This window comes from Bos mutus, chromosome 3 (genome assembly GCF_027580195.1).
Source record: "Bos mutus isolate GX-2022 chromosome 3, NWIPB_WYAK_1.1, whole genome shotgun sequence".
NCBI lineage: Eukaryota > Metazoa > Chordata > Mammalia > Artiodactyla > Bovidae > Bos > Bos mutus.
In genome coordinates, this window is record NC_091619.1 from 108675327 (window position 1) to 108745994 (window position 70668).

The window sequence follows — 70668 nt, forward strand, 5'->3', positions numbered from 1 at the left end:
GGGATGAGCTGGGGTCAGCCAAGACAATCCCACACCTGGCCCTTCCACCTGGGAAACATCCTTAGATCTCCACACTCCCCACTGTTCCCACTGCCCTGACCCTGTGTAGGCCACCATCTCAGTGGCCTCCCAACTGGTCTCCTGGCTTCCCGCCCAGCCTCCACCCTTCCCCAGAAATCAGACCACACACCGCCCTGCTTAAAATCCTCCTTTGCCTCCTGGCCTCAGCTACCTCTGCAGCCTCCTCTCTCTTCTTTCTCTCAACCATCCAACCATACTTGACTCTCGCCTTTGTCTGTGCTGTTTCCTCTTACCTCATGTGCTCAGCTACTCGGGACTTTGCTCTATGTCCCTTCTCCTAGAAGGTCCCCTTGCTGGCCTCCTCTGGATTAGGCGTGCCCTCGGCGGCTCACCTACCGCCCCTGGGCACACTGTTGAGTTGTGTTAAGTTCATTCACATTATTGTGCAATGGATCTCTAGAGCATTTTCAACTTGCAAAACGGAATCTCTAGAGAGATGGAACACTCCCATTTCCCCGACTCACCCAGGGTGCATCGCTTACTTCTGTTTGTTGTTACTCCTACCCTGGTGGGCCCCTTGAGGGCCGGTGACTGAGTCCTGTTTACATGCCCAGCACCTAGCAGGGAACCAGGCTCATATATAAATTTGTGAATCCAATAAATTATTTACTGAGGACTAAACACTAGAGCTCAACCAGGGAACCGCAATAACACAAATCCCTGTCTTGTGGGCTTTACATTTTAGCTGGAGGGAGACAGACAAATACAGAACCTGTTAGAGGGTGATAGAGGGTGATACCTGGTAGGTGGAGAGTAAAGCAGGAAAGGAGGATCAGGGCCTGGTGGTGGGGGTGGGGGAGGGCTTTGATTTTGAACAGGAGAGGTGCGAAATTCTTAAAAAGCAGCTGGCCTTTGTTGTGGACCCTGAAGGAAAAGAGGGAGCCCAGTGGCTCTCTAGGAGAAAGCACATTCCAGGCAGAGGGAAAGAGAGAGCAAAGGTCCTGAGTCAGGAAGTTGCCTGGTGTTTCCTGCTTGAGGGAACAGCAAGAAGGTCAACACGACATTGAGGTCAGCAAGGAGAAGAGATGGGTTCTCAAAGGGAACAGGTGGGACCAATCCTGTAGGTCTCTGCAGGCCTTTAGAGGTTTGGGGCAGGGGAGTGACACAGCCTGACTTAGGTTTTAGGGGATCGCTCTGACCACCTTCCGGGACTAGACTGTGGGAGTGGGTGGTGGATGCAGACGGCCTCCCTCAACAGAGGACTCACTGCCCAGCTGGGGAGCGTGGCCAGCTGACAGTCCCCAGCTGTTGGCACTTACAGGCCTGCTTCAGCGGTGCAGGTGGCCAGGCCCTGCTGGAGTGGCCCCGGGCAACGGCTGAGCCAAGTGTGGTCAAGGGTTGGGCCATTTCCATGCAACATGGGACTCCTCTCACCGACCGCATTTGTCTGATGGACACAGAGCTCCCACAGACGAGTCTTATTGTTCGGTTCTGTTCCTCCCCTTTCCGCTGACGCCCTTTTGCTCTCCTAACTCTTCTGCAGCATCTACAGAGTCGGGGGGCAGGAAGCAGGGAGACTGTTGCAATGATCGCTGAGCGATGATGGGGGTGTCTCAGCCCAGGCTGCTGTAACAACACACAGACTGGGTGTTTAAACAACAGAGATTTACTTCTCGTGGTTCTGAGGCTGGAAGTCCAAGATCAGGGTGCCAGCCTGGTGGGGTTCCTGCTGAAGGCCCTTTTCCTGGTTTATGCTGCACTGTCTCCTTAGTGTGTCCTCACGTGGCAGTGAGAGAGAGACCACCCCCCTCGTGTCTCTTCTCATCAGAGCATAGATCCACCCTCATGGCCCATCACTTCCCAAAGGCCCCACCTGTTAATACCATGGCACTGGAAGTTAGCATTTTAACAAATGAGTTGTGGGAGGACACAAACATTCCGTCCATATCAAGGGGCTTGGATCAGGGTGATGAATACAAAATAACCTGTTGGCCTTGGGCTGCAGGTTGGCTGTCACACCATGCAGCTGATGTAAACTTGAAGTGTGTATATGAAATCTACATCATCAGCATAAGCACTGTTGAAGGAAGCCTGCAGTGAATCTAGCTGGTGGGGGAAGAGGACACAGAGGTGTGTACCCTCAGAAGAAATAGAGGAAAACAACAGAATGGGAAAGACTAGAGATCTCTTCAAGAAAATTAGAGATACCAAGGGAATATTTCATGCAAAGATGGGCACAATAAAGGACAGAAATGGTATGGACCTAACAGAAGCAGAAGATATTAAGAAGAGGTGGCAAGATTACACAGAAGAACTATACAAAAAGCCTTCATGACCCAGATAACAACAATGGTGTGATCACTCACCTAGAGCCAGACATCCTGGAATGCAAAGTCAAGAGGGCCTTAGGAAGCATCACTACGAACAAAGCTAGTGGAGGTGATGGAATTCCAGTTGAGCTATTTCAAATCCTAAAAGATGATGCTGTGAAAGTGCTGCACTCAATATGCCAGCAAATCTGGAAAACTCAGCAGTGGCCACAGGACTGGAAAGGTCAGTTTTCATTCCAATCCCAAAGAAAGACAATGCCAAAGAATGCTCAAACTACTGCACAATTGCACTCATCTCACATGCTAGCAAAGTAATGCTCAAAATTCTCCAAGCCAGGCTTCAACAGTACATGAACTGTGAACTTTCAGATGTTCAAGCTGGATTTAGAAAAGGCAGAGGAACCAGAGATTAAATTGCCAACATCTGTTGGATCATCAAAAAAGCAAGAGAATACCAGAAAAACATATACTTCTGCTTTATTGACTATGCCAAAGCCTTTGACTGTGTGGATCACAACAAACTGGAAAATTCTTCAAGAGATGGGAATACCAGACCACCTGACTTGCCTCCTGAGAAATCTGTATGCAGGTCAGGAAGCAACAATTAGAATTGGACATGGAACAACAGACTAGTTCCAAATTGGGAAAAGAGTACATCAAGGCTGTATATTGTCACCCTGCTTATTTAACTTATATGCAGAGTACATCATGAGAAATGCTGTGGTGGATGAAGCATAGGCTGGAATCAAGGTTGCCGGGAGAAATATCAATAACTCAGATATGCAGATGACACCACCCTTATGGCAGAAAGTGAAGAACTAAAGAGCCTTTTGATGAAAGTGAAAGAGGAGAGAGTGAAAAATTTGGCTTAAAGCTCAACATTCAGAAAACTAAGACCATGGCATCTGGTCCCATCACTCCATGGCAAATAGATAGGGAAACAGTGGAGACAGTGGCAGACTTTATTTTTCTGGGCTCCAAAATCACTGCAGATGGTGACAGCAGCCATGAAATTAAAAGACGCTTACACCTTGGAAGGAAAGTTATGACCAACCTAGACAGCATATTAAAAAGCAGAGATATTACTTTGCCAACAAAGGTCCATCTTGTCAAAGCTATGGATTTTCCAGTAGTCATGTATGGATATGAGAGTTGGATCATAAAGAAAGCTGAGCGCCAAAGAATTGATGCTTTTGAGCTGTGGTGTTGGAGAAGACTCTTGAGAGTCCCTTGGACTCTAAGGAGATCCAATCAATCCATCCTTAAGGAAATCAATCCTGAATATTCATTGGAAGGACTGATGCTGAAGCTGAAACTGCAATACTTTGGCCACCTGATGGGAAGAACTGACTCATTGGAAAAGACCCTGATGCTGGAGAAGATTGAAGGTGGGAGGAGAAGGGGATGACAGAGGATGAGATGGCTGGATGGCATCACCGACTCAATGGACATCAGTTTGAGTAAGCTCTGGGAGTTGGTGATGGACAGGGCGGCCTGGGGTGTTGCAGTTCATGGGGTCTCAGAGTCGGACACGATGGAGCGACTGAACTGAACCCTCAGAAGAGAAGGCCAGGAGACTTGAGAGTCACTTTGTGATGGTGGTGTGTGTGCTGGGGACTCTGGATAGTGAATAGTAACTCAACACGCGTTGGATGGAAAGTGTGAATGGCACTGCTGGGGTCAGCTCTCAGGCCCAAGGTGGGATGCTTAGGGCTGGAATATTCCCTCATTTGTGGTCCTGGCCCACAGCCTGGAGAAGTGGGGCCAGGACTGGAGGCCCAGTCCGTGCTGGGATAACTGGTGGTATTCTTTGGTTGCTCTGACCTCCAAGCCACTCTTAACCAGGCCCTGGAAGGTGCTGGAATGCAAGGCAGTAAATAGGTGGAGATCACCCCTCCCTGGGACCTTTGCAACCATCCACTCCAAGCTGGGATTGACACAGGAGATGGCCTGGGTGGTGAGCAGACTTTCCTAAGCATGGGTGTGCTTGGATATCTACTGGATATGTTAGAACTGAACTAATGTGTTACTGACATTGTCTCCTTTTATCTCTACAACAATCCTAGGAGTGGATACTATTCTGAGACCGGGCTGAATATGTTCCTTTTGCCCCTCGGATCTGCTCTGTGCCCTGGGAGCCTGAGCTGTACTGCCTCAATGGGCTTCCTTGCCCTTGTTTCTGATTGTGTTGGGTCAGTGGGAGCCACTGGCTGGGTGAGCAGGAGATGGGAGAGTGAAGCCATGGTATTTGATTGCCGTACTTCGATGCATCCTTGCAGCTCCTGTGTAGCAACCCCCTCCATTGCTACCCTGGTACTAGCCCCAGAGCACCCTTTGCGGGTTTCCTTAATCATGTCCATACCTTTGGGGCTTCCCAGGTGGCGCTAGTGGCAAAGAATCCGCCTGCCAATGCAGAGACACAGGAGACGTGGGTTCGATCCCTGGGTTGGGAAGATCCCCTGGAGGAGGGCATGGCAACCCACTCCGGTATTCTTGCCTGGAGAATCCCATGGACAGAGGTACCTGGCAGGTTATAGTCCATAGGATCACAAAGAGTCAGATACAACTGAGCAACTAACACACACACACACACACACACACACACACACACACACGGCCCATACCTTCAAAAACAGTCCCTCAAGGAAAACTCTTTGCAGTTCCTTGGTTTGAATGTGCCATCTTATGTCTTTGAGACCCTGACTGATACAATTCCCATTGTATTGATGACAAGACTAAGGTTCTGAAAGCCTGCTCAAGGTGCAGTGTTGTGAAGCTGTGGTCCTGAAGTGCTTAAGCTGTGATTCAACCTGGGAGGTGGGTGTCAGCCCAGCCTTGGGCCCTTTAAACTTGGCTGGCTTATCCACCCGGGTCATGGCCACACAGGAGAGCAAAGGTGAACCCCAGCCTGTTCTGTCGACGCAATGACCGGTCCCTTTCCCTGCATTAGCTCTTGGCTCAGTGCCTCCTGGATTTCTGGCTCCTGGCCTTGGCTTTGATAGTTACTAAATGTTCCTCTGGGTTAGTACAACCTTGCACCCCCTTTTGCTTTCCATCCTGACCTGGCTTGGGTGTTGGGTGTTCCCTAAATTTCGGGTCAGCACATGGTGTTGGGAGCGGGGCTGGGAACCACCTGGGCTTGGTTAGTGCAGGGCACGGGTGCATCTGTCTCCCCCAGACTCTGAGCTCCTTGGGCTCAGATCCTACTCCCCTGCACAGTCCTTGTGTCTGCCGGGGAGCCTGGGATGGAGAAAATGCTCAGGGCAAAGGAAGGAGCTGGACAGTACTTGGGTGAGGCTGGGCTGCATGCTGTTGGAGAAGCCTGTAGAGAGCACACAGGAGTGAAAAGTATGAGCAACAGGGATTTTGTGTACATAGGGTGAGGCAACGGATGTGGATGGCAATGATCAGGTTACAAAGGAGGAGGGTGGTGTGGTTTGTCTTTACAACCAGAGGGCTGTGATTGTGTGTGCTCAGGGCGGAGTGTGGTTGTAAAGTAGCGGTCCTGTTGTAGAGGGAGCACAGCGCCCTCTTGTGACAACATATGCAATCGCAGCATATGTATCTGTAGGTTCCATTCCGGATAGCACCCAGCCCCAGCCTGGAGCTCTGTCCTCTTCTGAGGGCTACCTTCTCTGGCCCTAGGGTCTTGTGGGTGGGTTGGGTTTAGGGTGAGCTGAGCTTTCTGTGTCTGCTGCTACTGCTGCTAAGTCGCTTCAGTCGTGTCCAACTCTGTACGACCCCATAGACAGCAGCCCACCAGGCTTCCCCGTCCCTGGGATTCTCCAGGCAAGAACACTGGAGTGGGTTGCCATTTCCTTCTCCAATGCATGAAAGTGAAAAGTGAAAGTGAAGTCGCTCAGTCGTGTCCGACTCCTAGCGACCCCATGGACTGCAGCCCACCAAAGGTACATCTAAAAGGATATAATTAAGATGAAAAATTAAAAACAAAGTTTTTAAACAATTTGTTGTGAAAAATTAAAAATGAAAATATTTTAGAAAATACTTGAATACATTCCAAATGTGTGTAAATTCATGTTATAGTTGTATTGCTTCCCCAATGGTTCAAGGGGCAAAGAATGTGTCTGGGGTCATGCAAATAGAGCTGCTTGGTGGCATTTGGTGGAAGATTTGGGCTGGAGATATTATCTGGTAAAGTGTTAGTTGCTCAGTCGTGTCTGACTCTTTGCAACCCGTCCATGGAATTTTCCAGGCAAGAATACTGGAGTGGGTTGCCATTTCCTTCTTCCAGGGTATCTTCCCGACCCAGGTCTTCCCAACCAAACCCTGGTCTCCCGCATTGCAGGCAGATTCTTTACTGTCTGAGCCACCAGGGAAGTGGGTGGGAGCATGGGAGAAAAGAGGAGAGCCGACCCGTATAAAACACAGCCTTTATTGATTTCAAGGAAAATGCCTTGGGGATGTTCCTATCAGTACATCCATCTCAAGTCCCTGAAAGGCTGGCACCAGACTGAGCACAGTGTGGAAGGAAAATGGGAGCAAAGCTGCCCGAGGCTGGAGAAATGACCACGGGCGTGGGGGCTTCCTGGAGGGCAGTGGTGACCCAGAGGCTCTCTGGGTGTCGCCAGAGCCTCCTTCTCTTCCCAGGCTCTCCAGGCCTCCACTGCTGGGTGGACACTTCCTTTCCTCCCCAGGAATCTGGGTGCCACTCCAGAAGGAAGATGCCCTTTGGCCGGGTGCATTCAACCCAAGGCAAGCATTTTTTTTTTATGGCCTCTGGGCATCTGCACTTGCTTTCCCCTGCTGAGAAGCTCATCTTACCTCCCTTAAACATTCCTCCCTCGAGGAAGCCTCTCCTGATCACTCCTTCCTGGGTTAGGGGAAGCCCTGCCAAGTGTCACCTGGTAGGCAGCAGTTAACTGGCTTGTTTCAAGTCCCAGGAGGGCTGCCACTGGGCCTGTGGTGTCACCTATACCAGATAGACAGCACAGTGCCCAGCGTTCGAAAGGGAAAAACCTGCTAAAAATGAAATTGCATAGTGTAGTGAATTCAGAGTGGGGGCATCCAGTACCCGTAGGGCCCCTCCACCGGCACCATACGACCCTGCTTCTGTCCCCACGGGCAGCCCCAGGATGACCCCCCAGCCCCGTGGTCAGATGGGGGTCATGGTGGGAGCCGAAGCACACAGCTTGTTGTCGTGGGAGTCCGGGCTCAGGTCCCCAGCCTCCAGCAGCTTGTGGTGGCAGCGGCAGGTGGAGGCCCGGCTGGCGGAGGGGGCGTGGCCGCGGCCCCCGGGCTGCCTCTTCCTGTGAAGGCTTCGCACGACCCTGTGGAAGATGAGGTAGCAGATCTCGCAGAAGGTGAGCACGATGCAGACGGCGGAGGCGCCCACCATGAAGTAGGTGAAGAGCTTCTTCTCAGTAGGCCGGGCGATGTAGCAGTCCACGGTGTTGGGGCAGGGCGCCACGTTGGCGCACTGCACCAGGCGGGGCATGCCGAAGCCATACCAGAGCGTGTGCAGCAAGTAGAGGAAGAGGAATTCGATGAGGAGCTTGAAGACGAGGCTCAGCAGGTAGGTCCACCAGAGGCCGCCGTGCTTCTTGCCCGTGTCGTCGTAGAGCTTGGTGCACTGGTCGCCGTGCTTCTGCCGGTGCCGCCGCTCGCGCTCCTCGCGGTAGGCCACGTGCAGGATGACCAGCAGCGACGGGCACGTGACGAAGATGAGCTGCAGGGCCCAGAGGCGGATGTTGGAGATGGGGAAGAACTCGTCGTAGCAGACGTTGGTGCAGCCCGGCTGCTTGGTGTTGCAGTCAAAGTCCTTCTGCTCGTCCCCCCACACGCGCTCCGCGGCCACCACGTAGACCAGCACGCGGAAGACGAACACCACGGACAGCCAGATGCGCCCGAAGGCTGTGGAGTACTTGTTGACTCCGCTCAGCAGAGCCTGGAGCGTCTTCCAGTCCATGGTGCCTGGGGCGGGGCGCCGGGGCCGTGCCCTCCTGACAGAATAGGAAAACCCCTATGTGAACCAATAGGCCCTAGAGAACTTCTCCCTGGAGGGGTGCGCATGGCAAGCCACTCCGGTATTCTTGCCCGGAGAATCCCCATGGACAGAGGAGCCTGGCAGGCTACCGTCTAAAGGGTCGCAGAGTTGGACACGGCTGAAGTGACTTCGCCACGCACACAGGGCTTTTACTGAGTGCCAGATGCCATTCTCAGTTCTTTATGTGCATGGATTCGTTTGCTCATCCCAACGACTCTAAGACATCAGGACTATTCTTACTAAGCTACAGGGAGGAAACAGGCACAGACAGGTAAAGTAACCTGCCCAAAGTAACAGAGCCAGTATGCTGGCAGGAAGGGAATGCACACTTGCTGATAACAATAATTATTACTTATTGAACATTTACTATGAGGCCAGGCCAGAAGCTAAACACTTTATGTGTGAAAGTGAAGCTGCTCAGTTGTGTCCGACTCTTTGCAACGTCATGGACTGTAGCCCACCAGGCTCCTCAGTCCATGGAATTTTCCAGGCAAGAGTACTGGAGTGGGTTGCCATATCCTTCTCCAGGGGATCTTCCTGACCTAGGGATCGAATCCAGGTCTCCGGCATTGCAGGCAGACGCTTTACCGTCTGAGCCACCAGGGAACTCATTCAATCCTTATAACGACCCTGTGAGGTAGGCACTATTATGCTTCTCATTGACAGATAAAGAAATTGATAATCAAATGAGAAAATGATTGCAAAGCACTCAGTACACAGTAAGTGCTCAGTAAATGCTGGCTACTCATTGTGATGTGAAATATAGAGTGGTCAGGTCACTCATTTAAAACTAGAACTGAATTCAGAGCTGGGCTCTCTACCACCTTCTCTCTCCTTTTCCGATGGATGTCTGCCCCAGACCAGGTTCTCAGAACTGACCTCGTTGATGCCACACTACCATCCTGTGAAACTGGGGTCATGAACCCCATTCTTTGGAGAGGAAACTGGGGCTCAGAGAGGGAAAATCAACCTCCCCAAGGTCTCACAGCCAGTGAGGGTGGTGAAGTTGGGAGACGAATTCATGCTGAGGGGGTGCATGGAGAGGGTGATGGTCTGGTTCCTGGGGACATCAGTTCCAGGGAAAATCTAGGGACACCCGTTGCAGGCTGTGCTGGAGCCTGAGGGACCCCAGCCACCCCAGCCATGTGGGATGCCAAGGCTTTGTGGTGGGGAGCCATACTTTGCTAAGGTCCCTGGATCACACATTTTCCTCCCAGTCCTGGAGTGACTCACAGGGTGTGGATGGGTGGGTCTGCCTGAGTGCACCTAGTATCTGCCTAGAGGGTATAGGAGCATATGCCTCTTCATGTGTCCATGCGGGCCTGTGAGCTCCTGGACCTGCTGTGTGACTGAGCGTGCACAAGGACTGCAGGACCATCCCTGTATCGCTGCTTCTCACCCCTCCACTGCCACCACCCTGCTCCCAGCCACCATCACCCTGGCTAGTATTATTGCCATAGCCTCTTGGCTGGCCTAGAAGGCTTCTTGGGCTTCCCTTGTGGCTCGACTGGTAAAGAATCCGCCTGCACTGTGGGAGACCTGGGTTCGATCCTTGGGTTGGGAAGATCCCCTGGAGAAGGGAAAGGCTACCCACTCCAGTGTTCTGGCCTAGAAAATTCCATGGACTGTATAGTCCACGGGGTTGCAAAGAGTCAGACATGACTGAGGCTCAGACATGACTGAGGCACTTTCACTCACTTGGCTGGCCTAAGGGTCTGTTCCTATGCCCCCCGAGTTCATTAAGTTGAGTCATGTTACTCCCTCGTTTAAAACTTTCTACTAGGGCTTCCCTGGTGGCTCAGTGGTAAAGAAGCCACCTGCCAATGCAGGGGACATGGGTTTGATCCCTGGTCCAGGAAGATCCCACATGCCACGGAGCAACTAGGCCCATGTGCCACAACTATTGAGCTTGTGCTCTGGAGCCTGGGAAATGCAACTACTGAGCCCTAGAGCCGCAACTATTGAAGCCTGAGGGTCTTAGAGCCTGTGCTCTGCAACAAGAGAAGCCACGACAATGAGAAGACTGCGCACTGCAACAAGAGTAGCCCCTGGCTTGCCACAGTTAAGGAAAAGCCTGCTCAGCAACAAAGACCCAGCAAAGCAAAAAAACAGTAACAACAACAACTTTCTACTAGCTTCTCTTTACACTTAGAATAAAACTCCGGATTCTACATCCTCACCCTACTCTCCTACACGCTAATGAGTGCCTCTGGGACTTTGTAATTATTCCTGTTGCCTGGAGTGCTCTTCCTCCAGAACCTTGCATGACTGGACCCTTGTCATCACTAAAACATCTGCTAAAACATCTTCTAATTAGAGGTTTCCCTAGATACCTGGAGGCCCTGCCCTTCCAGTCATTCTTCTCCTGTCCCCTTTATTTTCTTCCTAGAATTTAATTACCATTAGGAATTAAAGTGAAAAAGTGAAGTCGCTTAGTTGTGTCCGACTCTTTGTGACCGCATGGACTGTAACCTATCAGGCTCCTCCAACCGTGGGATTTTCCAGGCAAGAATACTGGAGTGGGGTGCCATTTCCTTCTCCAGGGGATCTTCCCGACCCAGGGAATTAGGAATTAAAGTATTTGTTTAATCCTCTACCTCTCCGAATTTTCATAAATTTCTGTTTCACAAGGGCAATTATTGTATATGCACTGGCAGTAGCATATAAAAGTGTCATTCCCCCCACCCCACCCCCCAATTCCTTCCAAGACCTTTGGGTAGGGGCAGTGGGATGTATATGGAGCCTGGAGCCACATCTGGATTCAAGCCTCAGCTCTACCCCTTCTCCTTGGGTGACTTCCCAGATAATCTCTTTGACTTTCTTGCCTTATCTCCAAAGGGTGAAAATAATTCCTACTTTCTTGAGCTGTTGTAAGGATCATAAAAGACCATTCCCTCCGCAGCCTTCCACTCACCTGGTGGGAGTTCAAGAAGACTGCAGTGGAGGTTGGAACTCCTTCTGCTAGCCCGGGGAGGAGCGGGGTCCTGACAGGTGTTTCCACCTGAGCCATCCCAGGCCAGCCCACTTGGGGGCTGTCCCTCCTTGGCCAACACCTTCCACCCTCCAGTCCTGTCTGCCCAGTCCTGCCTGACACGCCCTAGGAACGCGACTCACAGGCAAAGAATTTCCCTCCAAGCCGAGGCTGGGGACTGGTGGAGCCGGTTCCGGTCCCCACCGCCGTCCCCAACAGCAGCTCCCTGCGATCCGCTTTGCCCATGCCCTGGCACCCAGCCGAACCCAGCTTTCATTGCCCACTCCACAGTGCCCACCGGTCGGCCCCACTCCCCGGGGCCGAACCCTTCTCTCCCCACCCGCCACCCCCAGTTCCCATCCGTTCCATTAAGTTTGTGCGACATGGGAGGGGGTTGTCCAGGAACCTTCAGCAGCTGGAGCCCCCACCCCGCCCAGAACCGAGGGGATGAGAAGGCAGCTGGGGAGTGGGGTGGGGGAGGTCCCTCCATCTCTTCCCATGCTCTCACCTCCCAGGCTCAGCCTGGCCGGAAGGCAGGAGCAAGCCCCAGCCCCGCCCAGGGTCACCCGGGGGCGCTCAGCGCGCGTGGTCGCAGGGTGGGGAGGCATCCCGAAGCTTACCCGCAGTGGCGCGGCCAGCGGGGGAGCCAGGTCCCCGCGTCCTCAAGAGCCGAAGCACGGGTGGGCAGGGAGGGAGCCGCGTCTCTGCAGTCGCGGGGAGGCGCGTGGCGGCAGGCACAGCCGGGGGCGGCTTGGGGGAGGGCGAGTCGGGGGAGGAGCTCGCGAGCCGCCCGCGGCGAGGGTCGGGTTCTCGTCCCAACGCGGTGCCTGGCTCCTCCGGCGACCTTCGTCGGGGCTTGACGCTCGCTATTCTGAGCCTCGGTTTCTTCTTCGTGTGCGAAACCGGGGCATCGGTGGACCTGGGCAGGGCTGTGTGGCAAAGGCTCCAATAAGATTCGGGGCGTGAAGCGCTCCACACTGTTAAGTGCCAAGTGGTCCCCGGGCCGACTGCAATCGGGACTCGCCCACGTGTGTTACCACGGCGACTGCGTCCGCGCCCTGCGGGTCACTGTCCCCGCCTGGTCCTTGGCCTCGACCCTGCGTGGGCGGCTGCTCTCCCCGCACACGCGCGTGGCTCAGGCTCCGCGTCCTGGAGTGGGGCAGGGGCACTGGAGAACCAGGGTGGGGGTGGGCAGGACACCTGTGCCCGCAGCAGGAAGAGGCACTCTGCTGTGGAAAGGAGATGGAGCGGGGTGGATCCTCTGTCCAGGGGTGAGGGTGGGATGGGAGGACGTTGTTACCTGGAGTTATTGCAAGGGGCAGATCCTGTTTGTGTGTGCGGGGGGAGGGGGGGATGGGGTGGGGGGGGGTGGTTAAGCGGGAGGTGAGGGCGCCTCGCCTGTACTTTAGACCCCCCTGAGGAGCGGGTGGGGCCTGCGGGTTGGACTGGGCTGAGATGGGCTGGGCTCTGACGACAAGGCCGCTTTGTCTTCTTGACTGATGTGTCATGACTAGGAACCTATGGGAGTCCCTGGGCCTCAGCCTTGTCGGGGAACCTCCAGGGTTTCCGGCCTCCTCAGGAGTCTGGATCTTAGTCACCAAAGGGCCCAAGGACTCCCTGTCTGAGATGATGTTGCTAGCAGGAGGGTGATTATTTATGGCTTTTCCCCAAGACTGTACTGGCTTAGGCCTGTGGCCCTGGTATAAGTAACAGCATGCCCTCTTACTCTCCAAAGTACCCCCACACTTGGGAAGATCGATCACACCATCGCCCTACTTACTGCTCCTTGTAGAAAACTATCACTGCCTTGGGGCTCAGAGGCATCTTTGGTCCAAGCACTATTGGGCAGGCTTTACTTCGTCCTCATGCTGCCGGATGAGGAAGGTACAATCCTTCCCACTGCTATGAAAGAGAAAATTGAGGCACAGAGAGGTTAGGCAATTTGTCCGGGGTCACAGAGACGAGAAGGAGCAGAGCCAGCTCCGGAGGCTGCAGCCGTGTAGAGTTTCTGGGTTGGGCAAAACCACAGGGCTGAGGCCATCAGAGGCCACTCTGAGAATTGTTGCCGAGGCTGAACAGCACCTTGCCACCTCTGGCGCTGCGTTTCAGAGCAAGCCTCGTTCTCCACTTCCTCACCTCCTAGTCCCTCTTCAATCCTTTTGAACAATGTTCCCTCCCAACCGTGTAACTAAAGACAGCCCTGTCAAGGTCAACACGGATTCCCAGGCAGTAATGTCTCTGTCCTCCTCCTGCATCTTCAGAAGTACCTGACACAGCTGACTGCTCCTTTCCTCTCAAAACACTTTCTTCCCTTAGCTTCCTCGACTCCTGGTTTCCTTGTGCCTTCTCATCCTGGTTTCAGCCTCTCCCCTCCTGGGAGAATTCGTCCCGTCCCGGGGCTTGCAGTACTGTCTGCTGGCTGCCGAGTTCCACGTTCCTAGTGCCAGTCTCGACGTCTCCCTGGCCACCAGACTATGTACCAGGGCTGCCCACCTGACCGTTTTTTCCTTCCTGAGATCAACTGCATATTCCACTTGATAGATATTTCTCTTTTTTTCATTTACCCTATGGAGGTATGCTGGGTACATAGTTCTGCACTTGGCTGTTTTCATGTAACAAAATATAGGACATTTCCTCTGTCAGGAGGTATAGAGCTATCAGATCAAAAAATATTTGAATAGTATTTCATTTTTCCCCTATAGTGTATGTAAAGCTGTTTCTTAAAAAAAAAAAAAAAAACTGAATAGCATATGTGTTGTATTTAATCACTACTGTATTGATGAAAATTAAGGATGTTTTCAATCTTGTATTTCTTCCTGTTGTAAACATCAATGCAATAAGTACAGTTAGACAAGCATCACTGAACACGTTTTTAAAATTGTGTCTGTAGGATATTCTTAGAAGTGGAATTTTGGAGTTAAAGTATGCTATTAAAAAATTTTTAAAAGCATTTATTGAATTTGTTACAATATTGCTTCTGTATTATGTTTTGTTTTTTTTTTTGGCTGCTAGCAAGGCATGTGGGATCGTAGCTCCCTGACCAGGGGTTGAACCTGTAACCCCTGCACTGGAAGGCAGAATCTTAACCCCTGGGCCATCAGGAAAGCCCCTCATTTAAAATTTTGATAGATATTGCCAAATCTCCTTCATAGATGTGCCAGTTTATGTAAGAGATGCTTGTTTCCCCATATTCTTATCAATGTAGTGCATTAGCAAACTTTATGATCTTTGCTAGTAGTATCTCATTATATTTTTATTTTGCATTTCTCTTATTATGAGTGAGAATGAGCATCTTTTCGTACACTTAAGGGCCACTTGTGTTTCTTTTTCTGTGAGCTGTCTTTTGCTTTTGCCCATTTTTCTGTTGGGTGGTTGTGTCTTTAAAATTATTGATTTCCTAGTTGCTCTTTACATATTAAAGAAATATACCCTCTGTCTATAATGCAAATAACAAGGATTTCACCCTCCCCTCTAAGTCTGACACTTGTATTTTGTCTTTGCATATGGGGTTTTTGCCGTGCAGAATTAAACTTTTTTTTTTTTTTAATGTGGTCCAGTTATGTCAATCTTGTCTTTTATGGCCTCTGGATTTGGTTATAATTAGACATGTCTTCCCCATTCTGAGAATTGAAAAAAGTTCTTCTCCCATGGTTTCTTCCAGCTAAAGTAGTGCTTTAATGCTATATATCAGGTCACATCGCTCCCCTGCTAAAATCTTAGAGAGATGTACCATTACTTTTATTCTGAAACCCACTCTCCTGACATTGCCCTCAAAACCCCAAGTGGCCTGGTCCCGCCTCACCTGCCATCACATGTTCCCTGGGTCACCCCTGCCCAGGCACACTGGCCTACTTTCTGCTCTACAAGCAGCTGTGTTCAGTCTACCCTTCTGGCCTTTAAATGCTGCTCCTTCTGCCTGGACTGCTCTTCAGTGGGCAGCTTCCTCCTCCTTATTCAGGTCTCACCTTCTCACAGGGGTATTCCCTGGTCAGCCTGTCTGAAGAGACCTCACCCACTTCCTCAGCACTCACTCTTCAGAATATCCCTCAGAATTATTTCCAGGAGAGCAGGGAGCTCGCTGGATGTCGATGTCAGTTCCTATTTGTAAAGTAAAAGGTGATGTGTGAGGACTGTCTGTTACTCAGTGGGGTGGGGTAGCTGTGTGTCACAGGGGCAGCTTGGAGTACAGCTGTGTAGGTTTGGTGTGTGTGTGTGGAGGTGACTGGTAGGGTTTTGTGAGGTTGTGTGCATGTGTGGCTGTATGTGTGGTGGGGTTATTCTGGCCCGGTGACCAGCTGATTTGACTGCCCAGGTCCTATCACTCTGACCTTGCCGGATGCCATTGCTCTTTCTGGAGTGAGCTGGAAGGGTCCGCATTCCAGAGGGAGGACCTCCAGGCCGTGCTGTCCACGCCGAGGTTCTGCTTCCCGCACAGGGGAGTGTGTGCGAGGCCATCTAGGCCATCCTCCTGCCTCAGGGCGGGGCTGTGTTGCACCCGGGCTTGGCAGCTGCCCCTGCCACCCCCACTCTCCTGCAGGCCTGCACCTGCTCTCCGGGGGCGGCAGGCCCAAAGCCTGCCACTGTGGTCTTCCCGCCCAGGCTGGGCCCAGCTGCTGATGCTCCCTGAGTCTGCAGCTCTGCCGGGGCCCCAAGCGGGGCCTTCTCTCTCCTGCTGGGGTTTTCTTGTGTTTGTGGGCAGCCCTGAAGGCCCTCTCCACCCTTGAGCACAGAGATGGGGCAGACGGAACCCTCTGGAAAGCAGGTTGGCTGGAGTGTGGGGGCTTTCCCATCCTGCTGCCGCGTGTCTGGGGCTGTGGGTAGAAAGAGGCTAGTCCCAGAGCTAGGCTTGAATGCTACTTTCCTTTCAGGACTTCCTGAGTGACCTGGAACTTCTACTGCTCAACTTGATCCTCAAATAGAGGTAATCCGGGGCTTCTCTGAGTTGGGGAAGGGTTCAGCCCGTCTACGTGTGTCCTGGGGTTCCCGTCCCTTCTCACCTACCCCAGGACCTCTCACCACGCCCTCTTTCTTTTCTGGTCATCAACCTTTTGTTCTTTACCCAGTCTTTCCCATGACAATAAACATCCTGGTATTTCTGCATCCTAACAGACAGAACTCCCTTGACCACATATCTTCCACCCTCAGCCTCATTTCTTTCCTTTTTTTTTTTTTAATGGCAAAACTTCTCAGATGAGTTGTCTTAATGCCTCATCTCCTTTTATTCTTTCTCTGGAACTCTAATCAGGCTTTTGCTCCACATTATTCCAGCCAATGTTTCCATAGATCAACCCCACAGTCAAGTTTCAGCGCGTATCTTTCCTTGCACTCCCAGCAGCGTTTGATGGCCAGAACACCAGACTCCTGACTTTTCTCCTTCCTTTCTGGTCTTTCTTTCTAGGTCTGCTTTGCTGGTCCCGCCCTCCCCTCATCCCCGATCTCTCTGACTTCTAAATATCAGGGTGCTTATTCCTAGGACACTTCTCTGTCCTTTCTCACTCTCTTGGTAATGTCATCCCTCTCAGGGTTCAAAATATCAAAATTAGGCTGACAACTCCTAAATACTTATCTCCAGCCCAGACAATTTCCCTGAATTCCAGATCAACCCTTCCCCTTGGACGTCTAGCAGGTATTGAAAACTTCAGTCAGTCAGTTCAGTTCAGTCGCTCAGTCGTGTCTGACTCTTTGCGACCCCATGAATCGCAGCACGCCAGGCCTCCCTGTCCATCACCAACTCCCGGAGTTCACTCAGACTCACGTCCATCGAGTCAGTGATGCCATCCAGACATCTCATCCTCTGTCGTCCCCTTCTCCTCCTGCCCCCAATCCCTCCCAGCATCAGAGTCTTTTCCAATGAGTGCAAACTTACCACCTCCCAAATTCAGCTGCTTCTTAATAGAACTGCCAGGTTTAGAAACGAAGCAAAAGAAAAGTAAAAACAAAACCCCAAACTCAGGATACTCAGTTCAATTTGAATTTCAGATAGTCCATGAAACATACTTAAAGTAAAAAAAAAATTGGTTGTTTATCTGAAACTGAAACTTCATTGGGTGTCCTGTATTCTATTTGGCAACCTATTCCTTGGATTCCTCTCCAGCCTTCTCTGCTAATGGACTCTTGGAGTAAACAACACTTTTACTCACCTACCTGTTCAGGCCTCAGATGGACTCACGATGACTCATTTTTCTCATACCGCGCGTTCAATGTTGGTGAATCTTTTTTTTTTCCCCCCTCTTCTTTCCTTCCTTTCTTTTTTTTGAGTTTGGAGCCAAGAAAGGTTTATTGCAAGGGCTGAGCAAGGAGAACAGGTGGCTTACGCTCAAAAAGCCCGAACTCTTGATGTCCGTGAATTATTTTGTTGTTACTTTCAGATTTAGAATCAAGAAACTTCTCACTGCCTCCGTTAGTGTTATTCTGCCAACAGTGAAGCCATGAGTTATTTCTCTCCTGCATTATTGCAGTAGTCTTACAGCTGGCCACCCTGTTTTATCCACCGCCCCATGCATCTACTGCGAACACAGCTAGTGATTTTTGTTCAAAATGGTCCACTGTCTTCTTGATCACTCAGAGTGACAGCCAAAGGCTTCAGGGTGGCTTTTAGCCTATGTGAGCTGATCCTATTCAGGCCTCACTGGAACCTTCTGGCCTCATTCCCCACACCTCTTGGCTCTCCCCTGCCCTTCCTCATTGACTTCCTTGCTGTCCTGGGTGCACGCTGGATCTTCCCCAGCCTCAGCACCTGTGAACTCACCCTTCTAGCTGACACACTTTCCCCACAAACCTCTGCCTGGCTTGCTCCCTTGCCTTCTCTGGCCTCCCCATTCATGTTGCAACCTACCTCCTACAGCCCTGCTCCTTCCTCTCCTGCTGTATTTTTCTCCCTAGCACTATAATCATGTAGCATATTTTGCTTATTCTTCTTGTTAGTTGTCTCCCCATCACTACAATCTACAGTCATTTTTGTCTTGTGTCCACTGGTGTATTCCCAGTGTCTGAAACAGGGTCGGGCACTTTGTAGACCAAAGCACAATAAGCCCCAGCCCTGGGCCAGCACGCGGCCACTGTTTAATGAGCCCCTTCTAGCTTATGGTCCCAACCTCTGGCCTTCCATAAGTCTCTGTCTGACCATGCACCCTCCTCCAGGAAGCTTTTACTGACTGAGCCTTGTCTGTCTCCCTCTCTTCTTGCCACCAGGCCCAAACCTTTGGTCCTCAAGGGTCAGGTGGGCCCTTTCTTGTGGACCGGGTGAAGCCAGTTGGGGTGAGACATGTGCAGTCTGCCTGAAGTCAGCCAGTCCCCTGCAGGGTGAGAGCTTTGGGAACCACGATCCTGGGCCAAGGAGGTGATGGGCATTGGGCGCCAGGGACTAGAGCCTAGGATGGGTCTGGGTTGCAGGGCTGTGGTTCCTGAACTCACTGTTCCTGCATACTGAGGAGGACGTGAGCTAGGTGCCTAGATGGGTGGCTGGCCGTTAGCCGAGCTGGGAGCAGAAAAGGAGCAGGGCAGGAGGGGAGGGGACAGCGGCAGTGACCTTGCACCTGGAATTTGCTGAATGCTATTTGTTTGTGATAGTATTCCGATGCATACCTTTTGATAGGGGCTGTTGGAACATTCTGATGTGGGCTGTAGAAACTCTTTGTTATGATGGAAGCCTGTAGAAGGCAGTTTTGCCTGCATCCCCTATTCCATCCATAAACCTCACTGAACTTGCAACACTTGGCCTGTTCTGGACCCTCAGAGCTGGGGTGTGCTCAGGACTGGTTGCTTCGACACAGCCAGGCTGTCCTCTACAGCCAAATGCCCTACCGGGTGGTCTGAGTTCCCCAGGAGACACACATGCATGGGCCTCTGGAGGCAGCCGGATGCGTGGGCCTGGGCCTCGGGAAAGAGAAGAACACTGGGAGCGCTCCTGGCTTGCTTGTGCAAATGCAAAATGGCACAGCCTCTGCCAAAAGCAGCTCGGTGTGTCCTCAAATAGTTAGGCATAGAATTACCACTTGACCAGCAAGTCCCCGCCCAGGTGTACACCTGAAAGATCCTGGAACAGAGACTCAGACAAATACCTGGCATGAACGTTCGCATAGCACTGTTCACAATGGCCAAGTGTTTGGAAACAAGCTGCATGTCCATCAAAGGAAGAACAGATGGACAAAATGTGGTCCCCCACGCAATAGATATTGTTGCTGCTTGGCCACCGAGTCATGCCCAGTGCTTTGTGACCTAGTGGACTGTAGCATGCCAGGTTCCTGTGTCCTCCACTGTTTCCTGGAGTTTGCTCAGATTCGTGTCTATTGAGTTGGTGATGCTGTCTAACCATCTCATCCTCTGCTGCCCCCTTCTCCTCTTGCCTTCAATCTTTCCCAGCATCAGGGTCTTTTCCCATGAGATGGCTCTTCACATCAGGTGGCCAAAATACTTGAGCTTCAGCTTCAGCAACAGACCTTCCAGTGAATACTCAGGGTTGATTTCCTTTAGGATTGACTGGTTTGATCTGGCAGTCTAAGGGACTCGCAAGAGTTTTCTCCAGCACCACAGTTGAAAAGCATCAATTCTTCGGCACTCAGCCTTCTCTGTAATCCAATTCTCACATCCGTACATGACAGCCATAAAATGGAATCAAGTTCTGAGACATGCTACAACATGGATGAATCTTGAAAACATGCTAAGTGAAATACACCAGACACAGAGGACAAATATCACATGATTTCATTTATACGAAATACAAGATGAATTCATAGAGACAATAAGTTGTCAGCAGTCACCAGGACTGGGTGGAGGGGAGCATAGGGGTTATTGTTTGATGGGTAGAGACTTTTTGCAGAGGTGATGGAAAAGTTCTGGAAATAGAAGTGAGGGTTGTATACTTTCAACACTATTGAATTTTACACTTAAAAGTGATTAAAGTGGCAATGTCATGTTACATGTGTTTTCTCACAATAAAAAAATGAAGGTAAAAGAAAAGGGGAAAAGAAATATGGGTTTGGGAGTAATCGCTGTCCAGATGGTGATGAAGGCCATGGAAGAGGGCAGGCCACTGAAGATTGTGGGTGGACAGCCTGGGACAGAGCCCTGAGGACCTTGCCCATGAAGAGGGCAGGAGAAGGAGATTGAGGGGGGGTTATTGGAGCAGCAGAAAACTGGAAGAATGATGGTGTTCCAGAAGCCTGGATGTATTAGTCAGTGCCGTGCATTGCAAATGACAGAAACCCACCTTGAGTTAGTTTGGGCACGAAGGGGAATTAATTGGTTTGCAGAAATGTGGGACGGGCAGGGGTACATGAGGGCCCCACAAGCACCTGGCGAGAGTCAGGTCTGTTTTCTAGGACCTGGCTCCTGCCTGGATCAGCCCTGCTCCTCTGGGACTGCTGCCAGCTTCCTCTCTCCTTGTATGGATGGGCTTCTGCAAAAGGATTTTGCTCATGGCCAGCAGCAGCTCTGAGTGCACACCTCCCCAGGATTTGCTGCTACACACCGCCCTCAGGAAGGATTCAAGTAACCCAGGGAAGAGCTCTGAGTGGCCCCACCGAGCACGTATCCACCTTGAGGTAAGCAGGCCAGGATGCATGATGGGCAGTTGCCTTTCAGTACAGTTCAGTTCAGTTGCTCAGTCGTGTCTGACTCTTTGAGACCCTATGGACTGCAGCACGCCAGGCCTCCCTGTCCATCACCAACTCCCGGAGCTTACTCAAACTCATATTCATTGACTCGGTGATGCCATCCAACCATCTCATCCTCTGTCATCCCCTTCTCCTCCTGCCTTCAATCTTTCCCAGCATCAGGGTCTTTTCCAATGATTCAGTTCTTCCCATCAGGTGGCCAAAGTATTGGAGCTTCAGCTTCAGCATCAGTCCTTCCAATGAATATTCAGGATTGATTTCCTTTAGGATGGACTGGTTGGATCTCCTTGCAGTCCAAGGGACTCTCAAGAGTCTTCGCCAACACCACAGTTCAAAAACATTAATTCTTCTGTGCTCAGCTTTCTTTATAGTCCAACTCTCACATCCATACATGACTACTGGAAAAACCATAGCCTTGACTAGATGGACCTTTGTTGGCAAAGTAATATCTCTGCTTTTTAATATGATGTTTAGGTTAGTCATAACTTTTCTTCCAAGGAGCAAGCGTCTTTTAATTTCATGGCTGCAGTCACCATCTGCAGGGATTTTAGAGCCCCCCAAAATAAAGTTTCTCGCTGTTTCCATTGTTTCCCCATCTATTTACCATGAAGTGATGGGACCAGATGCCACAATCTTAGTTTTCTGAATGTTGAGTTTTAAGCCAACTTTTTCACTCTCTTCTTTCAATTTCAACAAGAGGCTCTTTAGTTCTTTGCTTTCTGCCATAAGGGTGGTGTCATCTGCATATCTGAGGTTATTGATATTTCTCCCAGCAATCTTGATTCCAGCTTGTGCTTCATCCAGCCCAGCGTTTCTCATGATGTACTCTGCATATAAGTTAAATAAGCAGGGTGACAATATACAGCCTTGACATATTCCTTTCCTGATTTGGAACCAGTTTGTTGTTCCATGTCCTGTTCTAACTGTTGCTTCCTGACCTGAATTCAGATTTCTCAGGAGGCAAGTCAGGTGGTTTGGTATCCCCATCTCTTGAATAATTTTCCAGAGTTTATTGTGATCCACACAGTCAAAGGCTTTGGCATAGTCAATAAAGCAGAAGTAGATTTTTTTTAGAACTCTCTTGGTTTTTTGATGATCCAGAGGATGCTGGCAATTTGATCTCTGGTTCCTCTGCCTTTTCTAAATCCAGCTTGAACATCTGGAAGCTCATGTACTGTTGAAGCCTGGCTTGGCGAATTTTGAGCATTACTTTGCTAGCTTGTGAGATGAGTGCAATTATACGCTAGTTTGGGCATTCTTTGGCATTGCCTTTCTTTGGGATTGGAATGAAAAGTGACCTTTTCCAGTCCTGTGGCCACTACTGAGTTTTCCAGATTTGCTGGCATATTGAGTGCAGCACTTTCACAGCATCATCTTTTAGGATTTGAAATAGCTCAACTGGAATTCCATCACCTCCACTAGCTTTGTTCCTAGCGATGCTTTCTAAGGCCCACTTGACTTTGCATTCCAGGATGTCTGGCTCTAGGTCAGTGATCACACCACCGTAATTGTCTGGGTCATGAAGATCTTTTTTGTATAGTTCTTCTGTGTCTTCTTGCCACCTCTTCTTAATATCTTGTGCTTCTGTTAGGTCCATACCATTTCTGTCCTTTATCGAGCCCATCTTTGCATGAAATGTTCCCTTGGTATCTCTAATTTTCTTGAAATGTTCTCTAGTCTTTCCCATTCTATTGTTTGCCTCTATTTCTTTGCATTGATCACTGAAGAAGACTTTGTTATCTCTCCTTGCTATTCTTTGGAACTCTGCATTCAAACGCATATATCTTTCCTTTTCTCCTTTGCCTTTCACTTCTCTTCTCAACTATTTGTAAGGCCTCCTCAGACAACCATTTTGTCTTTTTGCGTTTATTTTTCTTGGGAGTGGTTTTGATCCCTGCCTCCTGTACAATGTCATGCACCTCCATCCATAGTTCTTCAGGCACTCTATTAGATCTAATCCCTTGAATCTGTTTGTCACTTTAGCACCCCAGATTAGAGGGAGAGGAGAATCCTGAGTGGACAGGATATATCGGGGAAGAAGCTCAAGAAGGAAGGGCTGCTTAATCTCTAAAATGACTCATGCTTTAAGACAAGGCCTGGGAGCATCCACTGGGCTTACTCACAAAGGAATCTTTGGTGTGCTTGGCAAGGGAAGGTGTGAGTGGGGTGCTGGGCCAGAGACTGGCTCATAGCTGGTGGGAATCAGAGGGAGGTCAGCATGTAGAGACAGGAGAGAGATGAGGAGGAAGTTGCAGGAGATAGGGGTTCAAAGAAGGATTTTGTTTTTGGTTTTTGGATGGGAGAGAGGTGAACATGCTTGTATGCTGAGAGAGCCAGGAAAGAAGCAGAGGTTGAAGAAACAGGAAAGAGTGAGGAGGTGGGGAGGGAGGGCATCTGAGCACGGGGTGGGGGGCAGATTAGAGTGTTGGAAGGAGCAGGCTCACCCCCTTTTCTGCGTTGGGGGGAAGGAGGAGGACCTGTATGGATACGGTAGGTCTGGTGACTGTGTATAGGAAAGCGTTCTTCTCAGACAGCTTCTACTTTCTCTAAGAGGTCGGATGAAAACAAGATGGAACTGGCTAGAAGGTGCAAGGAGAGTGGAGAAAGTTGAGAAGGCTAACCAGCATGAAGGGCAGCAGATAGAGTGAAGCAGGGAGGACTGAGACTCACGTGGACTGGAGAGCATGAATTTGCAGCAGCCTAGGGCTGGTGGCCTGATTCTCACCAGCAGAGCCCAGCGCAGGGTATGGAGGTGGGACGGCATGGTTGGATGGATCCGGGCTGGGGGTTGGCCAAGCAGGAGGGGCAGAGGGACAATGAGGGTATTGGTGGGATAGCAGTTCATTCCAGTTTTATCTCAGCAAGTATTTCTTACCATCTGACTATACACCAGACATGGTGTGGGGCCTAAGGACACATCGGCAAACCAGGTAGATTGTGTTCCTGCCCTCAGAGAGGCTGGCCTCTAGCGGGGGTTCAGTTCAGTTCGGTTCAGTCGCTCAGTCGTTTCGGACTCCTTGCAATCCCATGGACTGCGGCATGCCAGGCTTCCCTGTCCATCACCAACTCCCGGAGTTTACCCAAACTCATGTCCATGGAGTTGGCGATGCCATCCAACCATCTCATCCTCTGTTGTCCCCTTCTCCTCCTGCCTTCAATTTTTCCCAGCATCAAGGTCTTTTCAAATGAGTCAGTTCTTTGCATCAGGTGGCCAAAGTATTGGAGTTTCAGCTTTAGCATCAGTCCTTCCAATGATCTCAGGACTGATCTCCTTTAGGATGGACTGGTTGGATCTCCCTGCAGTCCAAGGGACTTCTCCTACACCACAGTTCAAAAACATCCATTCTTCGGCACTCAGCTTTCTTTATAGTCCAACTCTCACATCCATACATGACTACAGGAAAAACCATAGCCTTGACTAGATGGACTTTTGTTGGCAAAGTAATGTCTCTGCTTAGTGCGGGTGGGGAGTTGGGCAAACATCTATTTAGAAGCTCCCCGTGTGAGATGAGGGTGGTGGGAGGGATTCTGTGTAGTCTAGGCTGGATACAGATGGACAGGAATGTAGGAGGGGCTGGCAGACAGAGAGAGGGTCACAGGTCAGGTCTGGAGGTGCCTGTGAGGTCAACACACATGGGCAGATGTGGCGGGAGAGTGAAGGCTGAGGGAAGCTGTGGTTAGAGAGTGGGGTGACTCGTCCCTGCCCCGCCCTTCCCTCCCTCCCTTCCTGTTACAATAGCTGACCTGTCCTTTTCCTGTCGAAGTCTGAGCCTCCAAGGGCTTTCCCCATCCTCTCTGACTCTCTTGGGGACGCTGACCTTCTTTCCCCTCTACTGGATTCATCTTACCACTTCTAAATATTCCCAAGTCTCTCTCATTATATATATATAAATAAATTGCTTGACTGCCCCCATTCTCTTGAGTCAATATCCTTTCATTTTCTATTCTATTCTATTCCATTCTATTTCAGCCCCCATTTTCCATCCAGTTGTCCTCTCTTGCTGTCCCCACTTGCTTGGCCTTCACATTGTCCCCTCATTTCACTGGGGCCTGGTTTCTGCAGCCCATTCTCTGTGGATGATACTCCTGCCATGGGCACCTATGACCATCTTTATTAATCTAATGAACACTTGGCGGTCTTTATTTGACCTGTGACAGTGTTAGGCCCCAGTGGGCACCTTCTTCTCTTAGAAACTCTTCCTAGAATCTTCTCTCTGCTTTTGCCATTAACTTCCTCCTCTGTGACATTGTATCCCCTGGGCTTTTATGATAGCAGTTTACCCCGCAGTCCCACTCCATTTGGTCTTTAAGCGTCCATCCAAGGGCTCCTTCTTATCTCTCCCCCAAATAGCCTCTGTATAGTATTAGCCAGTCTCAGAGCTTAAGTAACCACCTACCATCAGATCAGATCAGATCAGATCAGTCGCTCAGTCGTGTCGGACTCTTTGCGATAAAAACCAAATTAAAAGCAATCCCCTAGATTCCCAGTGAGGAGACTTGCCAAAAAGTTTGGGGGCTAACTTGAATTTGTAAACTTTTATTGTGGTTTAAATAATAATGTCCTTTAGTAACTTAGTTCACTATACATTTAAAAAATCAGATGTCGTGTAAGACATTGTAGCAAGACATTTTATTTTTTTCCTCCTCCTGTTTTATGAAGTAGTTTTATTTAAACTTTTAATATTTCTCTTTAAAACCTGGGTTAGTATCACTGAAGCTTTGTTATCATGAACCTTTTATAGAATACATGAACTTTATTTTTGCCCAAATTACTTGTCATAGTGCTTTTGGAATCAGTGTATGATGCTGTAAACTCTGTTCTTTGCAGTAAAAGCCTGATTGCATGATACTAGGCTGCATAAATAAACTGAACTAAAATACACTAAACATTTGGTATGTGTGTGTTGTCTCCACAACACAGCCACTTTCTTTATTGTTCTTGAAGTGACTTTTTATAAGAATGGCTTGTTTAAAAAGATGAATACTTGCAATTATAAGGTCATTCCCCCAGAAATAGTATTTGAATCTAATTGCAATGTCTTTGCCTCCATTATTTTCTGATTCTACCAAGTGACCCCCATACATATCCAAAACTTTATTGATTGAGGTTATTTTAGGCTAACAAGTTTTCCCCAAAGAGCATTTTGTTGTTCTAAATGTGCTAATTGAGAGCGTGCCCTGTAATGCGGGAGACTTTGTAAGGACTGGAATATGAGACAGATCTTTGCTACCTCAGAGATAATTTTGAAGCAAAATCTTATCTCATATATTCTCTGGTAGCTCAGCTGGTAAAGAATCTGCCTGTAATGCAGGAGACCCCGGTTGGATTCCTGGGTTGGGAAGATCCCCTGGAGAAGAGATAGGCTACCCACTCTAGTATGCTTCCCTGGAGAATCCCCATGGACAGAGGAGCTTGGCGGGCGACAGTCCGTGGGGTTGCAAAGAGTCAGACACGACTGAGCGTCTAAGAGTGTTCAGATGTTTTGCTGACAACTCCCAAATTGATATCTCCTGGCCGGGGCTTCCTCCCTTATACCCACAGCCTACTAGACGTCTTCACCTGGGTACCACTCGCTCAGTGGGTTGAAGCGTTTTTGTTGAGTGCCTACTGTGTGTCAAGCACCATCCTGGGTGCGGGTGGATAAAGGGGTGAGCATGACAGAGTCGGTGTTCTCAAGGAGTCCATCCTAGTGGGCTGATACAGAGAATAAACATGTGGACAAATAAGAAAATGTCCTAGACTAGCAGCCACCATGAAGGGTATAAAATGCGGTCGTGTGGTAGAGGGTGACTGTGTGGCCTGTGTGTTTGTTTCATGGGGAGGTGTGGGTCAGAAAGGGCCTCCTGGAGGAGAGGGTGTTTGATTTGAGATGAGAATGCCAAGGAGACAGTCGTGTGAAGCTCTGGGGAAGAGGGTTGGCAGAAGTTGGTGCAAAAAGACTCCACTGTGGTAGGAGAAGGCTGGTGTATGTGGGGGAGGGGGGGTTGGGGTGTGGGGGAGGAGAGGTGGCATTCGAGAAGGAGAGGGCTTAGGGAGATGAATTTGGAGAGGAAGCCAGCACCTAACCAGGTAGGGCCTTGCAGGCCATAGCAAAGATTTTATCGTCATTTTTACAAACACAATGGGAAGTCACTGGGAGGGTTTCAAGGAAGGGAGTGACTTGGTTTGATTTACATGATAGGAAGATCTCTCAGGCTGCCATATAGAGGAGCAAGTGTGGAGGAGCAAGAGTTGGGGCAGGGAGCCACTTCAGGTATTCAGTGTTCAATGAGGTGGCTCTCAGAGGTGGTAGGAAGGGAATGGACTTTGAACACATTTTGAAATTATATCCAGCTTGACTCGATAACAGTGGGGATGTGATTATGAGGAAAGAGACATCTAGGTCTTTGAATTGAGCAGCTGGGTGGACGGGAATGTCATCTTCCAAGATGGGGAAGACCAGGACAGAACATAAATCTATCCTCTTTTGGGAGGTTAGGAGTTCCCTTTTGGATGATCAACAGGAAGTTGGAAACGTGAGTCTAGCACTCAGGGGAGTGGTTAGGTGTGAACCTATAAATGTGAGAGTCATCAGTCTAGAGATGATTTTATGGATGTTTCTGGACAAGATCACAGAGTAGATAGAGGAGAAAAGAGGGTGGAGAACTGGACCCTGGGGCATTTTGCGTTTAGAGATCAGCAAGAACAATTAGTGAAATCAAGAAAGACCCATCAGCGAGCTGGGAAGAGGTCAGGAGAGGGTGCTGCCTGGGAGCCAAGGGGAGATGGTGTTTAAGGAGGGAGCTCTCGGTGGCCAAGTGTTGCTGAGGGAGTAAGATCAGGAGGACCAGTGGATTTGGCAGCAGTGTTGGCCATTCATGATCTTGATAAGAGCAGTCCTCATAGAAATAGCTAAAGTGATGAGGAAGTGGAGATGTCAAGTGCAGACAACTTTTAGAGGATTTTGTTTTTTTGTAAGTGGGGTAGTAGCTGGAGAAGGATATTTTAAAAAAAGAGAGAGGGAAATGTTATAAGATATATTTACAGAGAAGGAATAGTGAGGCAATAGCTGTGGAACACAGTCGGGGGTAGGGGTGGGTGATAGGTGACGGGGGACAGTGCCCACGTGCAGCAGGGGCTACCAGGAGCACGATGCTTCATCCATGTTAAGGGGAGAAGGCGGACTTGGTGGACGGGGATGAGCCAGTGCTTGCCTACTGCTTCTATTGCCCATTGGCATAGGATGCCTGGCTCTCTGCTGAAATGGGGGATTAAGAGAATGGGAGCTCGAGGTTTGGGCAAAGAGAGGTATGATAAGGTCATCTTGGAGAATAGGGTTAAAGTTTTAGGGAAATGCAGAATTTCTTAGACATGTGGAGTGCCCACTTGAGCTTTGTGGCCAGAAGTTGCGCCTGAAACCAGGCAGTCCAGTGGTATTATTCTCCAGATATTCTGGAACAGGGGCCACCCGGAGAATTTAACTGGAGTTAGGAGGGAAGGTGGGGATGTGAAGGGGGTGATGGATATTGAGATAGTGGGGTTATTGACCAGTAGATGTGGCAGAAAGATTGCTGGAGGGGGACAAGAGAGAGGAGACAGTGCAGTTCTCATTACAAATGGGGTCTAGGCTATGAGCACGCATGTGGTGAGGTTTGACAGGTGGAGGAAAAAAGATTGTTGGAAACAAGGAAGTCCAGAAAGTGAGCGGTCAAGGTTTTGGGTGTGAACAATAATAAGTGTCTTAGCAGTGAGCCAGGATGTAATATGGTCAGTGAATGAGAGGGGGCGACCAGACATCTTATTTGCATTTCAAACTCGACAAATCTGAAACAGAAGTTATCAGCATTGTCTGCACACCTACTCCTGCGCTCGGTAAGTGGCACCACCACCCAGAACCAGAAACTTGGGTGTCACTTTGATTCCGCTCTCTTCCTGATCCCCACACCCAACCAAGTCACCACATCGTTTTGATTCTGTCTCGTAAGCATTTCTTTGATCCAGCTGTTTCTTTCCATCACCCTGTGCACACCCTGGTTGAGGCCACTGCTCTCTCTCACTTGGACTATTGCATCAGGCTTCAAACAGAGAGCCCTGCCCTGGCCCCTCCGCACTGTGACCAGACCCTGTAAATTAGATCACATGTGCAAAGTCTCCCTAGTAACTTTTCATTGTTTTTAGGATAAAGTTTGAAATCATTAACAAAGACTGCTAGAGAAAGCGCTGCACGTCCAGCCGCTGTCTACTTCAGCCTGATGCCTACTATGAGCCCGCTTGCCTGAATCCAGCCCACCTGGGTTCCTTCCGATCCTTGGCATGAAGTTTGATCTCTGTGCTAGGCTTTCATATACTCTCCCCTCTGCCTGGAATGCCTTCCTCTCTGTGTTTAGCAAAATCTTCCTCTTTCTCTAGGTCAGTTTAAGAAGTCCCGGGGAAGCTTTTCCTGGGTGCCTGAATTCCCCTCCCTCTTCCCCAGCCACTGCTGGCCCCGCCCCCTACCCGCGGCTTCCGGGCATGTCAGGAGTTCATTAGCCATCCTCTTCGTAGCACGTAAGCTCCATGAGGTCAGGGACTGTTGCCTGATTCTTCCCAGAGAAATCCTGTGCACCTGACTGAAGTGAACAGTCAATAGTTACCGACCTCAACTGGATGGGAGATTCTAGAGCTGGAGCAGTTCTGGGGGAAGCCAGGACCGCATTGCGGTCCTGTGAGCGGCTGGCTAAATGCAGTGGAGGAGGAGGTCCGGGGCCACGAGGCTGGCTTGGAATAAAAAGGGCAGAGTGACACACGAGTGGTCCCTGCGGCCGTGGGCCGTGAGAGAATACCAGAAGGTCACAGTCACGTGCTCCAGTCTTTAGTGAACCAGAGTAGGTGCAGCTGTGGGGGTGGGCAGAAGGTGGAGGAGAAAGATGGCAGGACCAAAGGGAGGGAAGAGTTTTCAGGAACATGGCGCTGGAAGGACAGAGAATGATGGCTTCTGGCTGGTCAGGTGGTGTCTCGTCTCCACCGGGCTCAGTGGCTTGGGACTTAAAGACCTCTGGGAAGAGCGCCCATGAGAAGGCCTGGTGTGGGGTTAGTCAAGGTTCTATGATGCTCTTGCCCTGTGTTGGACCTGGAAGCTTCTGGAGTAAGGAGCCTGGAGTGTCACAGGGAGTTGTCTATGGCGGGTCTGCGGGTCTACATGTGGGAGCTGCCTTGGGCTGAGCAGTGTGGGGCCGTCTGGTTCTGAGCTGGTTGAGACGGCCGCCCTGTTCTCTGCAGTTGGGTGGTCACAGCTCTGGTCTGGCGTGGTGGTGGGGGCCATCTTGTTTCCTGGGGTCGGGTGGTCAGTGGATGGTTTTGGTGCCCCGCCCACACTCTCATTCCTGGGGGACATCCACTCATGGCTTATAGCTGCCCCCAGAGAACTGACCTTGACCGAGTGGGACCCATCAACCCTTCCCCACCAGCCCTCCTGCTTGGGGAAGCCTGAAACCAATGACTGACAGCTATGGGAGTTCCAAAATCAGATGCTCTTTACCCTGGGGGCACAATTCTGTGATGGGATTTACGATCCAAAGGTCCCCTCATGCCGTGGGGCTCAGGCCAAGGCTGAGTTTCCCAGAACACATACCCTGCACGGCTCTGCCCTCTCACTCTCCTGCTTCCTTTGTTCTTCCTCACCCGCACACAAACTCCTGCCACTGGCCCTGCTTCCAGGGACCCTGACCTAAGACGGGGGTAACTCTCTGATCTTGTCCCATAATCAGGGGTAGGCGTGGAGGCTCTCCAAGGGTCATGGGGGACCTAGCCCCCCATAGATTCAGCTCATCCTTTTGGACTTGGAAGTTCTTGTCTCCTCTCCAGGCCAAAGTTTCCTCACCCATAAAAACCTTTAGGCTGAGGGAAGGGATGGGGTAGGCTGAACTGGGAGACTGGCAAATATACCCTGCTGCTGCTGCTGCTAAGTCACTTCAGTCGTGTCCGACTCTGTGCGACCCCATAGACAGCAGCCCACCAGGCTCCCCTGTCCCTGGGATTCTCCAGGCAAGAACACTGGAGTGGGTTGCCATTTCCTTCTCCAATGCATGAAAGGGAAAAGTGAAAGTGAAGTTGCTCAGTCGTGTCCGATTCTCAGTGACCCCATGGACTGCAGTCTACCGGGCTCCTCCATCCATGGGATTTTCCAGGCAAGAGTACTGGAGTGGGGTGCCATTGCCTTCTCTGAAATATACACCACTATCTAATGAGAATCTACTATATATCACAGGCAACTCTACTCACTACTGTGGTGATCTAAATGGGAAGGAAATCCAAAAAGAGGGGATGTATTAATATGTATACATATAACTGGTTTACTTTGCTCTACAGTAGAAACTAACACAGCATTGTAAAGCAACTATATGCCAATAAAAATTAATTAAGGAAAAAGGATATGGAACCAATCTTCCATGGATATCAAGGGATGGCTGTATAAACTGTACCCCTAAGGATGTCTTGAATTCATTTAATTATGGTATCCTTATTATTTCTTTGTCCTAAATGTTCCTAGACTGCTTTTAAAATATGTTCTCAAAAAGTGTTACACTTAAAAACAACAACAGCAAACTTTCAGTTCAGTTCAGTCGCTCAATTGTTTTCGACTCTTTGCAACCCCATGGACTGCAGGACGCCAGGGTTCCCTGTCCATCACCAACTCTCGAAGCTTGGTCAAACTCATATCCTTGGAGTCGGTGATACCATCCAACCATCTCATCCCCTGTCATCCCCTTCTCCTACCTTCAATCTTTCCCAGTATCAGGGTCTTTTCCAATGAGTCAGTTCTTTACATCAGGTGGCCAAAATATGTTGTAGGCTGGATTAATTAAAACACCACCAACAAAACACACAAACAAGGAAACACTTCGCTGAACTCCCTGGGCCAGTTGTGGTGGAGGATTCAGATTCAGATAAATGCGACATGGTCCCTTGTGTCAAGCAGCTCATAGACCATTTAGTCATTTAACAAACATTTATTGAAGGCAGCTGGGGAGCTGAACGACTCAGCATCCCATGTGTAAAGGGCTCACAGACAGATGGGGAGAACGGACCCCTCTAGTTTGGGTAGAGTGGCTGGCACACGGAGGAGGTCAAGGCTGTCTGGGGTTTGAGGAAGTGTCCTAGAGGAGGGAGGAAGCGCATTCCAGGCCAAGGGAACAGCATGTCTGAAGGCTGGAGGCACGACCCAGCGTGACGTGTCTGGTTGAGGATCCTCAAGCCCTTTGGTATGTTATTGGTGGTACCAGGAGAAAGGGGGCTTCCCTGGTGGCTCAGACGGTGAAGAATCTGCCTGCTATGCTGGAGACCCGGGTTTGATCCCTGTGTCAGGAAGATCCCCTGGAGAAGGGAATCGCTACTCACTCCAGTATTCTTGCCTGGAGAATTCCATGGAGAGAGGAGCTTGGTGGGCTACAGTTCATGGGATCACAAAGAGTGGGACACAAGTGAGTGAGTAAGACTTTCACTTTTCAGGAGAGAGGAGAGGGTGTTGTGAGGCTGGGGAGGTCAACAGGGCCTGGTGGAGGGCAGTGGGGATGGTGGTCGTAGTGGAGGGACTTTCACAGCCGGAGGAGTGTTGTTGCCAGATTTGTACACAACCACTCTGTCCTTGTAAAGGAGGGCAGGGGAGAGGCCCAGTGGGAGGGATACGGCTATGGGGTGGGAGAGGAGAGGCAGACTCGGGAAACTTTCAGGGGCTGAAATTAGTGGGATTTTGTGCCACACTGAGATGTGGGCCTTGAGGGGCTGGGAGGTGGGGAGGGGCGGAGGATGCCACCAGACCCGTTCCTGGCTCAGACAACTGGGTGGGTGGCAGTGTTGTTTATGGTGGGGTGTTAGGGGGTGGGTGGGCGGTGATGCTTGAGGAGAGCAGGTTTGGGGAAAGATGACATGGTAAGCTTAGGGGTTGCTGAATGGGAGGTGCCTGGGGGTCTCCCAGAGGGTTGTCCCATGAGTCAGACTGGTGTGGGTGCTGGGACTCGAGCTAGTCCAGCTCATTGCAGGAGCTGTTGAGATCTGAGTGGTGTGTGTAGGGTGGAAGGATTGTGTATTCAGTAAAGAGAAGTCCCTCAGCCTTAAGGATCTGTGAAGAACCTGTCAGCTTGGAGGCGCTCCATGGGTCCTGGCCCGTGGGGATGGGCCTCTTAAACACACAGGCAGACGCCCCATCCCGGACTCCCTCTCAGCGCTGTCCCACCCACACCAGGCCTTCCCCCTCATCCTTTGAAGGACTCACCCCTGGGTACCTGTGCTGGGCAGGGTTAGAGAGGCCTGGATGGGGGAGCCATGGGCACTTAGCTGAGGGGCACCAACTCTTACTGGCACAGGGTCTCCTAGGATCTCTCCTCCTGCTTTGACCAGCTGGTTGCAGAGTCCAGAGACCACTGGATCAACCTCTGGGCTTCCCACCACCTCGTGGGGGCATGCTCTATGGAGTGTGTGGTGGGAGTGTGTGTGTGTGTGCGTGTGGGTGTGTGTGTGTGATGGGTAAACCTGGATCTGAGGTTCCAGGACTCAGATGCCCACTGAGTGGTCTTGGCCGCCTCTCCAAGGTCCATCGTGACCCCCCCCCCCGCTTTCCTTCCCATCCCTCCTTGTCCCCAATCTGCAAAGTACTGAGAAAATCATATCTATTAAGGACTTGACATACCCTATTTCCATATACTAAAGTCCCCATCAGCTATCAACCTGCCTCCCCCGGGGCTCAGGACCCAGAAACCAAACTGCTTCCCAGCATTGGTCCCTGGGTCGGCGTCTGGAGCTCCACACCTGCCTTCCCCACCTGCCCTGTGGTGGCTTTCTGGAGCAGGCAGAGGCTCTGGTGGTCTCAGCTGCTGACCTCACCAGTTATGGAAACCCAGCTGCATCAACCGTGGTCATTTCAGCCTTCATTAGGACAGAGTTCCCATCTTGGGGGTGCTCCCCCGGGGAGAGGGCATATGGTGGACACGCCTCCAGCAGGCGAGCCCGGCGCCGAGACCCCCGGGGTCTGGGGCCAAGGATCTCCAGGCATCTCTTGCCCACCAGGTAGGAGACCTCACCGAGGTTGAGGAGGATGCAGAGGACAGCCGTGGCCACCATGAAGTAGGTGAAGATCTTCTTCTCTGTGGGCCGGGAGATGTAGCAGTCCACGGTGTTGGGGCAGGGCGACTCGGAGCAGGCCACCACCCGCGGCATGTCATAGTCCTTATAGAGGCGATGGAAGATGTAGAGGAAGCTCACGTCAACAGCTGCCTTGAAGAGGAGGCTCAGCAGGTAGGTCCACCAGAGCCCACCCCGCTTCTTGTCTGGGTTGTCATACAGGGAGGGCGCGTGGGGCCCGTGCTTCCGGCGGTGCTTCCGCTCCCGCTCCTGGCGGTAGGCCACGTGCATGACCACGAGGAGTGAGGGGCACGTGACCAGGATGAGCTGCAGGGCCCAGAGGCGCACGTGAGACACGGGGAAGAATTGGTCATAGCAGACGTTGGGGCAGCCTGGCTGCTTGGTGTTGCAGATGAAGTCCTTCTGCTCGTCGTCCCACACCTCCTCGGCCGCCACCACGTAGACCAGCACGCGGAAGATGAAGACCACGGACAGCCAGATGCGGCCCAGCGCTGTGGAGTACTTGTTGACCCCGCTCAGCACGTCCCTCAGGAACGCCCAATTCATGCTGACCCCGGCCTGGCTTCCCTGAGTGGACGATCTTGGCCCCTGGCGTCACAGGGCTGGAAGAACCTGGAAATGGGCACCTTCATTAAGGGCGTGATGGGCACATGATTTCACAACCATCGTGTTATCATGTCCACACTGGCCATGACTTGGTGGGGTAGGGATTGCCATTGTCCTAGATTCAGAGGGAGGGAGCTAAAGCCCCGAGAGGCACCCGCCCAAGGCGGATGGCTGGAAGTGGTAGAGCTGGTCTTGAGCTTCCATCTTCCAGTTCCAAAGTCAGGACATATTTCATTCTATAGAGTAATAGGTGCACGTGAAGGGTAATCATCCTGTAATGATGTGCCTACCAACCTTGCTGACTCCAGCCTTCAGCTCTACGTGTCTACATGTCACCTAACTTCTAAAGAAACAGTAAAAAAGTGTGGATTGGATGATCCACTGTTTGGCCAGCTGCCGGGCTGCCGGGCTGGACCGGGCAGGAGGGGCGGGATGTGTATCTGTTTTTTTTCTTTTTTTTGTCACACCATACAGCATGCAGAACTTCTCCAGTCAGGGACTGAACCCATGCCCCCTGCAGTGGAAGCCTGGGGTCTTAACCTCTGGACCACCGGGGAAGTCTGAGGGAAATGTATCTTTACTCTTCAACTTTCTCCAAGTGAGCACCGGCTTGAGCCAGGCCCTGTGCAGACCTCAGATAATATCTACCCTCATCTTCTTTCTGGCTCCAGGACATCCCCCACCCGACATTCCCTTACAAAGCAAACAGGCTCTTTGGAATCACGGTGGCTTGGTATCATCCTGCCACCTCCTGTTTCGGCGTTGGGCCTGAGGGCTGACTGTCCTCACCCCAGTGGGTTCTCTGGAATTCTAACCATTCCAGCCTTTGGGAGGCATTGGGGAAGGGACAGAGGCAAGATTCTGGCATGGTCCTCCCCCCGCCATCTATCTACCTTTACTTTCAGAGACACCTTCCTTCTCCGTCCGCTTGCTGGCTGTTTGCTGCCCATGTGGGCCATTGTGTCATTCAGGCCATGTCCTGCGTGCTCCATCCTCCACACCCCTTAGCTGGAGTGCCATCTTGTCCTACTCTGCCTCTGGCCCCTGCCCTGCCCCGACTCAGGAATCAGCCATCTTCAGACCTGGTGCCTTTGGGACATTTTCTGAGCACCCTCCTCCATCTGTCCTGGCAGAGTGCCTCACGGGTACGTAAATGGTCTGTTTACCTGTTTTGCATGCCAGACTGGCAGCTGCTGGAGGGCAGCCTCTATATCTCATTCATCTCTGATTCCCTAGGACTCAGTACCGAGCCTGGACCAGGGAACACACAGTAGACATTTGTGTGTTCTGTGTGTGCTCAACCCAGTGAAACTTCCTCATCCCACCTCTTACTTTATCTCATCTCCAGTCTCCTGTCTTCCCTCTGGTCTGGCAGGACAGTCCTTCCCCTTCCTTCAGGCTTCCCTGGAGTTTCTCCAGAGATCCTGTCTGCCCCTACATCTCCCAAAGCCCAACCCACCACCCTCGGTCCCCTGGGATCCTCAGCCCACCTGATCTCTGCCTCCCAGCTCAGTCTCCTGCCCGATTTGGTCCTCACCTTGCTTGGTTCTAGCAGCTGCTCTCCTGGCCCTGGGCTGGCGTGTCTGCCCGTCTGCCTGGGGACCTCCGGGAGGCAGCTTTTGTTTCTCACTCCCCTGCTGGGTGGGGCTTTCCGAACTAGTGAGCCAAACGGGAGTGACTGGGTGGGCAGGCAGACAGGTGGGCGGACTTCCCGGGCATGTGTTCAGGGCAAACACCTGTGGCTCTTCTCCGCTGGCCCACGCCTTCTCTGCAGCTCAGTGGGTATGGCGGGGTCTGGCTTGCCGTGCTGACAGGTATACGGGTGAAACTGCCTGAGCAGGCACCGGAGCCTGGTATGTTCATGCTTGGGCCCAGGTTAGCACCAAATGGCATTTTTCCTGCCCCTGCCTCCCACACCGTTGCCTAAATGTCCCCATCCTCTTGTCCCTAGGCCTCTCTCCTACCCATTTCTCTGGAAGCCTGGTGGTGAGACCCTCAGCAGCTCACATCTATGGAAAGGGGCAATCTTGATTCAGCCCAGGATTGCACTGCCCCTCTTCCTGCTCCCTGCTTCTGGCAGGACGTATCTGAGTGGTGGTGAGACATGTGGGGGTGGGAGGGCCTACCCATCCACCCACCCTCCGTTCCTCTCGGTATGGCACCGCTGCCCAGGTGGAGACAAGGAATGCAGATTGCAGCATGAAATTCTCCAGCTGGCATGGGACCAGGCACAGCCTCCCAGTCCACCCTCCATGGGCCTGGGCTTCGGGGAAATAAAAGCCTGACCCGGCAGGGGCTGCAGACAGGCCTTGAGCCTGGGATAGGGAAGGTTAATATGCAGCCAGGGAGGGGCTCCTCTGTCTCGTTTCCCACAAGCATTTATAGAGCACTTCCTAATACCAGTGATTAACATTTATGCGGCCTTTTACAGCCGGTTAACCTCGTCTGAAGCCGGGAGCTCATCCCACCTCACAGCCATCCCACCGGCTCGATATTATTAACCCACTTTGGAGAGGAGCTGCAGTTGCTCTCCCAGAGTCCCAGTGGAACTTGGGTTCAAAGTCAAATGTTATGACTAGAAGTCCATGAACTTTCCCCTGAGACACACAACTGCTTATTCACTAAGCTTTATTCTCTTTGCAGACAACCCATGGGCTTAAAAACTGCAACTGGGGATAAAGGCTAGACTTGACCCAGAGCAAGGAGCATGACCCCCCAGGAGTGCTGGGGGTCCTCTTGCTGCTGCTGCTGCTAAGTCACGTCAGTCCTTACCTGGCTAGATCAAGTGCAGCCTGTGCAGGGGCCGAAAAGTTGATGAAAGGAGTCAATAAAGCTCACCAAGGTTGAAGGAGCAAAGGTCTCCTTGAATCAGTGAATGAACTGAATTTTATTAAGCCCTGACCGTGGACCCCACACTTTGGAGGCATGTGCGTGTATATTCTCTTATTAAAGCCCTCCTCATAGCGCCGGCCTTGCTCAGCAGGGCTCATCATCTCCATTGTACACAAAAGGAAACCGAGGTTCAGCTCCAGGTGGTAACTCGCGTAGGGTCACACAGCTGGTGCAGGTGGCAGGAACTTGGGGAGAAAGGATTTGAACCCAGGCCGCCTGACTCTCCCTCTTGTCTGCCCCTACTCTCAGCTCAGCACCCCCACCCCCAAGGCTGCACCTTGGCTCCCGGGTCCTTCCAACCCAGGCCTGATCAGGCAGCCCCTCACAGCATGGTTTTCTTCACGTGGTCTTGAGGGTGGTCTGGTAAGAGTGGAGGGGGAACATCTGAGTCCAGAAAGATGAGGTCGCCTGAGAGGAGATCGCCCTGTTTGGAAGAAGAGGTGACCCAGTCCAGGCGGTGGTCCAGGCTCTCAGACCGGGCTTTCCTGGCCTCCAGGCACTCCCGGCATCTCTTGCTCACCAGGTAGGCCAGCTCCACCAGGTTGAGGATGATGCAGACGAGGGCCGTGATCACCATGAAGAGAGTGAAGATGTTCTTTTCCTCGGGCTTGGAGATGAAGCAGTCCACCACGTTGGGACACGGGGCCACTTGGCACTTGACCACTCGGGGGAGGGTGTATCTGGGGTAGATGGAGTGGAACACGTAGAGGAAGGTGGCATCCACACCGGCCTTGAACACCAGGCTGCAGACGTATGTCCACCAGAGCCCTCCCCGCTTCTTACCGGGGTCCAGGTAGAGGCGCCCGCCGTCCTTCCCAATGGCCTCTTGGTGCTTCTTCTCCCGGGCCTGGCGGTAGGCCACGTGCATGACCACAAGCAGCGAGGGGCACGTGACCAGGATGAGCTGCAGGGCCCAGAGGCGCACGTGGGATACGGGGAAGAACTCGTCGAAGCACACGTTGGAGCAGCCCGGCTGGCGAGTGTCGCAGTCGAAGTCCTTGTGGTCATCGCTCCACACTCGCTCGGCTGTCACCAGGTACACCAGCACGCGGAAGATGAAGACCAGGGACAGCCAGACACGCCCGAAGGCTGTGGAGTACTTGTTGGCCCCGCTCAGGAGCCCCTCGAAGATCCCCCAGTTCATGGTGGCCCCCGGCGTTGGCGGCTACTGCGGAGAGAGGATGATGGTCATTTCCCACGTTTAGAGAGCACTCCCTCTCCTGGTTTATAGAACCGGGTCATTAACTCTGATCCTCATGGCCATGGCAGAGCTGGGCTCTATCCTCGTCCCCTTTACAGACGGGGGAACCAAGGTTCAGAGGGGTTATGCAGGGTCACAGCTGATCAGGTGCAGAGGTGGGCCTGGAGCACAGGTAATTCAGCCCAGAACCAACTCTCCCCCATAAAAGTAAGCAAAGCCACCTGCTCCTCCCAGGGCTTAAGGGGGTGGCTAATGCTACCTTCCCTGTCTGTCCTAACCCTGACCCTTCCCCCTCCTCAGTGGTCCAGATTTTGGAATGACTTTTTTTTCCTTTCTGAACACGGCTCTCTCCCTTTAGGCAGCCTCCTCCCAAAGGGAACCTGTTCTGTGCCTTTTACTCGGCTTGGGAGATGGGGCTAAAGAGAAGGTTGGAACTTTGTCCCCAAACTCCCATCTGGTCTAACATTAGAAATATCCAGACAGTTGTCCTGCTCATGTGTGATGCATCTGAAGCAAGGCCAATGGCAAACCAGCTAAAAAAAAGGAGGGAACATTGATTCTCTTTGTATGTTAGGCTTCATAGAGGAGCCTCGTGTTGTTGTGCTTCCCAAACTGGCATTCCATGGAATGCTGCTCAGTGGCCTGGCAACAGAAGCCAGGAGAAGGATTCCATGTTTAAGAAAGGTAGGCAAGCACTGTGTTCAGTGCAAAGTTAAACAGGTCCCTTTGCTTGACCCTGTGAATACATTCACATTATGAATAAGGGGTCAGAATAGGTAGCACTGCACCAACTCTTCTGATCACAGAAACTTTTTTTTTGTCATCTTGTGGGACAGCCTTGTCAAGACACCAAAATGAGCAATGCCACTCTGGTCAGTTCTACTGGTGAGTTTGTGAACACATAGGAATCCAATTTATCTCCAATTAGGCACCGTGACTATGGTTCAGAGTGAGGAGTGCCTGTGTGTGCTCTTGGAAGCTCTGTCTGGTTCCTGGGGGGTCCACTGATGCATGCAGCATGGTCTTAGCCCCCTGGGCTCCCCAGAACCTCAGGGAGCCTGTCTGCACAGCCTCCCGCTTTAAGGGGTTCCTGCTGCCATTTCCAAGTCTGCTCCATATCGGAGGTCACAATGCTGTTCTCCCCTCCACGCCCCGCCCCCCAGATTATCTGAGCACTTGGCATGAATCAGTACAGCAACTGTACAAAAGGGTACAGGTTTTATTCCCCATTTACAGATGCGGAAAGTGGAGCACAAAGAGCTTAGTCCATTTGCCCACAGTGACACAGATGGTAAGCAGCAGAGCTGGGATTTGAACCCAGGCAGGCTAGCTTCATGGACCACGCTCTGGGTCTGGGCCCCTTTCCTCAGGTTTTGGGAAGCTGCCTGCTGTGCGCAGTCCCTGCCCCAGCCCCACAGATCCACAGGGAGGGAGGCTGGAGTGACTCTGCCCCCTACCCTGTCTGCTGTCCTGTCTATACCACCTACAACTTGAACGTGGGGCCCCTGCTCTGAATCACCCGTCGGTCTCTGCTCAGTCCTGCCTGAGGTGGGCGGAACCCCTGGCAGCTTCTCAGGGAGCATCTGAGGAGGCTCCAGCCCAGGGGCTCCCTGCCCAGCCCAACCCAGAGAGGGGGCGGGGTTTCGCAGGCCCAGGCAGGGATGCCCCACCTGCTCAGCTCCTGGCCCCTCTGTGAGCCCCTCTCCCCTTCAGTCCCTGGCTCCTACCTCTGCTCACAGCTGAGGAGAAAGGGGGAGAACCCAGAGCAGGGGCGGGAGGCGCCCTTCCCTTCTCCACCGTCAGGATGGCCATGTGCCCCGGCCACTCCCCTGACTAGCAGTCAGCGAAGTCTTCCCACATCTGGGTGTGCCAGGTGTGCGGAGGGCACCTCTGGACACAGATGGCCTTTGGCCTTACCTGAGCGACTACTCCTCAGGGCTCTCTGGGCACCGGGTCCTGGCCGCCAGCACTCCAACTCGGCGGGCAGCCGGCACTCATGTCAGAACCAGGGAGGGTGTTTGGGAAAACCTAGGACAGAGCCCGCAGATTTCGGCAGGCAGCCTGGGTGTGCCTCGGGCCAGGAGGAGGAGCAGCTGGGCTGGGAACTGCCATTGGCTGGGCCCCAGCCTCCCAGGACTGCCTCTCCTGAGGCCCAGGAGACTTACGGTTGCCCTCCTTTTAGGGCGCTCAGCCTAAAAATCCTGGCATCCTCTTGGGGACAACCACAGGTCCACTCTGACCCCCAGCTTGTCTTCCCATCCCTGGCCTTGTGTGGGAGGAGCCAAGGCCTGTCTTCTCCAGAAATTCCTTCTGATTCTTCCTGGGACTCTGTGGGCTGCTCCAGACTCTCTTCCCTCTCCAGTTACTCTTCAGGGCCTTTCGTTCTCACGGCTTCAGTGACCTGTGGAACTGAGTCCGAAATTCTGTCTCCATCCCACATGCTTTTGCCTATCTATAGCCCCCACCTGAATGCCTTTCCGTCATCTTTCTCCTTGCCTGGCCTACTCTTCCAAGAAGCTTTCCCCGATTGTGCAGCCCCAGATGGCTTAGGGCCTCATCTCAGGGCTTCCACGGCCCTGAGCTTTCACATTATCATCAGATGGCATTGAAATAGTTGAACTTGTTCCAGGTGGGACTCACCCGTTGAATGAACAAATCAGTCCTCACCAATAGACATTTTTTAGGGGCTTGTCGTTAGCAAGACGCAACACAGATCAGCTCCAGACTCTCAGGAACTCACCCACTTGGCCTTAATTACCAGCTGATAAGTCCAGCACCAGCTGCACAGCCTCTTACGACTGCACAGATGTCAGGGAACAGTCGCGAGGCCCAGGCTCCCACTGCTGCTGGAATCTAGTTCAGTCTTTGCACCCTGACACTGAGCGCATAAGGGCTTACACAGAAAATCAGCCTCTCCCCTACATACACAGCCCCATCTCTCCCCAAAATATGTACACCGAGCCCCTCCCCAACCCCTGAGCAGCTGCCTGTCCTTCACCCTCCACCCCGGCCCTGAGGAGCTACTCTCTACCCCATTCTTTAAATTCAAGAATCATTCCTGAGATTTGGCTCTGAGCCAGGCGCTGTGTTTGGCGCTAGGTTACACGGATAAAGAGAGGATCAGGAGCGGTTGGCAGGGTCTCCCTACTTGGGTGTGGGCTCAGTCTCTTCAGTCGTGTCTGACTCTTTGTGACCCCATGGACTGCAGCCCGCCAGGCTCTTCTGTCCATGGGACTCTCCAGGCAAGAACACTGGAGTGGGTTGCCACGCCCTCCTCCTCCAGGGGATCTTCCCAACCCAGGGACTGAACTAACGTCTCTTGTGTCTCCTGCGTTGGCAGGTGGGTTCTTTACCACTAGCACCCCCGGCACACAGATGGGCCCAGAGACACACAGGTATAAGGATGTGTGGAGCTCCAGTAGAAGGGACTTGGGGTGGGCAAGTCCTGTCCAGAGCAGGTGCCTCCCTGTCTAATGGGGCAGGCAGATGAAGGAAGTGCCTGACGGCAGGGGACATCTGCATCTGGGTCTCACTCCCCTACAGCTGGAGCTCAAGCACCGCTACATATGGGTCCAGCCCTGGATCTCGAATCTCACAACCCTGGACTTGAATCTCACCTCTGGTGTATTCAGGTCTGTTTCTTGGGTGTACAATGAGACATCTTGTGCCCGTGAGGTGTGCCCTGTGAGGACAGCATGTGCAGTGCAGGGTGGTGGCTTTGTGGCCTGAATCCGGCCTGGCCACTGCCTCTCCCTGCTGGGCATCAGTTCCCTGTCTGTGCAGTGCGACGGTAGCACCACCTACCTAAGAGGGTTGGCACGAGGATTAGCCCAGCCAACAGAGGCACAGTGCCAGACAGTGCCTGGCACAGAGGAGGCCTTTCCTGCCACTGCCTCTGGCGTGTGAGCTGCCTGCACACGCCTGGCATGTGGTGGGTCCCCATACGGCTTCCCCCCATCTTTCCCTGCTTCTAACCTCCTCTCCCTGAGATGAAGGAAGGCAGAGAAAGGATGGGAGACAGACGGCTCACCAGATAAAATCTCACGGGATAGATGATGTCTTTGGACAAAAAGACAGAACCTGGGTCAGGCAGTGCCCGTGAGTGGGGAGGATAGGCAGGGCATTCCCTGGAGGGCTTCTCTTTAGTGCCTGGATGCAGCCTGTTGGGTTAGCTTCTAAGATGTTCTTTATCAGCAGGTCACTTGGGCCTAAATTCAATGGACAATGTGTCCGAGAGCCACAAACACTGCAGGTCCACAGCAAGTGTGGCACATCCCACACGCACACGCTCTTACACACAGGCCACACTGTGGGCCCAGTGCTACACATGCGTGGGGCAGCGCTGGCCCCTGGACGCCTAGTACGGGGCCTGTTAGGTACCATGTTAGGCCTCCGTTTATGTTTATGGAATGAATGATGTGTGAAGCGCATGCACTCTGCAAAGAGAGAGACACACACAACTACCCCCTCTGCATTCTTCCTCCAAGCTATCACCGAGTACAGGAGAGAGGAGACACGTGACTAGATTGGATATGACACTGTGATCAGAGCCAAAGAGACATGGAACAGAGAGGGAGTGTCAAGTTCTGCCAGAGGAAGACCCAGACAAGGTGACATGTAAGCTGGGTCTTGAAAGACGTGTAGGAATTCATCAAGAGGCAACAAGGAGGAAAGGCCTTTGAGGCAGAGGGCTTAGAGCCTGCAGTGAAAGATGATGGAAAAGCTTTGGAGAGTGGGTTGGAGGAGGGAGTGGTGGGTGTAAGGCGAGTGCAGAGAAAAAGAGAATGAGCAGGGCAGTCAGACAAGAAAAGGAAATTTATTAGAGGGAAGAGAGAGGGTGACTGGCTCTTAAGGAGAACCAGTGTCCTCCCTTTCTGACAGAGTCCTTAGACTCCACCCATGAAAAGCTCTCTGGAAGGATGTCACGTAGCCAGAGGTCTAGAATCTGGTGATCTCGCAGTTTTGAGAAGATAGGCGCCAGTGAGATAACAGGATGCCATTTGAGCAATTTGGTCAGTCTCAGATCACTGTGATTTATTCTTTGCTTGCTTGCGAAGTCGACATAACGAACCATCTTATCAATAAGACCCCATGTGGGCCCTATCAGTGGTGGCGCTAAAAAGCAAGGATGTTCTGGACCAAGAAAGATCTGAAACACTCTGCTAAGTGGTCTGGATTATCTCCTGTGCAGAGGGAGGCCTCAGGGAAGGAAGGAGGCTACGTGATCCGATGAGTATGGTCAGTTCTCATTCTCCATGGTAGTGATGTTCTGTAAGTCACTACAAACACTGAATTAGCAAATCCAGAGACTTCAGCAGGGGAAATGTAGGGGATGGTTCCTACGAGCCTCTGACCATGACATTTTTATCAACTGATCAATACATAACCATGTTTTATGTGTGTTTCTCTTGAAACATACCTTACTTATATATAGTGTGGAATCATTAATGTTGAACTCACAGCCAACAGCACTATAACTCACTCCTGAACAAAGCTCATTCTTCTATCCTTTTTTTATTTTTGGCCTTGGCATGCAGGGTCTTAGTTCCCCAACCAGGGATTGAACCTGTGCCTCCTTGCAGCGGAAGCACAGTGTCTTAACCACTGGACCCAAATATCCCCGAACAAAACTCATCTAACACTGGTATTTTCTCCCCAAGGCCCGCCACAACCTTCCTGTGCTTGGGAATACCAGACAACTTCAGTGCCACACTTGGGGGCCAGTTTAAACAGCAGAATCACCTCCACAAGCCCAAAAATGTGAAAAAATAGCAACCAATTGACCTCCCATGGGACATTTGTTTACAGTATCAGCTGAAAGTGGAAGGCAAAGCATCTGCTTGTTCAGCCTCAGCTGGGACCTTGCACATCAGGCAACTCAAGCATTCCACTGCCCTGTGCCTGTCCACAGGTGACAGCGAAGGCATTGATTTTGGGGTTAAACAAGTAAATTTTAGTGACTCGATGAACTCACCCATATGGAATCTGTAAACAATGATGCTTGTATGTGTAGAAAGCTCCCTCTGTGCGAGAGAAGAGGCATGTGAGGCCAGTTAAAAAAAACAGTTCACAGGAGGAGAGCAGGTTGTTGGAGGTGGGGAGGGGAAGATGATGGGGAGGTTCTTCCCGGATATTCGGGAGTTAGTGGGTTCAGGGTTCCACGTACTGGGTGTGGAGGGCGATCACGTGGACTGTTCATAGCCAGCAGCTGGCAGCAATAGCTGGGGAGGTACTTTGGGGGTTCCCAGCCCCAAGGAGGTGGTGGGAGCCACTGGAGTGGACCAGGTGGCTTTGGGAGAGTGTGTGGAGTGAGAAAAGATGATGGTCCAGGCAGAGCTTTCAGGAGCACTGACGTTTTAGGAAGCAGATCAGAAAGATGCTCTTGGAGGAGAAAGCACAGACAGGGCGGGCAGAGGAGGAAACCTAGTGTCAGAGAGGCTGGTCAGGTCCCTGGGGACTTTTGCTAGAGGGAATTCTGCAGAGTGATGGGGACGGAAGCCAGAGAGAAGTGGGTGGGGAAAGTGCAGACTGCACGTGTTCAGGAAGCTGGCAAGTGAGGGAGAAAGGCAGCGGGAATCAGGGCTGGAGAAGGGCTTGCTCCTTCTGGGGAGATGGGAACAGACGTGTCAAAGGAGCTGCTGCAGAGCCATTTGACCTGCAAATAGACCTGCCATCCTCTCCCCTCTGCACTCTGCTCTTTCTTGTTCCCTGGCTCCTTCTCTGCCCTCTGTGTTCCCCCAGTCCTTAGCCCAGGCACTCCCGACTATTGTCATCACCTCTGACATGTTCTGGCTTGGACTGACCCCTCTGTTCTCCCAGTTAATGGGTGTAGGGTAGGTGAGAGCAGGAGTATTTTCCAGCGACCAGTTATCCCCCCAGGCTCCCTTCTGAATGCACAGGCACCAGGACCTGATACCCCACCAGTTACCTATTAAAACTGCTATTCCTAACAGTGAGCAGACTTTGGGTCCTGCAGTAACAAGCTAGGTTGGCCTGTGGGGCCAAGGTGGTGTCTTTTCACTTCCCACTCGGGAGGTGGGGAGGTTGGGTGATGGGGTAATAATATCAATTTCATCACTGCATGCCTCCTCTGTGCCAGAAACTGGGCCAAATGCTCTAAATGCATCAGGCGTGTAACACTGCCCACTCTTCCCTCACCCCTCTCTAATGTTGCCCACTTGCAGCAGTCATCTTTGGAAAATGCAAAACATGGTAAAACGAGCCTTAAAATGTTCCAGGTTTTTCCGAGTCTCCCCCCATTGTCTTGAAATAAAAAATGTCTTATTGCTGGACTTGCCTGGTGGTCCAGTGGTTACGAATATGCCTGCCAATACAGGGGACATGGGTTCAAGCCTGGTCTGGGGAGATCACACATGTGGTGGGGCAACCAAATCTATGTTCTGTAACTACTGAAGCCCAAATACTCTAGAGCCTGTGCTCTGCAAAGAGAGAAGTCACCGAGATGAGAAGCCCGTGCAGCAACGAAGCCCAACCCAAAATAAATGAAAAATCTCCTGTTGGCTAATACGGCCTGTAAAGTCTTGAGCCATCTGGCCTCTGCCACCCTTTGTTTCCTTCTGTGTTTGTGCTTTAGCACCGTGGCCTTCTTTTAGTTCTTAGAATGGAGGAATCTCTCTGTAATCTCAGGGCCTTTGCACATACCTTAATGCTCTTTCTTCATTTTCTCTGAGGAAAGGTGCAGTGACCCACAACAGACTGAGCCCGACCTGCCTGTGAGTGTTTGAGGGTCTCCTGTGGAGGCATGGGTCAGCTGTCGCCTGCTGCAGGGCCAAGGGCACCAGCAGCAGCAGTCTTGGGAGGCTGGCATAAGTCCTCTTGGAGGTTGCCAACAGCCCTCCCATAGAGCCTGTAGGCATGAATCTGAGCAAACTCTGGAAGATAGAGAAGGACAGGGAATCCTGGTGTGCTGCAGTCCATGGGGTCGAAAAGAGTCTAAACAACAACAAAACAACAAGAGCTTGTAGACCCTAGGATTGGGTTGCCTCAGGCCAAACAACAAACAGGGAAGGAGTACAGCAGACAACTGGATTAAAAATTTACTGAGCGTGGCCCAGTGCACCAGAGTGAGACCCAGTTTTCCCCTTAGTCAGTCCCTCCCATCAGGAAGCTTGCACAAGCCTCTTATCCTCATCCATCAGACAGAAGAAGCAAGAACTACAATCCACAGACTCCAGAATGAAAACTATAATCACGGAAAGCTAACCAAAATGATCACATGGACCACAGCCTTGTGCAACCCCATGAAGCTATGAGCCATGCCATGGATGGACGGGTCATAATGGAGAGTTCTCTGGAGAAGGGATGGCAAACCACTCCAGTATTCTTGCCTTGAGAGTCCCATGAACAGTATGAAGAGGCTAAAAGAAATGACACTGGAAGATGAGCACCCCAGGTTGGAAGGTGTCCCATATGCCCCAGTGGAGGAACAGAGAAATAACTCCAGAAAGAATGAAGGGGCTGCGTCAAAGCACCAGGGATGTGCCTGGTGGTGAAAGGGAAGTCTGATGATGTAAAGAACAGTATTGCACGTGTGCTAAGTCGCGTCAGTGGTGTCCGACTCTGCGATCGATGAACTGTAGCCCATCAGGCTCCTCTGTCCATGAGATTCTCCAGGCAAGAATACTGGAGTGGGTTTCCATGCCTTCCTCTGGGGGATCTTCCTGACCTAGGGATTGAAATTGCCTCTCCTGTGGTTCCTGCATTGTAGCCAGATTCCTTACCACTGAACCAAGAGGGATGCCCAAATACCTTTAGTTTCTCTGTAAGAGGAAGCCAATATTCAGTAATTAATGTTTCGGTATCTTATTTGGAAATGACCCAGCTATTCAATAAACTTTCCTCACTTAATTTAGTATAACTCTAGAATTTCAAGTTACAACAATCTGGAGAGAATATTTTAGACATATTTCTAAAGCAAAATCATTCTTAACAGTTTATCTGAAAGCTTCCTCATTTACATTTTCTTTCCTTAAAAGTTTCTTTATATGGAATTGGGCCACCACCCACTGGTGGGAGCTTTCAGTTTCAGTCAGTTCAGTCACTCAGTCATGTCTGAGTCTTTGCGACCCCACTGACTGCAGCACGCCAGGCTTCCCTGTCCATCACCAAATCCCGGAGCTTACTCAAACTCATGTCCATTGAGTCAGTGATACCATCCAACTATCTCATCCTCTGTCATCCCCTTCTCCTCCCACCTTCAATCTTTCCCAGCATCAGGGTCTTTTCAAATGAGTCAGTTCTTCCCATCAGGTGGCCAAAGTATTGGAGTTTCAGCTTCAGCATCAGTCCTTCCAATGAATAGTCAGGATTGATTTCCTTTATTCAGTCGTGATTGATTTCCTGGACTGGTTGGATCTCTTTGCAGTCCAAGGGACTCTCAAGAGTCTTCTCCAACACCACAGTTCAAAAGCATCCATTCTTCAGTGCTCAGCTTTCTTTATAGGCCAACTCTCACATCCATACATGACTACTGGAAAAACCATAGCTCTGACCAGATGGACCTTTGTTGGCAAAGTAATATCTCTGCTTTTTCATATGCTGTCTAGGTTGGTCACAGCTTTTCTTCCAAGGAGCAAGCGTCTTTTAATTTCATGGCTGCAGTCACCATCTGCAGAAAAATAAAGTCTGTCACTGTTTCCATTGTTTCTCCATCTATTTGCCATGAAGTGATGGGACCAGATGCCATGATCTTAGTTTTCTGAATGCTGAGTTTTAAGCCAATTTTTTCACTCTCCTCTTTCAGTTTCATCAAGAGGCTCTTTAGTTCTTTGCTTTCTGCCATAAGGGTGGTGTCATCTGCATATCTGAAGTTACTGATATTTCTCCCAGCAATCTTAATTCCAGCTTGTGCTTCATCCAGCCTGGCATTTAGCATGATGTACTCTGCATATAAGTTAAATAAGCAGGGTGACAATATACAGCCTTGATGTACTCCTTTCCCTATTTGGAACCAGTCCGATGTTCCATGTCCAGCTCTAACTGTTGCTTCTTGACCTGCATACAGATTTCTCAGGAGGCAGGTCAGGTGGTCTGGTATTCCATCTCTTGAAGAATTTTCCACAGTTTGTTGTGATGCACACAGTCAAAGGCTTTGGCATAGTCACTAAAGAAAAAGTAGATGTTTTTTCTTGAAGAAGGCAATGGCACCCCACTCCAGTACTCTTGTCTGGAAAATCCCATGGACGGAGGAGCGTGGAAGGCTGCAGTCCATGTGGTCACTGAGGGTCAGACACGACTGAGCGACTTCACTTTCACTTTCCACTTTCATGCATTGGAGAAGGAAATGGCAACCCACTCCAGTATTCTTGCTTGGAGAATCCCAGAGACGGGGGAGCCTGGTGGGCTACTGTCTATGGGGTCGCACAGAGTCGGACACGACTGAAGTGACTTAGCAGTAGCAGCAGATGTTTCTCTGGAACTTTCTTGCTTTTTTGATGATCCAGTGGATGTTGGCAATTTGATCTCTGGTTCCTCTGCCTTTTCTAAATCCAGCTTGAACATCTGGAATTTCATGGTTCACATACTATTGAAGCCTGCCTTGGAGAATTTTGAGCATTACTTTGCTAGCATGTGAGATGAGTGCAATTGTGCAGTAGTTTGAACATTCTTTGGCATTGCCTTTCTTTGGGATTGGAGTGAAAACTGACCTTTTCCAGTCCTGTGGCCACTCCTAAGTTTTCCAGATTTGCTGGCATATTGAGTGCAGCACTTTCACAGCATCATCTTTTAGGATTTGAAATAGCTCAACTGGAATTCCATCACCTCCACTAGCTTTGTTCGTAGTGATGCTTTCTAAGGCTCATTTGACTTCACGTTCCAGGATGTCTGGCTCTAGGTGAGTGACCACACCATCGTGATTGTCTGGGTCATGAAGATCTTTTTTGTATCATTCTTCTGTGTATTTTTGCCACCTCTTCTTAATATCTTCTGCTTTCTGTTAGGTTCATACCATTTCTGCCCTTTATTGTGCCCATCTTTGCATGAACTGTTCCCTTGATATCTCTAATTTTCTTGAAGAGATCTCTAGTCTTTCCCATTATATTGTTTTCCTCTATTTCTTTGCATTGATCACTGAGGAAGGCTTTCTTACCTCTCCTTGCTATTCTTTGGAACTCTGCATTCAAATCGGTATATCTCTCCTGTTCTCCTTTGCCTTTAGCTTCTCTTCTTTTCTGAGCTATTTGTAAGGCATCTTCAGACAACCATTTTGCCTTTTTGCAGTTCTTTTTCTTGGGGATGATCTTGATCACTGCCTCCTGTACAATGTCATGAACCTCTGTCCATAGTTCTTCAGGGACTCTGTGTATCAGATCTAATCCCTTGAATCTATTTGTCACTTCCACTGTATAATCAAAAGGTATTTGATTTAGGTCATACCTGAGTGGTCTAGTGGTTTTGCCAACTTTCTTCAATTTAAGTCTGAATTTGGCAATAAGGAGTTCATGTTCTGAGCCACAGTCAGCTCCAGGTCGTGTTTTTGCTGACTGTATAGAGCTTCTCCATCTTTAGCTGCAAAGAATATAATCAATCTGATTATCACCATCTGGTGATGTCCATGTGTAGAGTCTTCTCTTGTGTTGTTGGAAGAGGGTTTTTGCTATGACCAGTGTGTTCTCTTGGCAAAACTCTGTTAGCCTTTGCCCTGCTTCATTTTATACTCCAAGGCCAAGTTTGCCTGTTATTCCCAGTATCACTTGACTTCCTACTTTTGTATTCTAGTCTCCTATAATGAAAAGGACATCTTTTTTGGATGTTAGTTTCACTGATTCCTAAAATGTCGATGTTCACTCTTGCCATCTCCTGTTTGACCACTTCCAATTTGCCTTGATTCATGGACCTAACATTCCAGGTTCCTATGCAGTATTGCTCTTTACATCATCAGACCTTGCTTCTATCACCAGTCACATCCACAACTGGGTGTTGTTTTTGCTTTGGCTCTGTCTCTTTATTCTTTCTAGAGTTATTTCTCCACTAATCTCAAATAGCATTTTGGGCACCTACCAACCTGGAGAGTTCCTCTTTCAGTGTCCTATCTTTTTGCCTTTTCATACTGTTCATGGGGTTCTCAAGGCAAGAATACTGAAGTGGTTTAGCATTCCCTTCTCCAGGGGACCACGTTTTGTCAGAACTCTCCACCATGACCTGTCCATCTTGGGTGGCCCTACACTGCATGGCTCATAGTTTCATTGAGTTAGACAAGGCTGTGGTCCACGTGATCAGTTTGGTTAGTTCTCTGTGATTGTGGTTTTCAGTTGTCTGTCCTCTGATGGATAAGGATAAGAAGCTTATGGAAGCTTTCTGATGGGAGAGATAGACTGAGGGGGAAACTGGGTCTTGTTCTGATAGGTGGGGCCATGCTCAGTAAATCTTTAATCCAATTTTCTGTTGATGGGCGGGGCTGTGTTCTCTCCCTGTTGTTTGACCTGAGGCCAAACTATGGTGGAGGTAATGAAGATAATGGTGACCCCCTTCAAAAACCAAGTGACCTCCTTCACTTAGCTTGCTGATATGTTACAAAGAATGTATACTGAAGTTCAAGTACTAGTCCACCATCTTGGACTGATTTGCTTCTAATTAATCCATTTCATGTCCTCAGGCTACCTCATTCCTTCAAAGTTTGTGCCCTGCCCCTTCCCTCCTATTTTATCCCCCACCCCCAGATTTTACTCCCATACTCTTATTGGAAGCAGAAGGGTTATGTCCATCTTATGTAACTGCTTCAAGGCTGAGCAGGGGTGTCAACTCTGCCTGTCAGGGAGTAAAAATCTCTGGACTGTGATCTAGGGGCCCCAAGGGCAGGACAGTTTCTGATTTTAGTCAATTTGGGCTGGAATCCTTGCATAACCATCACCTTGATGAGGAGCTATTGTAACTGCTTCTATGCCTTCCTATGAATCATTTTGATAATGAAGGGCTTCTCTGGTGGCTCAGATGGTAAGGAATCTGCCCATGATGCTAGAGACCTGGGTTTGATACCTGGGTTGGGAAGATCCCCTGGAGAAAGGAATGGCAACCCACTCCAGTATTCTTGAATTCCATGGACAGACAAGCAAGCTACAGGCCATGAGATCCCAGTCAAACATGACTGAGTGATTAACACTTTCATTTTCCTTGATAATGAAACACTTTTTGTAACAGCATCAGAGTACAAAAAGGTATGGTTAAACATCTGATTAATTGATAAAGAAACTTGGTTACAGTAGCCAGAATTATGAATGATCACATTTAACATACAAAATAATTCTAGCTAAATGTTTCTCTTTAAGACAACTTGGGGGCCATCTAATGTGTCCCAAAGCTAGCTGGAAATGAAAAGAACTTTGATTAAAATTTGATATTAGGAAGCTTGTCAAAAAGTTTTAAAACACTTGATTAAGATCATCAGTCACTGTGAGACAATACACATTCCTTAACCAAAGTAACCATAGATTTCAAAAGTAAATAATACAAATCACTTAGAGGCAAAGAAACTCACATGATCTGTCATCAAAAGCAGTGTTTCAAGAATACTTGAGGGAGAAACCAAATCCAGTCTTGTTCTAGTCCATTTCTAACAAAAAATCCATTTATCCAACTAAACTGGTCCAATCTCAGAGAATCCTGATCATACATAATTCAGTATCTGATTTCTTACATCTTCTACTAAAAAACACATATCTTACTTTTCTTAGAAGTTTTTCATTTTTCTTTCTTTTTTTTACGTTGAGTTACTTGTTGACAAGTCTGTAAAAGATGGAATAAGGTCTTATTTGACCTCTAATATACCTGGGTACAACAATAATACTATACTTAACATTGATAACTCTAAGGACATTTCTATATTAATCAAACCAACAAGTTTAAGCCACTTTCAATAGTAGATATCAATTCCGTACTGAATATTTCCCAGATCATGGGTCCTAAAATTTATCTTGGCCAATTTTCTATAGATTTAATTTTAAGTGCTTACTTTCAAGTCAATTAAAATAGTCCATTTACAAGTTAACTTTTACATAAAGACTGAATGAGAAATCTCAATTTTTCCCTCTTAAGTTCAAAAGGCTTTTCCCCATTCCCCACTCTATTTATTTTGTCCTCCCGAGGGCCTGGGCACAGGGAGAGAAATACCAATTGCTTTTCATGGGGTCATAGTTGAAGATCTCCTAGTCTTGTAAAAATACCCTGAAGGGGTGGTGGCTTCAAGATGGAACAAATCTTACCCATAACAAGGCTGGTCAAAGAGGGAAAATCCCAACCACGTTTTTACCACAGGCAGAGCCTGAAGCAACACTAATCTTTACCACAGTCATTATAAGTACTGACATATACATCAACAAACAAACATTAATATCAAGTATTAATCTGATACTGAATATTTCCCAGTTCACATGAACCTGAAATCCTTTAGCTTAATTTCTCTTGCACTTAGAATTGTTTGATTTTTAAGTGCCTACCTCCCAGTGGTAAAGAATCTGCCTGCCAATGCAGGAAACTCAAGAGAGACAGGTTCGATCCCTGGGTCAGGAAGATCCCCCGGAGAAGGGAATGGCAGCCCACTCCAGTATTCTTGCCTGGAGAGCTCCATGGACAGAGGAGCCTGGCGGGCTACAGCCCATGGGGTCCCATATAATTGGACACAACTGAGCACCTAAACATGCATGTACTTTTCTTTAAGCCAATTAAATAGAGCTCATTTACAAATTAATCTCAGAAGCAATAAAAAGAGACAAAGATACATACTGAGATACACATATATCCAAATAGACACAATAAGAGATTTCATAACTTTGTTTTCCAAACTTAGTCATGAATCAGATATCATAATATAAAACACTAGTTTAAAAATAACAGTTGGAATAAGAAAAAATTTTTAAGGCTTCTTTTCCTGTTTTTTTTTTTTTCTTGTTTTTCTCATTTTTAGGAATTAAAGATGGTTTAGATAAATGTCCCTGAGATCCATGGTCTCAAGGCACAAGGAGAGAAAAGCATCTTCTCCTAGTAGGACAATTTCATAAAAATTTTAACCAATTTTCTTGGGAGTCTAAAGAATATTGTGAAAAAAAATAAAGAATATTGTGGCAATACAGTTTAAAAAAAAAATCATCTTTTTCTGTGGTCATAGTTTCACAGTCCAAATTTAGACCAGACAGTGCTCAAATTGGCCCTGATAACAAGAGCAGACTTGTCCCAGCAGGGATTTTTCCTCTGGGGAGGTGGGGTCTTGGTATGATCAGCCCCAGACTGTTAATTATAGAAGAATCCTGAACCTTAGGGAACTTCAGTCTATTTTCTCATCTTGTGGCAATAAAGATCTAATTGTAAGAGGGTCATTTTTAGGCCTCTTTTTTGGGCATTGGATCATAGCTGTATGTTCATCTGTCACTTAAAATGTTTCCAAAGGGCTTCTCATGCTGGGAGTGGGAGCTTAGAGGAAGTGCTCCCCGTTTCAGCTCAGGCAATTTATACCAGATGTCAGTGTGCTCAAACCAAAAGAGCCAAACCAAGCCAACCAAACCAAAGCAGAACCTCGCCAGCTGGAAGTCACACTAGAAATAAAATGGATGGCAAAGAGATGTCCAGAAGTCAAAAGCCAAATGGCACAAACGCCCTCAAATGTGACTTCCCAGTCCCACTAGACATGCGACCTTGTCCAACGCGCACCTTACAAATGGAGTTGCCTTTCACAGGGAGAACTCCCCAAATTGGAATCAAAGTTTCCCCAAACAGGCAAGGTCAAGGAGGCCCTGGTATGCACTCCAGGAGACTTACCAAATTGCTGGCGGGTGTGTTGCGAGGTACCAAATGCCCTCTTTCTGATCCTCCAAAAGTAACGTTTTCTCGGAGTGGAAGTCTGGGGCAATGCGGAGAAGGGAAAACGAAGGTGTCCTCGAGACAAAGAAAGCCCGGGCAGCTGCTAGGGCAACCTCTGCCCTGTTCTCCACAGCAGCCTCGAGTTCCGCAGCCAAGGTGGTGGACGGGGTGTGACCAAGGCCCAACCCTACAGCAGGGGAACCCTGACGATCTGACCTCAGAGAAATCCTCCAACCTTCTACTCCCCCGGAGGAAGCTGGTGCAGAGAGAAATCCCCAAGCATCCAATCAAGCTGAGTGGCCCTGAGGGGCCGCCTGCCAATGGTCAGATCCAGGACGAGCCCCCAGGTTTGTTGCCAAAATCTTGGCTTTCTGTGCCAAGTCAAACAGAAACACAGAAACAGAGTAATGGAGGAGAGGTAAGACTGGCTTTATTTGCCAGGCAAAGGGGAACACAGCAGGCTGTACCTCAAGAGCCGAGCCGGATGTTGTAAAGATCAATGTTGCATAGGAACCTGGAAAGTGAGATCCACGAATCAAGGTAAATTGGACGTGGTCAAGCAGGAGATGGTAAGAGTGAACACTGACATTTTATGAGTGTGTGACATTTTATGAGTGTGTTACATTTTGCACATTTACGTTTTATGAAACAGTGAACTAAAATGGAAGGGGAATGGGTGAATTTAATTCACGTGATCCTTTTATCTACTACTGTGGGCAAGAATCCCTTGGAAGAAATAGAGTAGCCCTCATAGTTAACAAAAGAGTCTGAAATGCAGTACTTGGGTGCGATCTCAAAAAAGACAGAATGATCTCTTTTTGTTTTCAAGGTAAATCATTCAGTATCACAGTAATCCAAGTCTATGCCTCAACCACTAATGCTGAAGAAGCTGAAGTTGAATGGTTCTATGAAGACCTATAAGAATTTCTAGAACACACAAAAAGGTTGTCCTTTTCATCATAGAGGACTGGAATGTAAAAGTAGGAAATCAAGAGATACCTGGAGTAACAGGCAAGTTTGGTTTTGGAGTACAAAATGAAGCAGGGCAAAGGATAACAGAGTTTTGCCAAGAGAACACACTGGTCATAGCAAACACCCTCTTCCAACAACACAAGAGATGACTCTACACATGGACATCACCAGATGGTCAACACCGAAATCAGACTGATTATATTCTTTGCAGCTAAAGATGGAGAAGCTCTATATAGTCAGCAAAAACAAGACCTGGAGCTGACTGTGGCTCAGAACATGAACTCCTCATTGAAAAATTCAGACTTAAATTGAAGAAAGTAGGGAAAACCACTGGAGCATTCAGGCATGACCTAAATTAAATTCCCTTTTGATTACACAGTGGAAGTGACCAATAGATTTAAGGGATCAGATCAAGTAGACAGAGTGCCTGAAGAACTATGGATGGAGGTTCATAATATTGTACAGGAGGCAGTGACCAAAACCATTCCAAAGGAAAAAAAAATGCTAGAAGGCAAAATGATTGTCTGAGGAGACTTTAAAACAGCTGAGAAAAGAAGAGAAGTGAAAGGCAAAGGAAAAAGACATACCCAACAGAATGCAGAGTTCCAAAGAATAACAAGGAGAGATAAGAAAGACTTCTTAAGAGAACAATGCAAAGAAATAGAGGAAAACAATAGAATGGGAAAGACTAGAGATCTCTTCAAGAAAATTGGAGATACCAAGGGAACACTTCATACAAAAATATGGGCAAAGACCTAACAAAAGCAGATGAGATTAGGAAGAGGTGGTAAGAATACACAGAACAACTATACAAAAAAGGTTTTAATGACCCAGATAATGCTGATGGTGTGGGCACTCAACCAGAGCAGACATCCTGGAGTGTGAAGTCAAGTGGGCCTTAGGAAGCATTACTAAGAACAAAGCTAGTGGAGGTGATGGAATGCCAGTTGACCTATTTCAAATCCTAAACGATCATGCTGTTAAAGTGCTGGACTCAATATGTCAGCAAATTTGGAAAACTCAGAACATTTTGGACTGGAAAAGGTCAGCTTTCATTCCAATCCCAAAGAAAGGCAATGTCAAAGAATGTCAAACGACCGCACAGTTGTGCTCATTTCACATGCTAGCAAGGTAATGCTCAAAATCCTTCAATCTGGGCTTCAGCAGTACGTGAACTGAGAAGTTCCACATGTACAAGCTGGTTTTAGGAAAGGCAAAGGAACCAGAGATCAAATTACCAACATCTGTTGAATCATAGAGAAAGCAAGAGAGTTCCAGAAAAACATCTACTTCTGCTTAATTTCGACTATGCTAAAGCCTTTGACTGTGTGGGTCGCAACATGCCACACCGCCTGAGCTGCCTCCTGAGAGGCCTGCATGCAGGTCAAAAAGCAACAGTTAGAACCAGACATGGAACAACGGACTGGTTCAATATTGGGAAAGGAGTACATCAAGGCTGTATACTGTCCCCCTGCGTATTTAACTTCTATGTGGAGTACATCATGTGAAATGCTAGGCTGGATGGACCCCAAGCTGGAATCAAGATTGCTGAGAGAAATACCAACAACTTCAGATATACAAGGAAACCATTCTAATGGTAGAATGTGAAGAGGAACTAAAGAGTCTCTTGATGAAAGTGAAAGAGGAGAGTGAAAAAGCTGGCTTAAAACTCAACATTCAAAAAACTAAGATCATAGCATCTGATCCCATCACTTCATGGCAAATAGATGGGGGAAATGTGGAAAGAATGACAGATTTTTATTTTCTTGGGCTCCAAAATCACTGGGGATGGTGACTGCAGCCCTGAAATTAAAAGACGCTTGCTCCTTAGAAGAAAAGCCATGTCAAACCTAGACACTATCTTAAAAAGCAGAAACATCATCACTTTGCTGACAAAGGTCCATATAGTCAAAGTGAAAGTGAAGTTGCTCAGTCATGTCCGACTCTTTGCGACCCCATGGACTGTAGCCTACCAGGCTCCTCTGTCCATGGGATTTTCCGGGCAATAGTACTGGAGTGCATTGCCATTTCCTTCTCCAGGGGATCTTCCCAAGCCAGGGATCAAACTTGGGTCTCCCACATTGTAGACAGACGCTTAACCATCTGAGCCACCAGTGAAGTCCATATAGTCAAAACTATGGTTTTTCCAGTAGTCATGTTCAGATGTGAGAGTCGGACCATAAAGAAGGCTGAGTGCTGAAGAACTGATGCTTTTGAATTGTGGTGCTTGATTCTTGAGAGTCCCTAGCAGAGCAAGGAGATCAAACCAGTCAATCTTAAAGGAAATGAACCCTGAATATTCACTGGAAGGACTGATACTGAAGCTGAAGCTGCAATACTTTGGCCACCTGATGTGAAGAGCCAACCTATTGGAAAAGACTCTGACGGCTGGGAAAGATAAAGGCAGGAGAAGGGATGACGTGGTTGGATGGCATTATGGACTCAATGGACATGAGTTTGAGCAAACTCTGGGAGCCAGTGGAGGATAGGGAAGCCTGGCGTGCTGCAGTCCACGGGGTCACAAAGAGTCAGAAACGACTGAGTGGCTGAACAAGCTAGCCAGCATCAAGTTCCAGACATAAACGTCACTCTCAGAAAAGCCATCCTCAACCCTTGTGACTAGGTCAGGTTCTTTGCTTTTTATTCTCTTTGCACGTGCTTCTCCCTTGTGTCCCTATCACAGCTGCATCCCTTGAGTTATCAGTGTGCTTGTGTGTTTCATGCCCTTTTCTCCTTTAGACTATGCTCTTCACAAGGACCAGGCCCAGAGGCTGGGCCCTGGGAACCATGCTCGTTGCTGCGTCTTCAACACCGGGCATGGCACCTGGCACATAGTAAGTGCTTAATGGATATTTGAAGATGAATGGAGGAATGATTCTGGTTATCGAAAGTAAAAAAGCCACAACACTGCCAAATCCTTGGGCACGAGGCTGCTGAAGTGATACAGTTTTGAGAGCTCAGGCTATGGAACTCAGCTGCCTTAGTTCCCACCGCAGCAATCCTTCTTACTTCCCGTTCTGTAGACTCTGGCTGTCTGGTTGGTTGGGTGGACATTCTTATTTTCCGCTGGCCCCAGGTGGGCACATAGCCATGCTCTTCCTTTGGGGCCCTAGACCCATTGCCGGTTGATTCTTCATCTTCTTTATTAGAAACAAACAAACAAACAAACTTTGACTTTTTGGCCACACTGCACAGCATGGGGGATCTTAGTTCCTGGGCCAGGGATTGAACCTGCACTCCTTCCATTGGAAGTGCAGACTCCTAACCACTGGCGTGCAGGGGGAAGGCCCCCTCTGCCAGTTCTCCCTATGCTCCAATTCTCAGCCAAGGGGGCTGGAGCTGGTTTTGCCCCTTGGCCTCTCTCTACTATTTCTGTGACTCTGGGTAGACTGGATCTTGGCAGCAGTGAGACCCACAATAGCTGAAGCTGGGGGCCCAAGGCTTCCATGGCTCCCCATCCCTCCAGCCAGGCCCACAGTAAGACTGAACTGATGCCCCAACCACCGGGTGTCCTGCTGTCTTTGAGCAGCTTGTGTGACCTCCTTTGCAGAGGGTGGGGAGGCCGATGTACAGTTCTTGCCGTTTTGGCCACTGGTCACCACATTCTCCGGTGCCGGCATCCCAGGGCCATTGACTGCCCTCTGGGCTCTGGCCTGGATGCTCAGCACCTCTGCGCAGTCACAGCCTAGTGTGGGGACCATACGGCTTATTGCAAACAATTGGACAGATCTGAATTTAAGTTTTGTTCCACCCAGTGGTCAGTACAGGTAGTGAGTGCTGTCAGAAACAAGGCCACTTCTCCTTTACCCACTTTGTTTTGATGGTTGAGGGGCCCTTTGTAAAGCCTGGTGATTTATAGCAGGAGGGCCCCCAGCGCCCAGTGGCCAGCACCCCCTCTTGGCTGAGGCTCTCTTGGCTTCTGGGACCCCTCTGCCTGCATATGGGGCAGCCTGGAAGTACCAGGGGGTTGATGCCTCCCCAGGGGCAGCCCTCAAACAATGATGGGTGGAAGTCAGGGCATGATTCCTCCAGCTTCCTCCCCCGTGGGTTGAGATAGCTATCTCAACCACATCCTCGTCTTTCCTAGACTGACTTCAATCCCCAGCATGACCAAGCCTAGTTGCTCACAGAAACTCACTCAATTACATACCCTTCACCAGCTTCCTTCCATTCTCGGCCTTGCCCCCCATTCCCATGGCCATGTTTCCTGGGATCACCTCCCCAAAAAAGCAACTGGCTTGCAAATCTGCATCTCAGACTTGCCTTTTGGAGGGGCTCAAACTAAGACATCTGTTGCTGAACAAGCAGCAGCCTCATTCCTGCCCAATTCGATTCTGCCATCCATACACTCACCAGCAAGCCTCATAAGCTTGCTCTTCTGTGGACTGTTGACTGGCCCAGGGTGAAACTGACCTGAAACTGAGCTCATGAGTCACACTTACCTTGCTCAGTGGGTCAGCCCAATGTGACAATGTCACCCACGCTGATCTACCAAGGGTACTTCCCTGAGGCTTTTGAACATGGGCAGGGATGAACACTGTGAGAAGTGAGGCTCTGGATCAGCTGGCAGCCTGCTGTTTGGAAATGCTGCTCTGCTGGGTGAGATGATAATCTAGGGACAGAGAGGAAAGCAGAAACAAAAGTAGAGCAAGTGAGTGCTTGGGAGGCACTTGTGTCCCTGGCTCCATTTGTCTTTGGAACCCAGTGCTGTTCCCTACTAAGTGGTTCCTTTGCCCAAGTCTGTTTAGTTGAGTTCCGTTTTTCCAGTAGTCATGAATGGATGTGAGAACTGGACCATAAAGAAGGCTGAATGCCAAAGAATTGATGTTTCGAACTGTGGTGCTGGAGAAGACTCTTGAGACTCTTGGACTGCAAGGAGTCCAACAGTCAAACCAGTCAGTCCTAAAGGAAATGCTGAAGCTCCAATACTTTGGCCACCTGATGCAAAGAGCTGACTCATTGGAAAAGACCCTGATGCTGGGAAAGATTGAAGGCAAAAGGAGAAGAGGGCAGCAGATGATGAGATGATTAGATAGCATCACTGACTCCACGGACATGAGTTTGAACAAACTTTGGAAGACAGTGAAGGACAGAGGAGCCTGGCATGCTGTAGTCCATAGGGGTCGCAGAGAGTTGGACCTAACTTAGCAACCGAACAATAACAACATTTGCAACCAAGAGTACTCTGTGTGACCTTGGGTTTGCCATTTAACAGAGTTTGGTGGATATCAAGTGTTGGAAAAGTGTTTGCTGACTGACAGACACTCTCCAGAACCTATTTTCCTCATTTGCATATTGGGGTCAATAATAATTACTTTATAGGTTGTTGAAAGGATAACTGAGACAATGAAAGGGAGAGGGCTTTGAAGGATCAGACCTAAGCAAAGAAGCAAAGAGCTCCCTTCTGCCCAGAAGACTGGCAGGGATGGAGTAGGGGTGGTGGGGTAGGGGTGGTGAGGGTTAGGAGGGAAGAGCTGGCGACGGGAGGCATCTTGGGTGAGGGTGCAGAGTCCTGCTGGGTCTGTGACTGGACAGGCCTGCTGGCCAGTAAGAACTGCATGGAGGTAATGATGATGATGTGAGTAGAGTGGGAAGAGAAGCTGGGAATTACAATTTTTTTTTTCTTCCTTTTGAGGGAATCAATAAGCAAGCCAGGGAAGGAAATTAATGTTTATTGACTCTTACTTATGAATGTGCACTGGGTCTAACTCCTTGCACACATCAGAGAATACCAACTGGTGACCTGGAGGCAAATGTTTTGTTTGGCCTTCCTAGACCTTAAAGAAACATTTCACTAATTGCCAATGTATACAAATCTGGAGATTCCACATGAAAAGATGGTTGGGGGATGCTCTTGAAAAACAAGAAGTTTAGCAACATGGGGCCCATATTCCCTGTGGCATCAATAGCTGGAGTTACGAATGGCTGCCCCCTTCTGTATTCTAAATACAAGAGAAATTAGCTTAAATGAATTTCAGGTTCACGTGAACTGGGAAATGTTCAATATTAAAAATCTAGTATTAATGTCTGTTTGCTAATATAATATAGACATGTCTAAGAGTCATTAACATTAAGCAAGATATTTTCATTGTGCCTAGGTTTAATGTCCTGGAGGAGGGCATGGCAACCCGCTCCAGTATTCTTGCCTGGAGAATCCCATGGACAGAGGAGCCTGGTGGACTGCAGTCCATAGGGTCCAAAGAGGCAGACACAGCTGAGCAACTGAGCACAGCCCAGCCCCGCTCTGACCAGGCCTCTGCGCTCCAGTTTGAACTGACCCCACCAGGCCTCTGCACTCCTGTATGGGACTTGCCTGGCTCTACAGTCATTTGAGATGGTAATTTTGGACATTTACAACTCATCTTCCCAACAGTTTTGCAAGGTGGGTACCCTTAGCCCCATTTTACGAGCAAATGGAGGTTCAGAGGTGAAACTATCTGCTCCAGATCACACAGTTAAGAAATGATGAAGCTGGGATGGTAGGTCAATTCTTACTGACCCTGAAGTTCATTCTCCTGTCAAAACACAGGGCATGTTTGGCTGCGGGTAGAAAGGAGGAGGAGGCAGGGAGGTTTGGGATCAGTGACTGGGAAGAACAGGTGCCATGGAAAGAAGCTGAGAGATCGGAGAGGCGGGGAGGGGGCAGATGATCTAGTCAGACCTGAGCATTGCCAATTTGAAGGGACCCCAGGCTGTCCAGACAAAGGGGTCTGTTCCCAGGGGACTTTTAGGACATGGAAGCTGGTGCTGGTCTCTGGGGTAAACAGAGAAATGGGTGGTTATTAGGGATTCGCTGAGGGGAGGGAGGCAAGAATGATGTTGGATGTGTTACTGAGAACCTGGGTGGCTGGTGCTTCGGAACATCAGGAGGAGCAGCGTGGGGGAAGCAGGGGGAGACAGTGTGTCCAGGTTTGGAGAGTTAAAGGCCAGTGGAATGTACACGCGGAGATGTTCCAGGGAGAGCTGGCTGAGTGAGGCTGGAACACAGGCAAGCTCCAGGCTGGAGATATGGTCTAAAGATTAAGCTGTGATGAACGAGCAGACAAATGGCCCGGGCTGGGGGTTGGGGGGGCAGTGGGGTGGGGTGTGGTGGGGGTTAGGGGGGACGAGGTAGGGCAGGGGGTGGAGTGGGTGGGGTGGAGGGGTGAGGGACACAGGGCCGTAGTCCTGGTAGAGGTGGGAGGGATGCCCGTGCTCACTTTCTCTGACCTTCTACAACCTAATGAGGACCCCACCCCGCCCAGCCCAGCGGGCTTCACCCGTAATCAGCTTCCGGCTTCTCTGTAATCAGCTTCCCTGGGGATGTTTGCGGGAAATGGATGAGCGAAAGGCAGGCGGGGAAGGAGGGAGGAAGAACTGGTTATCGCTTCCCCTTGGCTCCAAGTGGATAATTACACAGTTCTCTGAGCCCCAGGACTGGGCCAGGCGGCAATCCGTACACACAGCCTCTCAGAATTAATGGGACTCCAAGGGGTTTGAGATGGGGGAGGGCCAAGGCTGGGGGTGACTGAGGGGAGATGAACTAGAGACAGGAAGCCGCTGAGTCTGAAAGAGTCCGCAAAAGTAGGGTCAGAAAGAGAGATGGAGAGAGAGGGAAGGAAAGAGCAAGGAAACTGAAGTCCAGAGAGGTTAAGTCACCTGCTCAGCCACACAGCGGTGACGGAGAGCTGGGCTTTGGCCCATCTGTCTGCTTCCGGAGCTCCTAGTCTTCCATCGCTCTGTGGTTCAAGCCTTTGTCTTCACTGGGAAGTAACCGGGAAACGGGTCTGCAGGAACCCCTAGGCCACTACCTGGGGAAGAGCTTTTGGTTTCTGGAGACGGTGAAGAAAGAAAAGGGGGCTGGTATTACTTGTCTCTCAAACCTTGGCTCAGACTGAGACCATCGCCCGAGGGAGCTAAGGGCAAGGCACGCTTCCTCCCACCGTTAATCAGCAACTTTTTTCCATATCTGGTCCCTGCCCTGCCCACACCTCCCTAGCCTGTGCACTCCTTGAGGGCAGAGCTGGGCTCGGAACATTTCTATCCTGGCACAGAACACTCAGTAAATTTAAACACCACGTGGAAAAGAGAGTGACATTGGAGTCTGTATACATCTGAAGTTCGGGATACAGAACCGTGTGAACGGTAATAGCTGGGTTTTGATAAGCATACCACCACGTTGTGTAAGAAGTTAACAGGGAAGAAACTAGGTGAAGGGTATAAGGCAGCCTCCCCCGATGGCTCGGGGATGAAGAATCCGCCTGCAATGCAAGGGATGTGGGTTTGATCCCTGGGTCGGGAAGATCCCCTGGAGAAGGAAATGGCAACCCACTCCAGTATTCTTGCCTGAAAAATCCTATGGACAGAGGAGCCTGGTGGGCTGCACCCCAAAGGGTTGCAGAGGGTTGGACATGACTGAGCACGCAAGCACAAAGGGTATACAACAGCTCTCTGAACTGCGTGTGAATTTTTACATCATCTCCAAACAAGTTTATTAAAGGAACGCAATGGGGACAGATTCCAGCTATTGGGGCAGGGAAGGGAGTTGATGATGGCTGGGCAGAGGTCAGGGCCCCGAGAGGAGCTGGGCTGTGGACGGTTGGCCCAGGTGTCCCACAGCAGTGTTCTCACCCAGACGGGGCATGGGAGGTGGCACCTAGGGCACCACAGTCAGGCCACACAGCTCACTTAGGGTCCCATTGGCAGAGTGGCACCAGGGCCCCAGCCCAAGTATGAACTGGGCCCACCCAGGATTCAGTTCACCAAAAGGGATTGTAGCCCACCTGGCTCCTCTGTCCATGGGATTCTGCAGGCAAGAATACTGGAGTGGGTTGCCATGCCTTCCTCCAGGGGATCTTCCCAACCCAGGGATCGAACCCGAGTCTCACGCATTGCAGACAGATTCTTTACTGTCTGAACCACCAGGGAAGACCTAAAAGAGAGTAGGTGGGGGAGAAACACCAGAAATCTCCTGAAAGTCTCTACCATTTGCTTCACACCTATCGCGTGCCGGCAGTGATAAGTTGCTCCACACACAGTATCTGAATTCTCACAAAATTCCATCCCACGCAGTAGTCTGAGGCTCAGACAGTTTAGGTAACTTGCCCAAGGTCACACAGTACATTCAGAGCTCTTCTGAGAGCCAGGATGGGAGACTTTCCCTAGCTTGCCTCACGAAGGGGATTTCCTGCAGATGTGAATCTGTTTACCTCAGGTTGGGACTTGAATCCATGTGCTGGGACTTGAACCCAGCCAAAACTCACAGACCTAGTTTCAGGACCTAATGAAGCTCAGGTTCTTGATGTCTTATTGCAGAAAGAATTCAGTGAGAGACAAAGTGATAGGCAAGAAGCAGATTTATTGAGAGACAAACATACTCCGCAGACAGAGTGTGGGCCATTGCAGAGGGCGGGTGCGGCAGCCCCAAAATGTGGGGTAGTTACTTCTAATGGGCTAAATAATTTCAATTTGAAAAGACCCTGATGCTGGGAAAGATTGAAGGCAGGAGGAGAAGGGGACGGCAGAGGATGATATGGTTGGATGGCATCACCGACTCAATGGACATGGGTTTGGGTGAACTCCGGGAGTTGGTGATGGACAGGGAGGTCTGGCGTGCTGCAGTTCACGGAGCTGCAAAGAATCGGACACGACTGAGCAACTGAACTGAAGTAATTTCATAGGCTAATGAGTGGGAGGATCATTCCAACTGTTTTGGGGAGGTGGTGAGATTTCCAGGAATTGGGCCACTGCCTATTTTTTGGTCTTTTGAGGGTGCCTTGGAACTGTCTCCAGAGAAGGCGATGGCACCCCACATCAGTACTCTTGCCTGGCAAATCCCATGGACGGAGGAGCCTGGTGGGCCGCAGTCCATGGGGTCGCACAGAGTCGGACGTGACTGAGCGACTTCACTTCACTTCACTTTTCACTTTCATGCATTGGAGAAGGAAATGGCAGCCCACTCGTGTTCTTGCCTGGCAAATCCCATGGACGGAGGAGCCTGGTGGGCTGCCGTCTATGGGGTCGCACAGAGTCGGACACGACTGAAGCGACTTAGCAGCAGGAACTGTCTCTGGATGTGTCACTTAGCTTGCTGATTGAGGATCAAGGTCTAGTCGAAGTTGGCCTGTCTGCCATCTTGGACCCATTTGATTCTAATAGGTTTATGCTGTGTCCATGAGCTGTATCATCCTTTCAAAAGTTGTGCCCTGTCTCCTTCCCTCCTGTTTCAGATGCAGCAGGGTTTTTAGGTCTCCGAGTGCAGAAGCACTCGACCACCAGGCCTCCAGCAGCCTGGAACTTGGGAGCTGCAGAACTGAGGTTGTCCCAGGCTCCTCTACCGCTATCCCACATCATCCCATCCTGGCTCTTGTCTGCACTGCTGCTCGGTCCTCTCTGACACTGGGCCCCAAAGGTCATCTGTCCCTGCAGCATCTTGGAGGCTCAGCTTCTCCTGTGACCTCTGTGCCCCCTACTGCCAGGTGAGCTAACAGAGCTACTGATGGACTTGGCTCCTCCTCCTGTGGAAATGGCCAACCTGGGCTCCAAGCCACTGAGGACTAGATAGGCGGGGCATGCAGGCCGGTATGGCTCAGGCTGCGCTCTGCTGATGGGGTGCTTGGCTTTAAATTCCTACTTGACCCCTGTGTGACTTTGGGCAACTTACTTCGCCTTTCTGTACTCTCAGTTTATCACTGGAGGTGATAATGGTCCACTCCCCATGGGGTTGCTGTGAGGACAGAGTGCATGCAAAGCCCATACGATGGTGCCTGGTGTAGAAGAAGCACTCTGACTACTGATTAGTATTACTGCTGTTGTTATTACCGTGATGGAATACGGTGTGTTTACTGAGCAGGGGGAGTAAGCGGGGCAAACCTCACTGACACGTCTGCCACACCCAGCCAGTCCACCATGGACAATGACCTCCCATCTCACCTGTTTGTGATCCTGTGGGAAGGACTCGTCCTAAGCAAAGGGACAGTTCAGCCTTCTTTCTGGTTACAGGAGTGTATGTGAATATATCTAATCTTTTTTGGTTTGTTTGCTTTTTTTTTTTTTTATGCTATTCTATTTTTTTTGATGATGGACAGGGAGGCCTGGAGTGCTGCGATTCACGGGGTCGCAAAGAGTCGGACACGACTGAGCGACTGAACTGATCTGATTTTTTAAAAAAAAATTATTTGGCTGCACCTTTAGTTGCGGCGTGTAGAATCTGGTTCCCTGACCAGGGATTGATCCCAGGTCCTGTGCACTGCGAGCGTGGAGTCTTAACCACTGGACCACCAGGGAAGTCCCTGTAAGTTAACTTTGACCCCCTCTCCACCCTGTGTCTGGGACCCTGGGCTGTGGCCCTGCCTTGGCCTTTGCACTGTCACAGTGGTGGAAGACCACGGGGCGCGTGGGGAACAGTGGGGTTTTAGTAGAAAGCAGGGGCTTTGCCTGAGAATCAGGAATTTTCTAGGGTTGTAGCAGACTTTCAGTGGATCTGGGTAAGTTAGCAAGTGGGGTCTTCCCTGATGGCTCAGTGGTAAAGAATCTGCCTACAATGCAGGAGACATGGGTTCGATCCCTGATCCAGAAGATCCCACAAGCTGTGGAGCAACTAAGCGCATGCACCACAGCTACTGAGCCTGTGCTCTGGAGCCTGGGAGCTGGTCCTGCTGACGCCCATGAGCGAGGGCCGTGCTCTGCAACAAGAGAAGCCACTGCACTGAGAGGCCTGTGCACCACAACCAGAGTAGCCTCTGCTCACAGCAACTACAGAAGAGCAGTCACAGCAACGAAAACCCAGCACAGCCATAAGTAAACACATAAAGTTACTTTTATTTTTATTTTATTTTTTTATAAAGTTACTTTTAATAAAGTTAATAAAGAAGCGGGTAATGGGCAAAGAAGGTGGTGATTTAAGGACTGAGCTGCAAAACTTGAACGTCTCCCATCCCCATCTGTGGAACAGCCACTTCGCCTAGCTCAAAATCCCATCTGGAAACCTTTTTGTTGGATGTGTTTGTTGGTGGAGATCAGGATGGGAGAAGGCTGGGTGAGAGGTGAGAGGATGGCTCAGGCCTTCAGATATTGGGGGCCAGCAGGACACGAAAAGAGAAAAAGAGGTCAGGAGGACGCTGAATAATAATAGCAAACATAGAGCGCTTACTCTGTGCCAGATTCTGTTCATTCAATCCCCAACAACAGCCTAATGGGGAGCTGTGATGATATCACCCCCATTTTACAGATGAGAAAACTGAGGCCAAAAGGGGTTAAGTAAGTCATTTTGAGCAATTTAACTCAGATGACCATTATATCTACTACTGCGGGCAGGAATCCCTCAGAAGAAATGGAGTGGCCATCATGGTCAACAAAAGAGTCCGAAATGCAGTACTTGGATGCAATCTCAAAAACGACAGAATGATCTCTGTTCGTTTCCAAGGCAAACCATTCAATATCACAGTAATCTAAGTCTATACCTCAACCAGTAACACTGAAGAAGCTGAAGTTGAACGGTTCTATGAAGACCTACAAGACCTTTTAGAACTAATACCCCAAAAAGATGTCCTTTTCATTATAGGGGACTGGAATGCAAAAGTAGGAAGTCAAGAAACACCTGGAGTAACAGGCAAACTTGGCCTTGGAATACGGAATGAAGCAGGGCAAAGACTAATAGAGTTTTGCCAAGAAAATGCACTGGTCATAACAAACACCCTCTTTCAACAACACAAGAGAAGACTCTATACATGGACATCACCAGATGGTCAACATCGAAATCAGATTGATTATATTCTTTGCAGCCAAAGATGGAGAAGCTCTATACAGTCAGCAAAAACAAGACCAGGAGCTGACTGTGGCTCAGACCATGAACTCCTTATTGCCAAATTCAGACTTAAATTGAAGAAAGTAGGGAAAACCACTAGACCATTCAGGTATGACCTAAATCAAATCCCTTATGATTATACAGTGGAAGTGAGAAATAGATTTAAGGGCCTAGATCTGATAGAGAGAGTGCCTGATGAACTATGGAATGAGGTTTGTGACATTGTACAGGAGACAGGGATCAAGACCATTCCCATAGAAAAGAAATGCAAAAAAGCAAAATGGCTGTCTGGGGAGGCCTTACAAATAGCTGTGAAAAGAAGAGAAGTGAAAAGCAAAGGAGAAAAGGAAAGATATAAACATCTGAATGTAGAGTTCCAAAGAATAGCAAGAAGAGATAAGAAAGCCTTCTTCAGCAATCAATGCAAAGAAATAGAGGAAAACAACAGAATGGGAAAGACTAGGGATCTCTTTAAGAAAATCAGAGATACCAAAGGAACATTTCATGCAAAGATGGCTCAATAAAGGACAGAAATGGTATGGTCCTAACAGAAGCAGAAGATATTAAGAAGAGATGGCAAGAAGACACAGAAGAACTGTACAAAAAAGATCTTCACGACCCAGATAATCACGATGGTGTGATCACTGACCTAGAGCCAGACATCCTGGAATGTGAAGTCAAGTGGGCCTTAGAAAGCATCACTACGAACAAAGCTAGTGGAGGTGATGGAATTCCAGTGGAGCTATTTCAAATCCTGAAAGATGATGCTGTGAAAGTGCTGCACTCAATATGCCAGCAAATTTGGAAAACTCAGCAGTGGCCACAGGACTGGAAAAGGCCAGTTTTCATTCCAATCCCAAAGAAAGGCAATGCCAAAGAATGCTCAAACTACCGCACAATTGCACTCATCTCACACACTAGCAAAGTAATGCTCAAAATTCTCCAAGCCAGGCTTCAGCAATATGTGAACCGTGAACTTCCTGATGTTCAAGCTGTATTTAGAAAAGGCAGAGGAACCAGAGATCAAATTGCCAACATCCGCTGGATCATGGAAAAAGCAAGAGAGTTCCAGAAAAACATCTATTTCTGCTTTATTGACTATGCCAAAGCCTTTGACTGTGTGGATCACAATAAACTGTGGAAAATCCTGAAAGAGATGGGAATACCAGACCACCTGATCTGCCTCTTGAGAAATTTGTATGCAGGTCAGGAAGCAACAGTTAGAACTGGACATGGAACAACAGACTGGTTCCAAATAGGAAAAGGAGTTCGTCAAGGCTGTATATTGTCACCCTGTTTATTTAACTTATATGCAGAGTACATCATGAGAAATGCTGGGCTGGAAGAAACACAAACTGGAATCAAGATTGCCAGGAGAAATATCAATAACCTCAGATATGCAGATGACACCACCCTTATGGCAGAAAGTGAAGAGGAACTCAAGAGCCTCTTGATGAAAGTGAAAGTGGAGAGTGAAAAAGTTGGCTTAAAGCTCAACATTCAGAAAACGAAGATCATGTCATCCGGTCCCACCACTTCATGGGAAATAGATGGGGAAACAATGGAAACAGTGTCAGACTTTATTTTTTTGGGCTCCAAAATCACTGCAGATGGTGACTTCAGCCATGAAATTAAAAGACGCTTACTCCTTGGAAGGAAAGTTATGACCAACCTAGATAGCATATTCAAAAGCAGAGACATTGCTTTGCCAACAAAGGTTCGTCTAGTCAAGGCTATGGTTTTTCCTGTGGTCATGTATGGATGTGAGAGTTGGACTGTGAAGAAGGCTGAGCACCGAAGAATTGATGCTTTTGAACTGTGGTGTTGGAGAAGACTCTTGAGAGTCCCTTGGACTGCAAGGAGATCCAACCAGTCCATTCTGAAGGAGATCAGCCCTGGGATTTCTTTGGAAGGAATGATGCTAAAGCTAAAACTCCAGTACTTTGGCCACCTCATGTGAAGAGTTGACTCATTGGAAAAGATTGTGATGCTGGGAGGGACTGGGGGCAGGAGGAGAAGGGGACAACAGAGGATGAGATGGCTGGATGGCATCACTGACTCGATGGATGTGGATGTGAGTCTGAGTGAGCTCCGGGAGTTGGTGATGGACAGGGAGGCCTGGCGTGCTGCGATTCATGGGGTCGCAAAGAGTCGGACACAACTGAGCGACTGATCTGATCTGATCTTTGAGCAAGATTACATCTACCCCGGGGGCCTTCATGTTTGCTCTTTCCTGTCTGCAGTGCTCTTCCTGAGGCTAGTAGATTAGTGCTCTCTTGACACGTAACAAATTACCCTCCCAATTAGTAGCCTAAAATCGCAAATATTTGTTATCTCAGAGTTTCTGTGGTCAGGAATTCGAGGGCA

The 70668-nt window shown here is 49.7% G+C and overlaps 3 protein-coding genes across 4 annotated transcripts; all 3 read right to left on the reverse strand.

Moving 5' to 3' along the window:
- Window positions 1-6427: 6427 nt before the first annotated feature.
- Window positions 6428-12409, reverse strand: GJB3 (gap junction protein beta 3). Its single transcript, XM_005893270.3, has 2 exons — window positions 11947-12409; window positions 6428-8311 (listed from the first exon to the last, which is right to left on the reverse strand). The coding sequence occupies exon 2, from the start codon at window positions 8275-8277 to the stop codon at window positions 7465-7467; it is 813 nt and encodes a 270-aa protein (XP_005893332.1). The 5' UTR covers window positions 8278-8311; window positions 11947-12409; the 3' UTR covers window positions 6428-7464.
- A 21372-nt stretch (window positions 12410-33781) lies between these two features.
- Window positions 33782-36081, reverse strand: GJB4 (gap junction protein beta 4). The gene has a single exon (XM_070368480.1). It carries the CDS (start codon window positions 34580-34582, stop codon window positions 33782-33784), a length of 801 nt encoding a protein of 266 aa, XP_070224581.1. The 5' UTR covers window positions 34583-36081.
- Window positions 36082-36376: 295 nt separating this feature from the next.
- GJB5 (gap junction protein beta 5) lies at window positions 36377-41279 on the reverse strand. 2 transcript variants are annotated; one of them, XM_070368479.1, is made up of 2 exons: window positions 40653-41279; window positions 36377-38699 (listed from the first exon to the last, which is right to left on the reverse strand). In XM_070368479.1, exon 2 carries the CDS (start codon window positions 38676-38678, stop codon window positions 37857-37859), a length of 822 nt encoding a protein of 273 aa, XP_070224580.1. In that variant the 5' UTR covers window positions 38679-38699; window positions 40653-41279; the 3' UTR covers window positions 36377-37856. The 2 variants fall into 2 exon arrangements, with proteins under 2 accessions (XP_070224580.1, XP_070224579.1); XM_070368478.1 differs by having other exon boundaries at window positions 36378-38702; window positions 40653-41277.
- Between the last annotated feature and the right edge of the window lie 29389 nt (window positions 41280-70668).

Excerpts from the sequence above, each read along its gene's own strand:
- GJB3 (XM_005893270.3), bottom strand. The coding sequence starts at position 8,277 with ATGGACTGGAAGACGCTCCAGGCTCTGCTGAGCGGAGTCAACAAGTAC.
- GJB4 (XM_070368480.1), bottom strand. The coding sequence starts at position 34,582 with ATGAATTGGGCGTTCCTGAGGGACGTGCTGAGCGGGGTCAACAAGTAC.
- GJB5 (XM_070368479.1), bottom strand. The coding sequence starts at position 38,678 with ATGAACTGGGGGATCTTCGAGGGGCTCCTGAGCGGGGCCAACAAGTAC.